Raw genomic sequence first — 54,349 nt, 5'->3', positions numbered from 1 at the left:
ATGTCTAAGGAGAGAGGTCTGTAAAGCCCCAACAATGGTTTTTTGCTATAATTCATGTCTATTACACTTAATAAATGATCTGCCATGGTGATTCCTTTGGCAGGCTTTTTAAAGCAGTAAGACTGTTTTATTTTAATTACCCTTGTGCTTCATCCCTCCCTATGGGTCTTTACATGCTTGTTATTTCTGAATAGGCAGGACTAAGGGAGCAGTTATGGTTTTGAATAGAAAATATATTCCCCAGTCACTCCTCTATAAAATCCATTGTCACTCTTCTATCCCAACCACCTGGCTTTTGCTTACTGAACCACATTTAAGGAAGTGGAGGATGGTGTGACTCATACAGGTACATGAATCATGGCCAATGCTGAAACTGTTTTAGCCTAGTCTCTATGGCCTAGTATACTGCACTTGAACGCAGGAGACTTGGATTCCATTTCCTGCTCTGCCACTGGTTTGCTGGGTGACCTTCGGTGAGTCCCTTTCTTTCCTGTGCCTCAGATTCCCCAATTGTAAAAGGGGGATCATTTTATTCCCTCTGAGATCTATGGCTGAAAAGTGCTCCAGAAGTTAGGTATTACACAAGTTCTTATACTGCCCTCAACCTTATAGTATCTAAGTGCTTTCCAGTAATTTTTAAGCAATTTTAGGAGCATCTGCCTCATGTGCTTAGTTCGTTCTTTCTTCTCCCCAAGGGAGAGAATTGTGCGTGCAATGTAGTGTTTTGCTTTGGTGGGGTATTTTATATATGTACATGTTGCTACGTGTTTGTTAGAGAAGGCAGTTCAGAGTACCACAGGCTAGCTTTACCCTTGTGTTAGTCTACATCTACTCTCTACACCACTCTTGGCAGCATGTAGGGTATGTGTAGCTGCATGCCACACTGAAAAGCAGGCTTCGTCCATGCTTCAGTGTGTAGCTACATGGATCAGTGAAAGGCACTGGCAGGAGGTGAGGCAGTGGGGAAAGGCTTCACAGCAATTCCCTGCTGTTGGAGCCTTTCACTGTGGCAAGGAAAGGCTAAGACTTTCCCCCTGCCAGGATTGTTACCTGCAGTGGGGAATGGCTCCAGCGGTGGAGAGCTGCTGGAGTCTTTTCCTCACTGGGGAAAGGCTCTAGTTTCAGGGAGCCTTTCCACACTGCCAGGGCTGGAACCATCCCCTGATGCTAGTCTTTTCCTGCAGAGGGGAAAGGGTCCAGCAGCTAGGAAGCAGCAGGACACCACACTGCTAAACATAGTGCAGACTTGAAGGCATGGCTTGGGCAAGTGGAGAACCTTGTAGATATGTACTCAGGTACTGAGACCTTGAACTTGAGCCAATAATCCATGGGAAGCCAGTGTAGAGAGCAGAGAACCGGGTAGTCTGTTTAGCTCTGCTGGGGTATAGCAATGTTACTTTAAAATATAAATTTACTTTACTTCTGTTGAAGAAATTAACATAATGTGTTTACAAAACCATGGAAAAGCGAGAAGAGGAAAGACAGAAATGTCTGTATTTCAAAGGCGTGCCTGCCATCTTGCAGTGTGTACTGTAAATACACCTTATGCTAGCTTGACATGAGAATTAAGAGAAACATAAGAAAACTTTTTTGTGAGGAGTAGTGTGTGTTTGAAAGGTGAGATCATGGAAGGCTTAGTGGTGGAAGAGAGGAGTAGCTAGGAGGGATCTAGATCTCCACAAGGTTTGGACCCATCTCATTGTGGTGCTCCCTAGGTAGGCACCACTTTGGTGTGAAGATGTCTTACAACACTTTTTGGAGAATTAGTCTAGATTGCCGCCTCTTGACTTAGCAATCGCATCTGCAGTCCTAATGGAGAATATTTATGGTTTTCATGCCATAGTGGGAAAGAGGTTTTTTTCCAGTGTTTTTAGGTTTATATATATGAGAAAAAAGCTGAGAACACACATTTCTGAAGTATAATGGTTGGGAGCTGTGCTTCTCAAGACCAAGTAGGCAACTCTGTGGGATGTTAATATGGATCTAGTTATGGTCATTACCCAGAAACATGAAGATGGCTTATCCTGTTTGGAACACAATTCCATTTCTCTCCTTGAAATGCAAGTTGCTGTCAGCCATGTTTAGTGATACCCTCCACACAACCATCTGCCCTTTTTAATCAGGATTAATTAAAGGGTATTTGGCATCATGTCAAATGTGTTTAACTTAATTCATCGTTTCCACAAATTCATCCTCCCAGAGTTCTTAAGTACAAGACACTCTGACTGTTCCTCTCTGGTTGGCATGAAACCAACCTCCTGATTATCAGTTCACTTTTCAGGGGACAGACCACAGTTTGCACACCAGAGACCTGCTTGGGAAAAGTATAGGCAAAACGTTTATTTAATAGAAAAGCCAGAGATTCAAAGATGAAACAGGGAAAGCAAATGTATAAGTTACATAGTAAATACACATAAAGATGCAATTTCAGGTGTTACGTTTCTATAATAGATAAAATTCCTTTTCTAATACAAGTTATTGCCTTAAAACAGTTTCTCAGTGCACCCCCTGGCTATTAGAGGGATCCAGGATTCAGAGACGGCCTCCTGCCTCAAGACTGTCAAGTACTGGATTAAAAACCTTCATCTCAAGCCTGTTTTTAAAAGACTCCACCCCCCCACCACCACCACCACCCTCGGTCTCATTGTGATGGATTTTTGTTAAAAGTGGGGGAAATTCCCTCTTGACTAGATAGCTGGGATGTCTCAATGTCTTTCTGTTAACTGTAATGGTCCATCATGGTCTTTTCCTGGGCTGGACAATCAATATTTACTTGAAGCTCCTTTCATTCAACAGCTGACTTGGGCGGTGCCACTCCCTGCTTAACTGCTCACCATCCTGCTATGAGATGTAGTTGAAGCTGTGGTACAGGTTATGAGTCCAGTTTTCTATATACACAAATACATAGATTCATAATCATAGTTTGTATACCAGTGACACTCAGGCTGAAGCGTGGGAGCGGTAAGTGGTTCTTTAATGTGTCTGCAGCTCTTTGCAGCACATGTTAAAACATTGTGTGATTTAACTATTAACTAATCTTCATTATTATCCAATTAGGATGCCTTTGCTATGTTGTTAACCAATTGTTGACTACTTGGTCAGTCATTTTGCGGTGAGAAATTTTATAAATATAAATGAAACAATGAATTCGCATTACAGTGGCTCTTTTGGGTAATGTTGATGACTAATTTGTCTCCTGAACCACTGATTATCGCTGCTGTATACATAGCTCATAATGACCATCAAGTGGAGAACATTATAAACCTTCATATAAGAGCTTACCCAATACACTTCTATCATACAGTATTATAATCAGTTAGTTTAACTGCTCATTCTTGAGGTTTGAACCTTCTGCTTGCTCTTTGGGGTATCTGGACCTGCATTGTCACAGCAGTATACTAGTTTGCCTTCCAGTACAAAGATTATAGCAGCAGAAGTTTGCATAATAGCCATTTGGAGCTCATCTCATATTTTTTGATTAGTATAACGTTGTCAGAATCCATTTGATGCTGAAAGCCATATCTTACACTCACTTGCACCAGCTGATCTCCTTTGACTTCAGTGAAGCATTTGATCCACATGAGCTGAGGATCAGGCCCAGAGTTTGCTAAGATGGTCACCAGATCTTTCTACCTGAGTTCCTTGAACACTCCAATTAAGCACCAGGTTAGAATCATCCAAAACTCTAAATTTATGCAGAAGGATTAATCATGACTGGTGTGTAGAAAGTAATAAGGAAGTGTTATTTACTCCTCCTCATAACACACAAACTAGGGGTCACCACATGAAATTAATAGGCAGCAGGTTTTAAACAAACAAAAGGAAGTATTTCTTCACACAATGCAGTTAACCTGTGGAACTCTTCGCCAGAGGATGTTGTGAAGGCCAAACCATTAACGGGGTTTAAAAAAGAACTAGATAAATTTATGGAGGATCGGTCCATCAATGGCTATTAGCCAGGATGAGCAGGGATGGTGACCCTAGCCTCTGCCAGAAGCTGGGAATGGGTGACAGAGGATGATCACTTGATTACCTGTTCTGTTCATTCCCTCTGGGGCACCTGACACTGGCCACTGTCAAAAGACAGGATACTGGGCTAGATGGACCTTTGAGCTGACCCAGTATGGGTGTTCTTATGTTTAAGGAAGAAAAGAGAAATCACCTACCAGTATCCTTAAGGTATCATTCTTTAACAGTCTACGGCACAAGTTACAAGTTTCTCCATTCTGACCATTTGCTATAAAACTCATCTTGGACAGGTGGGATTGGAACTGAGAATAGTGACTCCAAGCATCAACCTTTATATCAGGGGTTCTCAAACTGGGGGTCGGGACCCCTGAGGGGGTTGTGAGGTTATTACGGGGGGGGGGGGTCACAAGCTGTCAGCCTCCACCCCAAACCCTGCTTTGCCTCCAGTATTTATAATGGTGTTTATAAATTAAAAACACTTTTTTTATATATTTAGGTGGGTCGCACGCAGAGGCTTGCTATGTGAAACGGGTCACCGGTAGAAAAGTTTGAGAATTATTGCTTTAGATCATAATTTTATGGTTAGGTGTTTGTACCTCAGTTTTAATTTAACTGAAATGAACTACTCCTGCATCTGTAGGCTGCTGATGTATCAAATCCTAAACTAGGAGGCAAAGTAAAATTAAAAATGACTATCACTGCCAAGTAACTGTTATATTACAGTCTAAATTATTTGAACCCAGTAGAATCGGGGGCATTGAGAGCACTGGCAGTTACCAGAAGCACTGGAGCTGAGGTGGGAAGCAGACAAACCCACAGGGAGAAGGCAGTCAAGGAAAAGTAGTAATCAAAAATCCTGTGGTGGAATTTTACAGCTTGAGGAAAATTATATTTTTATAAAGCTTTATCCTAATGACTCTAGCACAATGATGATTGACAGTATTGAGGACAGAGGCCTGGATCGTTGTATGTTAAGTTAGGTTTTAAGGTGTAGATTAATTATATAGATAAGTAGTTTTAAGTCATGAACCTTGATCAGGTTTATTCCCATCCATTAGATTTGCAAATATTTGTATGTATGCTTGCTGGCTCTTCTGCAAAGAATGGTTTGTTTCCAATTTTCGTAAACAAGCCCGTGGTTGCAGGGAGCAAAATAAACAAGCAAGCAATGTTCTATATACAGTATAAAACTGTGGAAAAAATTAGGCAAGGGGAGAAAAATTGTCTGGAGGTTAGATTTATAGATCTTGTAACAGAAATGTCAGGAATGATCAGAAAATTATCTAAGTTTGTAATTATTGGAAATAGATGGTGAAAAACATGCCAACTGAATTTTGCATTTTTTGTTTTTACTTGAACCAAGAAGGTTTGTTTATAAATCAGGGAAGTAAGGTTGCTGCCAAGCACACTGTCAGCAAACTCCTCATCAAATTATGATTGCATTATAGTTTTAGATATAAAATAATTATTACATTGTGAGAAAATTAGGTAAAAGGTAAACATGATTTTAAATAATTCCCTGGGACTGATTTTTATTCTGCAAGCTTTTAAGTGTGTGGGGGATCAGGACCCAAGACCTTAAAGTCATTAAGGTCTTAAATTACCCTTAGAAATCCACTGCTGTAGCCCAAAGAGTAACTGAGTAATTATAAATCACCAGATATACTGAACATTGTAGACTCATGCAATAACCTGGGAGAGCCAATGAACAGGGACAAAACTCTACAGGAATGAGGAATTTAAAGAGACCAGGACAGTATTTTTAGATTTATGTTAAAAATATGTTCTGGAATAGTCCCAACTGTGTATAGCTAGTAGTTTTTTAATTGTGTAATAGTATTTATCATCAGTTGTTACAGTACACAATCACTGTGTGCCTCTAAATTTTGTGACTCTTCCTGAATTTACATCCCTCCCCACTATTTTCTCTATCAATAAATAAACTGGAAAAGGAAGGGCTTTGTTAATTCACATGAATGAGTGGAAACACATCAATAATTGCATATTCAGTGCAAGTTCAGAGAGCAACATCCATCCAGTGCACTGAATGGAACCGGGGCCATGTGGAAAAAATGGTATGTGACCATGTAATTCAGACCTGTGTCATAATGCACAATATGCACAATGGGGACACATTAAGATTGCACAGGCCATCTTAATTCTGGCATTTCCTAACTTTGGAGAGCTTGACTCTCCGAACTTATTGTTCTTTTAATTAGTTATTTTTATATAATTCTAATTATTTTAACAAACTGTAGTCTGGTGTATAGTTTATAAACTTCGTAATACTTCCATAAAATGTGATGGGGTCTTGGTAATAAGAAACCTTACTAGAGGATTCTGCTACTAAGCGTTTACTGATCAAAAGGGAGGGACTGTGTGTGTGTCGGAGAGAGCGAGAGACAGGGAGAGATTGAGAAAATTATAAGATGTGTAGTGCACTTAAGTGAGGCCCTTTGTAGAGACTGAAAAGAGCAAGGTATATGAACAAATACTTATCGAACATATGTGAACGTTGCGTGCTCGTATTTAGACAAACACAGTGCTTGAGCCTGTGAGTGCTGAGCTATCAGCTCCCATTAAAGTCGATGGGACCTGAGGGTGCATAGATCATGCCCCTACAGTAAAACTTAACTGTACCCTGAACTCTGATTTTAGAAATTGGTTTGATCTGGCATAAAATGCTGCTCTGCTCTGATAATGGGGCAGTGCTGGTGCAAATGAGGGCAGAATTTGGCCCTGCCATTGGGTAGGGAATAAGTCTTAATTAGTAATGGCCTGGAGGTGTTTTGGTTTGGGTTTAATCTGAAATTATTTCTACAGAGGGCACATGTGGAAATGTTGCACAAGACATAACCATACAAGCTGGCCATCTTTGCCTTAAAATCCCTGTCCTGTTAGCAAGCAGGGGTTGGTAATGCTGACAAAGGGTAAAGTAGGTTCTGCTGGACTCTCTGACCTTACTTACACTTGGGGGAAAGGTGTATTTTTACATGTGCTAGTTAACATGTTGAAATCCTAGTGCAGACTAGGCAAGTTTTAGTTTTAATATGTGTTAGCTAGTTGAGGTAAACCTAGTGGGAAGCTTAGAATTTACCTTGACCAGTTCATTCATACTCACATTACATCTTGCCTTGTCTACCATAGGATTTTAACCTATGTTAGTTATCATGTGTTAGCTAAAATGCACCTTTTTCCTGCTAAAGATGTGGCTACTGAGGCAGATGGCTCAGTACCCCGCCCAGATGCAAAGGAGATGGGAGTAGCTCTCTGAAGGGAAAGAACCTAGAGTGTGAGCTGAGTAGCAATCCTTTGGTCAGGAACTCCAGGAGAGGCCAAGCACAGGAGAAAGCTTCCGCAGAACTTTGTTGCCTTTTAGGGTGGCATTTTCAAAAGCATGTAAGTAATTTGACTTTCATGGTGATTTCTGGATGTAAATCATGTAGGTGCTTTTGAAAATCCCCTCCTTAGCGTTCAGAGTCAGAGGCTCTATGAGGTGTGTGAACTCTGTTTTAGAACAGTTTGGGAAAGGCACCTGCTCTAGCTCTTGGTAAACATAACTCTCAGTTCCTTAAGAAAGGTCATTTGAGATGACTGAACTTTGTTTACTTTAAAACATGCAGCCAATTTACTGTTGCTCTCAGGAAGACTGCCCTCAGCTAGCCGGTATGGGTCCCAACTCAGAACAACAATAAACATTAGTTATACAACTGAAAATGTTTCAACTAATTGAATGCTACCTCATTAATGTGACTCTTTGATGTGCTGCAGATCTGTGTGAATTCCAATCTGCTGGTTGGCTTTTATCTGTCTGGGTTTGTTGGAATGACATAAAAGCTGATTTTTTTGTAACATTGTTAATTAACTCTGTATTTTAAGCTTTGGTTACATTGTTAAAGGAAATTGTTTCATCATGTGTTAATCACTGAGGCAACTGTATTCTCCAACCCCCCCCCCCCCCCCCACTCCCCTCCAAGGAAAAAGCTTGGGAAACCCTGAACTTTGTCCCCCTTTGTCTCTACCCCTTCAATGGAGATGCAGATCCTAAAGTATTTAAATTGTAAATGTGAATCAGATTCCAACAGAGTCCTTAGGGGTTTATGTACCTCAGTCAAATTATCAGAACAAGAACTGTGTTGATGACACTAATTAGACTGTAGTAAATACAGTTAGAGATTGTGGATTGTCAGTCTCTGATTTTGCACTGAAGAATTGCCATATTAGAACAGACCAATGATCTATTGGAGAGTAACAGTAGGAACTGAAAAATGGGAAATTTAGAACATCAGGAAAATCTTCCAGTCTCTCGAATCCGTTGGCTTCCCATGGTACCCAACCTTGCAGTCAGGACCCAAAGTTACATGCAAAGCTGTTTTTGGTTCGGCTCAAAATTTTCCATAAACTGAAGTCCTGATTCAGCAAATGTTTAAACACGTTACTTTACTCACGTTAGCAGTCCTACTGAACTAAGTGGTGCTACTCATATAAAGTAAGTTACACACATGCTTGTGTTTTCAGAATCAGGGTCTATGCATTCATATAAAGACTTCATTGCAGGTACTCAACACCTCTGACAATCAGGCCTGTTTTTTAGGCATTTAATTTTAGGCACCAAGATTCAAAAAATTTTCATTCACATTTCTAGACCTTGAGGTTGCAAAGATAATGATCCAAATGTAAACTGAATATAACTACTGTTCTGTTCATATTACATTTTCAGCATGAACATATAAATAAGTTCTGATACACTTTTAAAATTGATGTGAAATTGTGAAATTAAAAATGTCTGCCCTGAATGTAAATACATCTTTTGGTCAATTAACTTTGCTTAATCCTACCTCCCCCTCCAAATTACCATTTACAATAATATATAGGGAATTATATAACTTTTTTTTAAACCTAAAATAATGCAAAGCTTCTGAGCTATAAACTAGTAGGAGAAAAATGTGACAGGTTTAGGGTCATGGCTGAAAATTTGAATGATGTCGGAATCACAGACAGAGTTTAACAACTTCTCTGTCAATTTATGGAATACTTTCCCAGGTGAAATGGTCAAAGTACCACCAGTTGCCACACTGAACAAGACACGGACATGGCCTGGGATTTAGCAGAGTTTGGAGACTAAAACCCAGATTCCATTATCAGTTAATGGGATTTAGGCTTCTAAGTTATTAGGCATTGCAGCACTGAGCACTGTAATGCCTAAATACCTTTAAAAATCTGGGCCTTAATAAAATTCCAGTTACACTGTAAAATGGAGCAATTCTTTAACAATGTTGAGACACAGTAATGAAGTTACTGGGTCCTTGGCAGCTGTGTTTGGGATAAAGGCAAAGGAGTCAAAGGAGTTCTACCATCCATTTGTCAAGCTTCTTATTCTCTGATGGAAGTTTCTTCTGTGTGGCCAAATGCCACAAAAAGCATACATACCACACAAAGACTCTTGCTGTCAATTTATACAGGCGAACCAAAGCAGACCCCTGTGTCCATGCTGAAAATCTGCATTACAGCTGGCAAACCCTACCAAGAAGCTAAAAATCCATATGTGGCTGCAAAATCTGGGAGAGCCACAGGCACTTCACAAGCTCATCCTGCCAAACTAGACATCCATGGAATGTGTGTGTATGTATGCCACGTATCCAGCATAGGCTAGAGTAGACTCTTTACCAGAATGTTCTACGCTCTTTTGGTGCACAGAACTGTTGTCGATGTCAATGAGCCTTTTCAATGTTTGTTAATTATGTGTAGAGCTAAATGTAACTGGGCATGTTTCCAAACCCATAATATTAATTTCATTAGTAACAAAGGATATGGAGTTGTGGGGGCAAATTACGTTCTTCCTGACTTTTCAAGGAGATAGATGTGAGCAAAAATTAATATGAAAAATCTGAATCTGTGTTGCATAAAGACCCAGAAGGCACGGGATGGTTAATAATGAACAGTATGAAAAATTGCAGGTCTGAAGAAGGTTGTATGAAAAGAATCTTTTCTTATTCCTTTTTATTTGTAAGTTGTCCAAGGAGAAACTTGAAAGATTATTAAAGTAAGTTAATAGTCTCCTGTGCTTTGTCTACCTGAGGGAGCTGTAACAAAACCTTGGCTGGAACAGGAAATGTACAATAAATCCCCTTTTTATGACTCTCTAAGTCAATGATTTTATCGTTTTAGTAACAGCTATATAAAATATTTTGTTTTTTCTGGATACATAAGTAAATTAAATTGTAAGTAACACTAAGATCATTACAGAAAGGCTCAGGAAAGTGAAAACCTGTTCTGAATATGTGGTGTTGATCTCAACATGACCTTTTCTTATTAACAGTCTGGATCTTTGTGTACACATGGATATAGAAAATACTACACAGAGTAAAAAAAAATGGTTGGAATGGACAACTGGTTGTAGCAGACAGATTTCTAAAAGCAAAAATATTGTATTGGATGTTTCCTTAGCTAGCTTTTCACACAAAATGTGTTTAGCTCTTTAGAAATAGTAGCCAAGGTACCTGGGTCTCGTATTACTAAAATAATCACAAATCAACAAAATATAACAGAAAACCGTGCTTGCTATCAAAACACCTCCATTAGCTATTGTTTACAAGATTGATCATAGGAGCTGAATCTAAAGGTAGAAAACACCTGGTATTGTCATGTTAGCACCTCGTCATGCTACTGTAGGTTTCAGAGGAACAGCCGTGTTAGTCTGTATTCGCAAAAAGAAAAGGAGTACTTGTGGCACCTTAGAGACTAACCAATTTATTTGAGCATGAGCTTTCGTGAGCTACAGCTCACTTCATCAGATGTTTACCGTGGAAACTGCAGCAGACTTTATATACACACAGAAATCATGAAACAATACCTCCTCCCACCCCACTGTCCTGCTGGATAAGCTATTACCAGCAGGACAGTGGGGTGGGAGGAGGTATTGTTTCATGATTTCTGTGTGTATATAAAGTCTGCTGCAGTTTCCACGGTAAACATCTGATGAAGTGAGCTGTAGCTCACGAAAGCTCATGCTCAAATAAATTGGTTAGTCTCTAAGGTGCCACAAGTACTCCTTTTCTTTATGCTACTGTAGGTTGTTCCTAGGGAATGTTAACAGGGTGGGTGTTTTGATCAATTTAAATATAAACGTGCTAAGTAACTGGATCTTCATCCCTTGCCTTGGATAAGTATTCCACTGGCTAAAAGATTTCACTGTTGCATGTTTTTTCCCGCTATCCAGTCTAAATTTTTCCTTTCTTCATTTCGTCTCATTGCTCCTAGTTGTATTCCAGTTAATTATGAAAAAGAACTCCTTTCCCTCTTCAGCGTTCACTTTCAGATATTTATAAACTATTATTACCTCCAAACCTCAGTCAGTTCCAAGACAAGCTATACCTATATAGTACATTTTTGTAGCTATGTAGTATTTTTACAAGGCATTTCTCACTTTCTAATTGTCTAAACTTTTTTACTGTTGAAGAGAAAGTATAAAGATCTATTAGGCAAACATCTGGCCAAAAGAACGTCTTGCACTGAGCTTTTGGATTGTGATTGACTACCAGATAGAGCAGGTTTCAGAGACATGCTCCTTTACATCAACTCCAATCATATGTGCTCCAGTCTCTTCCTAGCCAGATGTAATAAGCCCCATATATGAAAAATTTGGTGCCTACACTTTGCCCACTTGATATTATTTAACTGCTTTGTTTTTGTCTGTTTTACATTCTTTGAAAATGTAGAGCCAGATCCTCTGGTCCAGTTGAACAGTACTCTGCTATCAAGTGGTCCCTAACTTCCGTCCCAAACCCCACTCTGGTTTCAGAGCAGCTATACGGTTGCTCTAATTTACACTTGACTGCCCACAACCTCGAGACAAGTTCTGATTGGCAGGGCCAAGAGAGACACTGGCTACACTCCTTTTTTCCTTAGCTAGACCCCTAAACTGGGAGGGGAAATCAGAGGTGGTGGTGTAGGAACTGCTATTGTGGATGTATACCACCCGAGGACTCCCATAAGGAAAGGACACCTCACTGTGCCTGAATCCACCATGTAAAACTCCATCTTGCCTCCGTTGATGAGAGCAGGGAGTAACGAGTCCATATTTATGGGATAAAATTCTTATTTTGCATTAACACGTCAAAACATTTTAGTGCATTTGATGCACTATAAACAGTTACACTAAGGCACAAGTAAACACACCAGTAATTCCTACTGTCCCACTAATAGTTTGCATCATAACTTTCTGTGTCTGATCACACATTACTCATCCTCTTACCATTTACTGTATTCAGTGAAGTCTTTATGTGAAAGGGGGACAGTCTAAACTACTTTAAAAAATCTATTTTAAAAGCATGAGATTTTGCTAATTTACAGTTCTAATAACTAAGCTGAACCCTATGCCTCTGACATTGTTTTTTAATGCAGTTACTGACTTATGGACTGCTGAGAGAGAGAGAAGTAGAAGAGGGGTGGGGGACAGAAAGGGGAAAAAGTTAAACAAGTTAATTCCAGCCATCTCAAGGCAGCTTCTTTCCTACCCTCACTTTGGTATGGCTATGAGAATAAGAATGAAGAAATCAATCCCTTTTCACATTCTTGTGAAATCTGCACTTTTGAGGTTACATCTGTATGCCCTAATCAACTTATTCAGACATCCACACAGCTCTGAACATAACCAGACAACTTACAGCTGAATTCTGTCCTCATAGCAGTGTGAGCCACTGATTTCAATGAGGTTGCACTAGTATAACTGGGGGCAGTTTGGTCTACAAGATATATTTTGCATCAAAGCTGTAATTACCCAAAGTTTTGCAGGCTATAATAATCCAACTTTTCCGTTAATTTCTATATAAACCACTCAAAGAACAATCCTTCTACTTTGGCCTCAGCCCCACTAAGGGCTTGTATATTCTCGGAAATGACTTTGTGTGATGTCAGGTGTTATATTATTCTTTAGATTTATGGGTCCATACCAACTCCATAAACCCCACCTGGAAACTCATAGGCAGCCAATGCAGATCAAGGACCACTAACTGAACACGCTCCTATTGAAGCACTCATGTCAAAATGGGAAATGACTGCCTAGGAAAGAGAACTGCAAAACGGGATATGGGGTTGGTCATAGTGGATCACAAGCGAAATATCTGTCAACAATGATCTGCAGTTGCAAACAAAGCAAAGATGATTCTAGGATGTATTAGCAGGAGTGTTGTAAGCAAAACACAAGACGTAATTCTTCTGCTCTTTACTCCGCACTGCTTAGGCCTGAACTGGAGTATTGTGTCCATTTCTGGGTGCCACATTTCAGGAAAGATGTGGACAAATTGGAGAAAGCCCAGGGAACAGCAACAAAAATGATTAAAGGTCTAGAAAACAAGACCTATGAGGGAAGACAAAAAATGGGGTGGTTTGGTCTGGAGAAGATCAGACTGAGGGGAGAAATAACATTTTTCATGTACATAAAAGGTTGTTTGAGGAGGAGGGAGAAAAAATGTTCTTGTTAACCTCTGAGGATAGAACAAGCAATTATCTTAAATTTCAGCAAGGGCAGTTTAGGTTGGACATGAGGAAAAACTGTCACGGTGGCTAAGCGCTGGAATAAATTGCCTATGGAAATTGTGGAATCTCCATCATTGGAGATTTTTAAGAGCAGATTAGACAAAACCTGTCAGGGATGATCTAGATCAGTGGTGGGCAATCTGCAGCCCATCAGGGTAATCTGATTGCAGGCCATGAGACATTTTGCTGACATTGACTGTCCACAGACACAGCCTCCCCGCAGCTCCCAGTGGCTGGGAACCACTGATCTAGACAATAGGTAAGTCCTGCCTTCAATGCAGAAGATTGGACTAGAAGGTCTCTTAAGGTTCCTTCCAGACTAGTTTTACGATTCTATGCCAGCTCATCATGTTTAACCCTATGATCCACCCTAGGGTTAACCAAGATGTTAAACATGGCTACTCTTGTCTCCTCTCAGTACCAACATGTTTAACACTTTGTTCACTACTATGTGTTGTAACGGGGAGGGGAGGGGTGGGCAGAATGTGAAAATAAATGTAACTGCAGATCTTCAGGACCTGACCTGCCTAGTCCCCTGCAACTGTGTAGGGCATTCATATGAAAGTATGCACTCTGCAGAGAGGATGTGCATCTTCTGTGTGGGCTCCTTGAATCCATGCTGCTGTAAGTGGCATCCTGCACACTGAGGGAGATGGAGGGGGGATTTGCCCCTGACATTGTTCAGATATTGAATAAAAGACATGGAGAAATACTCATTTTTCTGTTGCTGCTAAAGACAGATTTTCCCCACTATTTTACTACCTGCAAGACATTTTTTCGTTCAATTAACAGAATTAAATATACACTAAAATTCCTCCAAGATTTATCTCTTCTGCAACAATAGTGCACAATGGTGGGAAATAATTTATTTTTGATTTCCATTTTCTTGCCTTGCTTGTTATTTTCCTGAGAATACAAGAATAAACTTATCCACACAAAGGACAAGCCACCAGCAACAATAACTTTTCTAGCATGAAACCCTGGACATGTTTATACAGGCCTAGTACAATGGGGTCCTGATCCACAGTTAGGGCATCTAAGTGCTAGGGTACTATGAATAATAATAATACATAGGGCCAGACTGTAGGTGGTAAGTCCCATGGAGTGGCATTAAATTCCCCAAAGTTTTCCTTATTAGTTTTCTCAGCAATAAGGGGTTTGTTAATAACCCCTTCTCTTGTGGAGCCACATGAGGGTCTGAGTGTCTTTGATTTTCCTCTTGGGCATCAAGTAGTCACATCTTCCATGGTTTGTTTGGATGTGGTTCAGTGTGGTTCAATGTCCGCATGGCAAGTCGAAACCAGGAGGGCTGCTTGTTGGGTCAGTAATAATGTGCTTGTTTAGAATAGTAGATAAGGTTGACACTTTGCCATTCCCTGGCTGGAACTAGAGATATGAGATGGTCATGTGTGGTCCACAGTGGTTTTTGCAGTTTCAGGTGTTGCTGGGGTATGTTATCCATGACCGGCAGGGTGGGAAGTTCTGAGCAGTCTTCAGACCAGTTAAGTTCTCAAACTGTGGCTATATCTCAACGGATAGCTGGAAGTTCAATAAAAAGAAAAGGAGTACTTGTGGCACCTTAGAGACTAACCAATTTATTTGAGCATGAGCTCAAATGAAGTTCAATGTTTGCTAATCCAGAAAGCCACAGTTTGTTGATTTTAAAGTCCCCATGATGATTCACATGGTCTGATTTTAGCTGCCTTTTCACAAGTTGGATATGGCAACTTCTTGTCTACACTGATGCACAGTACTCTGCATCATCCATTTCTGAGCTAATGGACTGGGTTATATAGGAACTCAGGATAGATACTATCTCTTCCCGCTGCTTTTCCCAGGTTTGTGGCTGTTTTAGTCTCCTTACTTGTGAATGGGTCCAGACCATTGGGGCGATGGAGTGCACGTGGACATTGCCTTCCAGAGTTGATGTTGGACTTGTCTGCGATACTGTTTGTCACTGGCTGTTGGGATGTCCACAAAGGTTTAGCAGTGATGGCATTGGCTAGTGGCATGTGTGCGATTTGCAGCCTCCAGGTTCCACGCATATTTACTCGAGTGTGTGAAGTTTGGATCTTCTTCACAATCAAGCCACCATTTTGGCCTTACTGCATTCAGTGACAGGAGGGCTTTCTACACTCTAGTGTTTCGGTCTCTACACTCTGCATATTTGTGGACTCTTGGCTCTCTACAGCCCAGCAAGGAGCATACGGTGACCTGTGTGCCTAGGGGATGGTCCTCTTTGAAGCAGAGATTAGAAGAGCAGTAAAATAGTCAAATTTTTTCAGCACTGGGGGAATGTGGGAGATTGTATTGTCCACTGCCATGGTAAGTGGCCCAGTCTGCTTTTTTGAAGTTCCAGCACAGCACTGGTTTTGAGTAGAGAACTGGAATTTGACTGCCAATATGGGTCAGGACTGGTCTGTGCTGGCCATTCGGGAAGTCATCAAAAATGGTCTGTGACGAGGGTATTGGTGTGCCTCCATCATCTTTAGAGATGAACATTGGGTTAGGGCAGTATCATCTGCTCCATCTTGCAGTGCGGATAGTGCTGCACTGTTTTGCATTAGAAAGGAGGAGCATATCATTTGTCAACCCTGACCATGTCCTTTCTTCACCTGAAATGTTGTTTGCTGCATAACCCCACTGTGTGTGGTGACTATTAAAGTTGCCCATAAATACAGGAGGGTGCAGAGCTGGTTGAGGCCACTGTGTACCAGGTGGTTTATATACATTAATGATAGCTTGCTGACATGCACGGAGATTGTAGTTTGTTTCTGTAGGAGGTAGGACCACATATTGGTTGATCTCCCACTTTATGTAAATTGCCAGCCCTTATTTTGGGTGGTCATTGCTGGCTATGAGTTTATAGCTATTGATTTTGTAACAACAGGCTTTTTCTTTGTTTGTAATGTGGGTTTTTTGAAGGGTGAGGACTTTGATGTTGATTATCTGGAGAAAATACTGAAGGCAGTCACTCTTGGACCATGAGTCTTCAACATTCAACTGGCAGATCTTTAACCCAGGTTTGATCTGCCTAGTACATTGGCCTTGAAAAGGCAGGCTTTTTTTGTTGCTCTTTTGACCAGGAGGTCAAGAGTTGCTGGTTTGATGATGATAGTCATGGTTTCCCACTTAACAGTGTAGGCTGTGTGAAGGTTGTCATCTTCCATCTCAAAACAGTACTGCTAATAAGAGTCCCAAAGGCATTCTAGCTTGAATATAGCTATCTCCAAATTTACTATTCAGAAGAGGGGTATTTATCTCAGCATGGCTCTATTTTCTTTTTTCCAAATAATTTAGTGCTAATATTTCTCATGCCTAATTTATTTGTTGTTAAAGATACAAAACAGTTACACCAAAATAAACCACCCTGTGTTTCAACTAAATTAATCCAAGTTTAGCGTCTGTTATTCTTTGTTCTCCAATTAACAATCTTTTCCTTGGGGGAAAAATGTTTATGGCACCATTGTCCAGAATTATTTCAGCAATAACGAAGCCATATAAACAGCAAGTGAATGTTACATTTTTAAACCTCTTGCCTTCAAGTCAAATCCAGGGCCAGAAACAGATAGCCCACTGTGTGTGCTGGGGGAGGGGGTGGAAGCCAAGGGGATAGGTTTGGCTAAAAATGATCAGCTGTGAGAAATGGCTGCGTTGAAACAAAGGCACATTTTAATGGTGCAGAGCAAAGGTGATTTCCTGTTTTGTTTGGGGCTTTGTTGCCCCTCTGAGGGAGTCCTCTCTCTCCCCCCGATGCAGAGGGGAAGATGCCTCTGTAGGTCACTTCATTTTAGACTGTGCTCTGAACAGGAGGTTACTTTAGCTGGAGGGAGCAAGCTGCTGGGGGATGGATCTGCTTTCTATTTTCTCCTCTAGATTAAATGCATCTGGACTGAAGGAGAGAAAAAACCACTTTCTGCCACTGTGGGGAAAGTTTCCCGCAGGACTCTGGCTGTGGAGGGGGTGGGCAGTGTCAGAATGAATGCAGCCCTCTTGGCAAGGGCTGCGATTCAAAGGCATCGGATCCCGTGCAGCAAGGCAGATCAGAAACTCTACCCCTTATGTTTGAAAAGAAAGCCCCAGAGGTGATTGTTTACACCAGAACAGAGAGACTCGGGAAGGAAAAACCCGCCTCCTTGTGTCCTGTGGAGTGTCTGAAAGAGACTCCTTTTCTTTACCTCCATGCTTGGGTGGGGAGGAGGGATGTGTTTCTAAAGTGTAGACCTGGAGCTTGCAATCTTTAACCCATGATCTGTGGTCTTCAGTAACTCAGCCAGAGACTAGGGGTCTGGGTGTGTGAGGTCTGTGGCCTGCGATGTGCCGGTCAGACGATCATGCTGCTCCCTTCTGGCTTAAGAGTTGGTGGGTCTCTGAGCTCTGCCAGATCTGGTCTAAGAGGTTCTGTCAGGGTTGGCTGGGCGCTTCTGCTGCCCGGCACTTTCCAGTCGCTTGACAAGGCCTAGCTTGATTTGGCTTCCCCCGCTCTGCCTTGCTGCAGCGCCCGCGCAAACTGAGAGCTCGCAGCTTTCCCGAGGGATAGGCGGGGGGTGGGGTACGGGACAAGCGGTGTCTTATACTGATGGAAGTTAATGCAGCCGCAGGTCATCTCGTCCCCCCTCCTCCCCGCCGCCGCCCAGGGTTAAGGAGGGCTGGGAGGAGGAGCTGGGGCTCTCTGGCCAGGAGGTGGGAAGGGGAAAAGGAGCTGGGCTGCAAACAGAGCCCTCATTGCAAAGCCGGCCCGTCCCTCAGCCTGCGGAGCGGGGCCCGGCGAGTCCCAAGCGCTTCTCCGCGCTGGCCAAACTTTGCCGGGGCGCCCGCGGGCCCGTCCTCGTGCTCGGCGCCAGCAGGAGCGGGGCGCCCCCCGCTGCAGCGCCCCCCGATCTCCCCCCTTCCGGCTGCGCCTTGCTCCGATCCCGCCGCGACCCCTAGCGCCGCAGGGGGCGGGCCCCGCTGCCCGGGGCAGGTGGCAGCCGGAGCCGCTGTGGCGAGGGGCAGGGAGAGAAGAGGCGGCTCCGCCAGGTCCGGGGAGCGCGTGTGTGTGAGGTCCCGAGCCCAGAGCCCGGCGGGACCATGCTGGGCTGCGGCTCCGCCGCGCTCCTCCTGGCCCTGGCCCTGGCCGGGCTCTTCCTGAGCAGGGTGCCCGGGGCCCAGGGCGCCGCCTGCGAGCCGGTCCGCATCCCGCTGTGCAAGTCCCTGCCCTGGAACATGACCAAGATGCCCAACCACCTGCACCACAGCACCCAGGCCAACGCCATCCTGGCCATCGAGCAGTTCGAGGGGCTGCTGGGCACCCACTGCAGCCCCGACCTGCTCTTCTTCCTCTGCGCCATGTACGCGCCCATCTGCACCATCGACTTCCAGCACGAGCCCATCAAGCCCTGCAAGTCGGTGTGCGAGCGGGCCCGGGCCGGCTGCGAGCCCGTCCTCATCAAGTACCGCCACACCTGGCCCGAGAGCCTGGCCTGCGAGGAGCTGCCCCTCTACGACCGCGGCGTCTGCATCTCCCCAGAGGCCATCGTGACCGCCGAGGGAGCCGGTAAGTGCCGCACCCCCGGGAGCCCAGCCCGCTCCCCTCCCTGCCATCGCCCCCGGGAGCCCAGCCCTGTCCCCTCCCTGCCGTCGGTCCCTTCCTTGCCCTTCTCCCTGCCGTCGCCCCCGGGAGCCCAGCCCGCTCCCCTCCCTGCCATCGGTCCCCCCCTTGCCCCTCTCCCTGCCATTGCCCCCGGGAGCCCAGCCCGCTCCCCTCCCTGCCATCGCCCCCGGGAGCCAAGCCCTGTCCCCTCCCTGCCATCGCCCCCGGGAGTCCAGCCCGCTCCCCTCCCTGCCATCGGTCCCTTCCTTGCCCCTCTCCCTGCCATCGCCCCCGGGAGCCCAGCCCGCTCCTCTCCCTGCCATCGCCCCCGGGAGCCCAACCCTGTCCCCTCCCTGCCATCGCCCCCGGGAGCCCAGCCCTGTCCCCTCCCTGCCGTCGGTCCCTTCCTTGCCCTTCTCCCTGCCGTCACCCCCGGGAGCCCAGCCCGCTCCCCTCCCTGCCATCGGTCCCCCCCTTGCCCCTCTCCCTGCCATTGCCCCCGGGAGCCCAGCCCGCTCCTCTCCCTGCCATCGCCCCCGGGAGCCCAGCCCTGTCCCCTCCCTGCCGTCGGTCCCTTCCTTGCCCTTCTCCCTGCCGTCGCCCCCGGGAGCCCAGCCCGCTCCCCTCCCTGCCATCGGTCCCCCCCTTGCCCCTCTCCCTGCCATTGCCCCCGGAGCCCAGCCCGCTCCCCTCCCTGCCATCGCCCCCGGGAGCCCAGCCCTGTCCCCTCCCTGCCATCGCCCCCGGGAGTCCAGCCCGCTCCCCTCCCTGCCATCGGTCCCTTCCTTGCCCCTCTCCCTGCCATCGCCCCCGGGAGCCCAGCCCGCTCCTCTCCCTGCCATCGCCCCGGGAGCCCAACCCTGTCCCCTCCCTGCCATCAGCCCCGGGAGCCCAACCCACTCCCTGCCCTGCTCTCTGTCTGCTATTGACCCCGGGAGCCCAACCCGCTCCCCTCCTTGCCCCTCTCCCTGCCATCGCCCCAAGGAGCCCAGCCCAGTCCCCTCCCTGGCATCGCCCCCGTGAACTCAGCCCGCTCCCCTCCCTGCCATCGGTCCCCTCCTTGCCCCTCTCCCTGCCATTGCCCCCGGGAGCCCAGCCCGCTCCCCTCCCTGCCATCGCCCCCGGGAGTCCAGCCCGCTCCCCTCCCTACCATCGGTCCCCTCCTTGCCCCTCTCCCTGCCATTGCCCCCGGGAGCCCAGCCCGCTCCCCTCCCTGCCATCGCTCCCAGGAGCACAGCCTGCACCCCTCCCTGCCTGTGCCCCTGGGAGCCCAGCCTGCACTCCTCTCTATGCTCCCCTTTCAGCCCACACCCCTCTGAGCCCAGCCCACGCTCTCCCTGCCATCGCCCCCGGGAGCCCAACCCTGTCCCCTCCCTGCCATCGCCCCCGGGAGCCCAACCCTGTCCCCTCCCTGCCATCAGCCCCGGGAGCCCAACCCACTCCCTGCCCTGCTCTCTGTCTGCTATTGACCCCGGGAGCCCAACCCGCTCCCCTCCTTCCCCTCTCCCTGCCATCGCCCCCGTGAACTCAGCCTGCTCCCCTCCCTGCCGTCGCCCCCGGGAGCCCAGCCCGCTCCCGTCCCTGCCATCGCTCCCCCCTTGCCCCTCTCCCTGCCATTGCCCCAGGGAGCCCAGCCCTGACCCCTCCCTGCCATCGCCTCCGGGAGCCCAGCCTGCTTCCCTCCCTGCCATTGGCCCCGGGAGCCCAACCCGCTCCCTGCCCTGCTCCCTGTCTGCCATCGCCCCCGGGAGTCCAACCTGCTCCCCTCCTTGCCCCTCTCCCTGCCATCGCCCCTGGGAGCCCAGCCCGCCCCCCTCCTTGCCCCTCTCCCTGCCATCGCCCCTGGGAGCCCAGCCCGCCCCCCTCCTTGCCCCTGTCCCTACCATCGCCCCAAGGAGCCCAGCCCGGTCCCCTCCCTGCCATTGCCCCTGAGAACTCAGCCTGCTCCCCTCCCTGCCATCGCCCCCAGGAGCCCGACCCGCACCCCTCCCTGCTCCCCTCCATGCCATCGCCACCAGGAGCCCAGCCTGCTCCCCTCCCTGCCATCGCACCCGGGAGCCCAGCCCACTCCTCTCCCTGTCCCCCTCTGCCATCGCCCCAGGAGCCCAGCCCGCTCCTCTTCCTGCCATCGCCCCAGGAGCCCAGCCCGCTCCTCTTCCTGCCATCGCCCCAGGAGCCCAGCCCGCACCCCTTCCTGCCATCGCACCCGGGAGCCCAGCCCACTCCTCTCCCTGTCCCCCTCTGCCATCGCCCCAGGAGCCCAGCCCGCTCCTCTTCCTGCCATTGCCCCCGGGAGCCCTCACCCCACCCCTCCTGGCTCCCTCTCTGCCATCACCCCAGGAGTCCAGCCCACTCCCCTCCCTGCTCCCCCTCTGCCATCACCCCCGGGAGCCCAGCCCGCTCCCCTCCCTGCCATCGCTCCCAGGAGCCCAGCCTGCACCCCTCCCTGCCTGTGCCCCTGGGAGCCCAGCCTGCACTCCTCTCTATGCTCCCCTTTCAGCCCACACCCCTCTGAGCCCAGCCCACGCTCCTCTCTGCCAGCACCCGTGTGCCCAGCACGCTGTGAATCCAGTCCCCATTTCTCATCCTTTCTGATCCCAGTCAACTCCAGCCTACCCCACTTGTGATCCCCCTCTGGCTCCAACTCCCAGCCCTCATGCTTTGCTGACCCGTAGGGAGATCACCTCGGATCTCAGTCAACCACAGCTACATGGGCCCCCAGCCAGCTCCATCTGCCATCCCTCTTCTTCTCCCTCTGACCTTCTTCCTACGCCTGAATCTCTCTCTCATCCCTTTCTCTTCTTCCCTTTGTAGCATCTTGCTCTCTCTCTTCCAGAACCTCTCTATCCCTCCTTCCCCTATCTAGTGCCCACTCTCCTCTCCTTGCCTTCCCATCTCACTCCATGGATACTGGTGACATCTGAGAGTGAGTAGTTGATGCTTGCATATAAAGGTGCAGAGACAATGGACAAAAGTGCCCTGCAGTAATGTCATTCCAAACAGGGTGGACACTGCATCCACGTGTGGTTGAACATAACCCTCCCCTGCCACCCCTTCCTCCAATTGTAAACTTGTCCCTCTGATCCTGTCTCCCATTTCCAAACCCAGTTCTTGCCCTCACTCCTGTTGCCTCCTACCATAGGCGAAACGTAGCGCTCACCTAACCCTCAGCCCCAAACCAATCTTACACCGTTCTGATAATATCTTTATGCTCTTTGGTGTGAATAAGTTTTTGTGACCTGTAACTTTTTACTCTTATTTAGCATTTGTGTGCAGCTGATTGAGATTTTTGAGTGAAATTTGTTGTTGTTGAAAATGGCCTTTTTCCAAAACTGAAACATTCCATAAGAAATTCTTTCTTTCTTTGAAATTTTTAACTTCTTATAATATTTTTTTAATCAACATTTTTCAGTCAAAATTTTTATCAACACCATTACTGGGTAATCAACATTTCTAATTTATTCAAAAAATGGGTCTTTGGCATATGAAAACTTTCAACAACAGATTCAGAAACATTCTCTATTCAAAAAGTAGCTTACATTTTTTGTAAAGTCCATTTTGTTGAAAAAATGAAAATGGGTCTCTTTCAAAGCTTGTGAAATGGAAACCATTTCACATTCTTTTTAGCTCAGTTTTAGTATTTTGTAAACATAATTGTACTATAGTAGGGCAGTAGTCACACCATTAATGTACCCAGTACTGTGTATACAATTCGCCATGCCCTCCACTCCCCTTTACGATGTCACTCAGACCCACTAAAACCATGCTTCCTTCCAGAATTGGCTGCACTCGCTTTATTTTGCATAGACGAGCAGCTGCACATTTGTGCTTGTTGAACTTCATGCTGCAAGCTAGCTTGTGCTGATGGGAGCAAGGGGGTGGTACTCCTATTTTCATGGCGGTGACAACTGAGAGAGACTGTGGTGGCCAGAGGAGGAGTGAGGCTTGAGTTAGGAGAAGCAATTGCCCCTACCTGTTCCCATGCCAGCAGTAGCACAAAGACATGCGAAATGGCAGCTGGGGGAAGAGCGGCAGAAAGTAATTGTTGCATATATATTTTAAGATAAACTTATAACAAATATTACTAGTTTTATGGCATGCATAGATACTGGGTCAGATCCTCAGTTGTATTCGGGTTGCAGGCAGTGTAGCTGAAGGATGAGTGTGGTAAAGATGGCTACATGGTAACGTGTACGTCTCCTGGTCCTGGGGTTAGATGAGGGTCAGTTTGGGCCCCAGTTCAAATTAGAGTAGCCTCAGAGCTGCTCTAAGTTGTATCTGGCTGCAGTGGCCTCCAAGAGGTCTTTCTGGAGATCATTAGAGAATTCTAGAGCACATCAGCTCTCTGGCCACATTCCCTTTCATTGGCCGTGCTCCCTATGCTTGGAGCTGTAAAGGTGGTGTTGATGGGTGTCTCCGTGCCATCTAGCTGTTCCTCTTACCATAGGAGAATCCCCACATAACTGGTTAAGATGGCTTTCCAACTGCTTTGTGCTGCCAGAACACTGCAAAGCTGTCAGGCTGGGGGCTGGCTTTTTTAATCCCAAAAGGTATAACTTTACCCATCCCTGAGCAGCTACCTCTGGGATGGAACATAGAACCTGTTTAACAGGGCACAGCAACACAATGTACTAGGACAAGCAATGGAGAAATAAACCCATTTATTTCCAATTGAAAGAGCTGAGATAAGCTAAATTAGGCAATATGTAATTTGGGGATTTGGCTACGACTGGAATTTGGTCAAGGCTCTGGCTCTAGAACCCTAGATGTTTACAAAATGATCAATATCTCAGAGTTTATCTCATCAGAGAGAAATACATATCTCTGGTCACACTGGGAGATACCATAGGTGATACCATGGTGTAAGTTAACTATTGCTAAGTGGTTTGACTTACATGCCAAAGTTGGCAGAAGAGGATGGTGTAGTGAGAAAAGGAAGTTATAAGACAGAGCAGGTTTGCACCTGTGCTTTATCTTACACCTACTTACACTCTACTGTTAGTTGTACATTCTGTGGCAGCCCCATCTTTCAGCCCCTTTGATGTTTAAGTTACACCAGCTTACACCAATTTGTTGATTCATTTATATCACCGTTGATGTCACCTCTGATTCTGACCCATGGCAAAGTGCTTTGGTTGACAGGTGCTGTATGTAACTAATTACTGTTGCCATCATTCTGTTGACCCTTACCTTTCATTCCACTCCATATAAATAAACCCCATCATTCCTCTTCCAATGCTTTCTCCACTTCCAATCACATCTTATACTCTATTCCATTACACTCTTCTCTTCATGTGCTCATTTAACCTTTCCCATCCATCACCTCTTTCCCCTATCTGTATATTTTTTTATTTCCATACCAATCTAACTCCACTCCTACCTTTCAAACTACCATTTCCACCCTTTCTAACTCTCAGATCTCCTTCTACAACCCATAACTCAAGCTAACTCTGTTCCTTATACTTCCATAACTAACCCTTCCCCTCATTTGTCTCTAACCTTTCCTTCCTCTGTAATTGTACCCCACCTCTAATGCCGCGTGTCTGTCTATAGATCTGTTGCTGCTTCTTTGGGCTGCAGACCTGCTGGGAGGATTTCAGTGAGGTTGGTTTTGAATTCCAAAATTAGGACTAGTTTGTGAATGTCTCATTTTGAAACACATTTACAGACTCTTTCCTGAACAGCACTGAGATACTTTCAAAACTGCCTTAAAAATGGATCCAAACTGAGTGAGGCTTGGCAAGTCAACAGATATTTGAAAGCAGTGGCATTCAAAACTGAAGGGAGGAAGTTTCTCTAAAATTGCCCCTGAGTTACCTATTGCTGAGGACCACAGCAGCACAATAACCTCTTTGAATGATTCCAGTGTGAAATCCATGAATACTTCACTGACTGGAAACCTGATGACATTCTTATTTCTGGGATTTAAAAATTAAACTAGCATACTATCCCCTGGACTGAAGACATTCTTCTGGGGAGGGGGAATAAATCCTCCCCTTTAAAATATAATGAAATATTCCTTATCTAGGAAAAGGTCAGAAGAAAACTGGTATCATCCTATTAGAGGATTGTACCCTAGTAGAAAACATCACTAAAACAAATAACAGAATAGTTAATGATTCGTATACAAGGCATTTCTCCTAAGTTTTTTCCTCTTAAGAATGCACTTTCTGCACCTAATATTGTTGGTGAAATGCACAGTCAATGAAATGTAAATTCACATTTATTATTGAAAAGGTTTTCATCATTCAAAATGAAAATATTACCCACAAAGTAATAGGTCTTTGCACTTCTATCATACCTTTTGTCCAGGGATCACAGATTTCTTTCTAAACTTTGACTGGTTAAGGTAAGTATTATTCAATCCATTGTGTAAAAGGGCAAATTAAGGATGGGATGGTTAAATGATATAATCAAGCTCGTTGTCAGTGGCAGAGTCAGGAATAGAGCCCCGGAGCCCTGAGTCCAATTCCTTTTCTCTGCTCACCAGACCATACCTCAGGGGTGGGCAAACTTTTAGGCCCGAGGGCCGCATCTGGGTGGGGGAAATTGCATGCAGGGCCAGGGCAGGGAGTTGGGGTGCGGAGGGAGGGAGTGTGTGCTGTGGGAGGTGGTGTGGTGTGCAGGAAGGGGCTCAGGGCAAGGGGTTGGGGCAGAGGAGGGGTGCGGGGTGTATGAGGGGGCTTAGGGCAGGAGTTCAGGAGGGGTGCGGAGGGAGGGAGGGGGCTCAGGGCAGGCAGTTGGGTGGCAGGAGGAGTGTGAGGTGCGGCAGGGGGTTGGGGTGCAAGAGGGGTATGGCATGGGGTTGGGGGGTGGGGTGCAGGAGGGGTTCGGGCTCCCGCCTGGCACCACTTACCTGGAGCGGCTTCGGGGTGACAGCAGCGTGCACCGGGGCCAGGGCAGGCTCCCTGCCTGCCTGCCCTGGCTCCTCGCTGTGCTGAAGTGGCCAGCACCACGTCTGTGTGCTCCCTGGGGATGGGGGCAGAGGGCTCCATGCGCTGCCCTTTTCTGTGGGTACCTCCCCAAAGCTCCCATTGGCAACAGTTCCCCATTCCCGCCAATGGGAGCTGCGGTGGGTGGTGCCTGGAGGTGAGGGCAGTGCATGGAACCCTCTGTCCCCCTTGCCCCCCACCAGCGGCCTCAGGGATGTGGTGCTGGCTGCTTCTGGGAGTGGCACAGGGCCCGCGGCGCCACATGGGTGGCAATCCCACAGGCCGGATCCAAAGCCCTGAGGGGCCGGATCCGGCCTGTGAGCAGTAGTTTGCCCACCCCTACCATACCTCCTCCCAAGTGAACAATTTACAGTATACAGATTCACAGTGTGAAATAACTTTATATTCTATCGCATTGTAGAAAATCTCAGTTTGCAGAGTTTCTTCCAGTTAATCCACAATATAGCAAATAGTATTTTTAATTAAAATAAAATTTTGTTTCTTTACTCATTTTTGTGCATGTGGATTGGCAGTCAGATCAAGTTGTTAGACTGCGAGGGTGAGATCTTCATTCTGACTCTGGCTGGGTAAAAGGACTGGACTGGTTTTCGGTTTAACTTCAGAAAAGATTTCTTTTTGTTCGCTTTCATGAGACGGATGTTCATGCATCAGTTTTATAATTATAACAGGACAAAGGGATGAAAAAGTGCATAATACAAAGCAGTTTACATATAGGGAAATTGTGCACACTAATTAGCATTCAACATTCTCACCAGAAGAGTGTTAACTTTGGGCTCCATTCTCCCAGACCTGCACTTTTGCATAATTTGAACTACAATTGATGAAGTGCAGCATCTTGAAGCAAATTCTGAAAAATGCACATTCTTCCTCACAGAGTTTATGTTGCACATGATGTCAGTTGTCAAGTATGTAAAACAGTGAGTGTATGGGCCCTAAAAGGTCAGGGGAGTGGCCCTAATTAACAAGTTAGATAAATCAGCTCTAATTGACCACAACATTAATGGGCACAGGAGCTTTGGCTTGTGCCAGTATTATTTATGTAGTATATCACTGGGGACCTTTCTAAGCTTGTCACCCTATTAGAGCCCAAATATTTCCATGTGTGAACTGTTATTTGATCATTTCTCCACTCTGTGAAGAACAGAGAGGCTTTTCTTTAACACTGGTCTGGCAGGTCTGTCTTTCCCACCTATTTTTTCATTCCTGTAAACACATTGCTAGCAGCCATTTTAAGGAGAACTGTACAGTTGTTAAAATTAAAGACTGAAAGAGCCCCATTAAATCATCTTTTCTAGCTCCCTGCTCAGTACAGGGTTCTCCCATAAGGCAGAGTCCAACTCCTTTTGTCCATTTGAGTTCCCATAAGCCTGTGTTACCAGAGCTTGAAATAGTACCGAACTCTCAACTACTAAATCTACTGGACGGTGACTGGTACAAAAGATGATGAGTCCGTCTTGGGTGAGGGCGGGGCAACACCCTAGCCAAAAGCCCATCCTCAGTTGCTGCAATGGGAGAAGCTATTGTGATCCCTACCGTGACCCTGCTTAGGGCTTCTGCCTTTCATATCTAGGCTATGATGTAAGGCAGATTTAAAGGCCACTTCCCTGGAAGGAGCTGTCTGTGTCTTTTCACTACTGTTACTCCAGAGCCTCCTACTTGTGGAAGGGATGATATGGCCACTGCTGTACCATTCACTCAGCCTAATGACTGCTGTGAAAGGGCATCTCAGTTACTCTGTGCCCCTCCCGTCCTCTGCCATTAACAACTATTGTCTCCTTTTCTGAAGGGAGAGAGAGGAATCAAGGGTTCGAGAGACCAGTCAGAGCAGAGCACCCCTGTAGAAATGGAGTTAGGAGGCTGAAAGGGGATCACTGAGCCCCCTAACTGTTTCCTCAGCAGTCACCCATCTGCGGAGATCTCACCCTTAAATGGGGATATTGGGGGGCAGCACTACCTCCTCTGACATTACTCCCTGAAAACCTCATATGAGTTGGGCAGGGATGGTGTCCCTAGCCTTTGTTTGCCAGAAGCTAGGATTAGGACATAGGGGATGGATCACTTGATGATTACGTGTTCTATTCATTCCATCTGAAGCACCTGGCATTGGCCACTGTCAGAAAACAGGATACTGGGCTAGATGGACCTTTGTCTGACCCAGTAGGGCTGTTCTTATGAGTCAGTGGAGTCCAATCTCCATACAGAAGGATCTAGTTGGTCAACCACAGAGCAGAGGGTTTCTGGATAAGCTCTGTGCTCACTAAGCAGATGAGCCAAGATTTGGCCCTTAGATTTGTGCTGTTCCTTTATACTGTTGTAAAAGAGAGAATCTCCAGGTCTGTATTTAGAAGATACTGTAACTTTAAACACACCAATGGTTATAGCTGACTCTGGAGGCCAGTGTGAAATTGTATATCTTTGATTAGTCTTCAGGATCAACCTAATTAAGACAATCCTTGAAGGAGAAGAAAACGATATTTACAACATGTTTACATTCCAATTGTCAGAGCAGAGAGTGCTAAGGTCCAAATTTATGTCTCTAGCCTTTGATTTTTGTCACCAGCTTTTGCACATGTAAGCGATTCTACCTACAGATGTGGGGGTACACCATTTTGTATATGCTAAATTGCTATTGTGTGCATAAGTGGCTCTGCCCTTCATGCCAGTCTTGTTACCCCATTTGATTCCTCCACCCATTGTTGTCTCTGTGTTGTTCCATGTTGACTTCTTGCTAGTTGAATGCTCTTCTCACCTGAGTTTACCAAGAAGTCACCCTCTCTTCATTTAGGTCCCTCTTAAAACTCACTTATTCTGCAAAGCCTGCAAGAAGTGAGTTTACAATTTAAAAACTAACAAACAAACGACCAGATCCTCCCATTCACTGGATCACTCAGTATGACCTGCCACCTGTATGTCATGCTTTTAGATTCCAAGGGCTTGAGGGCAGGAATTGTTTTTGTTTTTCTATACAGTGCAGTATCAAATATGTTGTCAGTGCTAAAGACTTCACTAAGGAAAACACCTAAGCATGTGCTTATGTCTATCCCTATTTATGACAGTGCTGAAGTCCTGAAGAGGGATGTTTTCCTGAACAAATAGTAACAATAAAACAAGAGCAGATAGAAAGGGGCACTTGCAAAATAAGAGAGATGGTTTAGGCTACCTGAACATTTATCTCTGGAAATGTCTAACATATAAAATTGGAGAAGTTTATGTCAAATGGCAGGAACATAGCTGTTAAAAAAGAAAACTTCTGTGTCATATTGCACCTTCAGAATATGGAAGTGTAACTTCATAGATCTGGATATTTTCTTTGCCGAGTCTTGAATTATGCTTCAGTCAAAACAGTTGCCTTGATTATATGTGATTAGAGTAGGTTGATTGCTATGCTGTTTTTGAATATTTCAGAGAAACAATATATTTAATTTTTGGCTTTACTTGCATCCATCATGAAGGGTCCAGGTCCTTAAATTATTTTGGTGCATGCTTGTAGCATCCATAACATATTCTCCAGAGATACTCTACTTCGTTTCCATATGGAAGCTGAAACTATCTGGTGGTCCATGTATTGCCTATCACATCCGTGGACTCTTGAGCAGTGTCAAGGTACATGTGAATTTCTGCATTTGGAGAGGAGAGGAAGGGCTTCCCCAGGCTGATTATACTTTGTCCATTTAGCCCGGAAGAGGAGCATTGTAGAATGAACATACAATATTACAAGGAAATAAAAACATGGCTTGAAGGTGTGTGGTGCTCTTGGTGAGATGGGGGGAGGGGGGAGGGAAGGAAACACCACCACAGAATGTAAAGCAAGTAAAACAAATGCTAGGAACACTTTACTGAGGGGCACCTAATTGGAAGTCTGAGACACTTTGCTGTATCGCACCCCCCTCCTTTTTTTTTTTTAAGGGATTCTGTGGTCAGAGTGAAACATATTTTGGGGATCATTGGCTAGGTGGAGAAACACTAGCTTAAGTTAAGTCTTCCTTCTCTGCCTCCTTATGTCCCTCTAGGTGTGTAAACACACACAAAGATGTACATCTAGTATCAGTGGTGCTGTCACATCCCCCTTGCTTGAAGTAGTAATAACAAACACCAAATCCATCCATCAGCAGCACCCCCACTACGAAAATTGTTCCATCACCCCGGTACTAGCAGTACTTAAAACATAGGTAAAAGCATTAACTGTTCATGCTCATTATAACTATTTGCAAATGCTATTAGCTCTGTTATTTCCAATCCAGTTGTTTCCAGACTTAAGGTCAAATTCAGCTCAGAACATACTTTGCAGACCTCCATGGACTTCAGTGAAATTGTACAAGTGTATAAGTTAGGGCAGTATTTTGCATGTAACGAACCACACATTCCTCAGGGAAGACTGTGTACATGTCAGATTTGTCATTTTTAAGTTGTCATTTTTCAGTCCTCTACATAAAAAATGCAAGTACACCATTTTCTTAGTTTCAGAAAAAATAAACACTTATAAGCTGAAAATGTATATTTCTAACCTTACAAGAGACATTTTGAGAAAGTTATGAACTAAAGAAGAGAGAATTCTAAACCTTACTAACAGTGTTGCTGCTGGTGACCGTACGCTGCCTCTCTCTAATATATCTATAGCATGAACTGTAGGAAAAAATGGCTTTTGTGGTATATGTATTGATAATCTATGTGCAAAGTCAAGATTTGTGGAGTTAAATGCCACCTAAGGCTGTGATCATTTTAAGTGAATAAAGCTAGAATTTTTTAATTTTCATATGAAATGCAAAATTCTGCTGGTGGATCTTAATGCACAGAGCTGCTGTTGACTCAATGGAAGATCTCACCAGAATACTGGAGTCAGGATTCACTATGTGAATCAAAGGACAGATCTCCTCTTACCTTGAAAGTTGTTCTGTCATTTTTAGTTCAGAGATGACATAATGCCCTATTCTCAAATACTTCTACAATGCAAATATTTTGCAGTTAAAGAAGATACATTAAAGAACAAATAAATATCTGAAGTAGATAATTAAAACTAAATTAATTCACGTTGAGGGATTTCTTAGTCAGCAATACTGTTCCCATCTCATCAAAAGAACTGAAGAAAGTCCCCAGACAACAACCCCTCAGTTTGACTTTGCTGTTTCCAGCAGAGTTCCTGAAATGGCTTCTGTAATGCTGTGCAATGTCATTTTAATTGCAATAATAATCAGGATCACATTATGCTTGGATTTCCTCTAGCCATAACAGGTTGTTTATTCACAACAAAGTTTTCTACCAAATCACCTCGGTCTGTCTCTCCTTTTCAAACCTTTCCTCCCACTCTGGCCCTTGAATTGTTGTCTTTTGTTATACTCTTTTTCAATTATTTTTACAGTTTTCCACTGAAAATGGATTTGGTAAAATGGGCTATAGGAAAGGTCAGGGATCCTTATAACAAGGCCATTGTTTTTTAAAAGCATAGAGTTGTCGGTTTCTGGCAGTGATAAGGGTCTGCATTTATTCAGAGGAGATTTGTGATTTGTCCTTTGCATAGTCTTGAACATAAATGAAAGTACGCTTTTCCTTTGGAACTCATATAGTCTTCATTTACTATCAAATGTTGTTTCAAGACATGGTTCTGTTTATTGATATATTGTCTTATGGAGGTGCCTACTGGCTTGTGTTTTAAAATGGTCTTAAAATGGGGCATAAATTCCTGTTTTTCTCTAAAAGTTGTTAGCTGATTGGTGTGAAATTTCACACAAGGTTAATTTTTAGGCCTTTTGAATTTTTGATGCAGTTTTTGTTTGGTGTTTCTTAACAAATTTGTAATAGAAAGCCTTTGAATTTGAGCTTGTGCGGAATTTTTCCCTTGGCAGGCCTGCTGTTTATCGTTATCAGAAAGTTCTGTACACAGTTGTCTGGACAAAACTTGGTAGAGAGGTAGATCCGGGGGACACAGAGAGAGTGTTTTTATTTGTTTTCGTTCTTTTTAACAAATGTGTTTAGCCATTATTTGCATTATGAATAAAAGTTTGTGCACGGTGCACGTAAACTTGATGGATGGAGGCTAGGTGCAAAATAAATAGATTGGGTCAGGATACACAGAAACCTGATTATTGGGACTAGGTGCGCTAAAGATTGATTGACGGGGAATGCTGGGTTCAGAGAAGCTGGACTGATGGGGTATGGGGAAGAGCGGGGCATCTCCAAGTGTGACTGGTTGAGGGAGAGGTGGGAGAGCTGCATGCAAACCTATTGGATGAGGACCAGGAGCACATAAAGCCTTCTTTATGAGAAGCTAGACTGTTGTGTCAGAATGTATTCGACAACAGAGAAGGGATCAAATGCTCTCCCACTGTCCTTTAAGCCCCACATGTCGTGCCCCCCCACTTATCCAATGCCTACCCCTAAATAAGTATTAAATAAATTAAGAGATGAATACACAAAAATCTTCCTTGTGAAGCAGTTAGGGTTGCTACACACAGGACATGCCTCTCACAAACTCATCAAAACAAGGAAATGAAAAGCTAAGCCACCTAATAATATATATCCTCTTCTTCTCCTCCCATAGACACACATCTTACTATTGCCACAACTACCACACACCATACACTACAACTTTAACTCTGCCCATTAGGGTCGCCAGAGTTTTACATCACCCCCTATAATTGCCCTTCTACACATAACCCTTTCGCAAATTAACCTCTGCCAGCACAACAAACTACTGCATCAAACATCCATAACTACTAGCGCCAGGGGAGTAGGAAAATAAATTGGTAAACGAGAGCATGCCAAAGGTTGAAAATGGAGCTGAGTTAAGATGGCAGTGTATGTATGATAGGTGGGGTCATACTAAGGTGTACTGTTGGTGAAGGTGTTAGGTGGCTTAGTTTTTCATTTCCGTGTATTTGTGGGGTTGTGTTAGGGTTGCTATGCACAACATGCATAACCATTTCTCAACCCCAAAGATAACCGAGCCGGATCCTCAGCTTGTGTAGACTGGTGTATCTCTACGGACTACAGTGGATCTAAACTGATATACCCCAGCTGTGCATCTGGTCCACTGTTCTAAAGCTATTGAAAAATGTTCCTATTATGAAATGTATTCCTGCTTATAACACCACTGATGTCAATGTCACTTTGCTCAGCTGCAGGGGGATGCACAGGGCAGGATCTAAACTAGTGTTGTAAAGCGTCATATGAATTTACTGTGTTGTGTAAATCATTAGTAATAAAATTCTCTGGAATCTGTTTTTTGTGTGGGATTTAAATTTTAAGAGGGGTTCTTCCACTTCCATTTAAAAAGGAAGGAAGTGGAAGTGTGTGTAATGCGGGGGTGTCGCTGCATATAAGCCTTTCTGATGATCACTATACTAAAGAATAAAAAATGTTTTTAATGTGGAGGTGGGCTCAAGCTAAAATTCAGATCCAGATCTCAATGTGCAGTGCAAGCACCCCGAATGTTCAGGCAACGTTGGATCTGGGGCTTTGATTGGTTCAAGGAAATCTACATTTCTTTACTTTGGAGAGAGTATTTTAGTGCTTCGTATTTTTCCTTCCACACCCCCTACTTGGGAACGAAGATATGAAAAATACTGCCCATGATGTTTCTTTTTTACCTTCTTTGCTGGCCAGATTCTCTTTTTCCTTCCCTCTGTCCCTGTTTTTGATTCTGTTTCTATTCCCTTGTTACCCATTATGAAACAGACAAGTCTGCAGGACAGGGAAAGCGAACAGAGGTTACAGGGGTAAGTGCTGTGAAAGTGTAAGGAAGATCCAGTTTATGGGCGTTTTGTAGATTTCTTTAAGAGGTCACAAGACTTCTAGTAATGGGAATTGCTGAGGGGGTAGTATCAGACTGGTAGTAACAATAGGAGAGTCAGAAACAACTGCCACAGGTCCAAAGAGAGGCCACGATTCAGAGTACTGAATAAGGAAACACAGCTAGGTCCCAGACTATGTATTGGAGTTTGGAAAGGTGAGAAATAAGAGGAAATATGTAAGAAAATAACAGGCTTGAAGAAGGCCATATGGATTATATCTTTTATCCTGTCCTATAATAAAAGGTTAAGAAAATACTTGATAAAATTAAAAGGAAACATTTAAATTGGATAACAGGAAACACTTTTTAAAAAGCCATGTATAATTGATCTGTAGAGTTCACAACCTCTCGATGCTATTTGACGTGAACAGCTTATCAAGATTCAAGAAAAGTCTCTGATAACACATGAATAAGAATAGTAGCTGAAATTTTACTGGTTAGGATAAAAATGACAAGTATTATGCTTCTCAGCATAAATTGTAGTTGAAGAATAAGCTAACGTCAGGAAGAAATTTCTTCCATACTGCAATGTGGTACAGTTAAATGCATTATGGGGGTTCAGTACTTCTGTATGTGGCAAACTGTTTTTGGCTATTGTCAAGGAGAGGATTCTGGGCTAAATAGACAACTGCCCTGGAATGCGAAGACATTTCCTGTACCCTTATGCTTACTACATTGATACAGATGTTTAATGCTGAAGTCTCAGGTTTGCCAGAGGTTATTTACTATTTTAGTGAAATAAACTAGATATATGTCAAAATCTACATTCACCCTACATATCTTTCAGCCACCTATGTAAAGTATGTTGCCTGCTGTACAAGGTATAAATATGCGTGAAGGAAATAAGAGATATATCCAGCCCAGATGTTTTTAAAAATGGGTGCCTAAAGTTAGGCTCCTCAATCCATATTTAGCACGCACATACACACTCACATATGTCATTTGTAAATACAACTTATGGCCCTGACATTGCAGTTGAATTCATGTAATGGGACCCTTGCCTCATACTGAGCCTCAGCAACTTCCATGGGGCTGCGTGCAAGCAAAACCACATTAATCCCATTGCAAGGTTGGGTGACTGTCTATGTTGCTATGTATATATTCATTCCTTCAGTTTTTCTTCTTTCTAGAGAATAATATGCAACAGCTAATATATTTTTTATTAACAAGACATGCATATAAATCAGGTAAACTTTGGTGTTATTTAAAAATAATAGATTTGAAAATAAGAATATGAATTTAGCACATATTCCCAATTTAGAATGTCCCCAAATGCAGTTCTTTGGAAATTGGGCATTATGCCCTCCCTCCTCCCCCTATTCCTGATCTCTCTCACAAAATAATCAGAAAATTTTTAAGGGGGAAAAACTGAAACGCTTATTTTGGCTTTCCCTTCAGTGACATGATTGTGGTTGGTTTGTTTTTTGTTACTGAGGAAATCAAAGCTGAATTTCCCTCTAGCATCTAACTGAGTAGAAAAGCAGGATATGTACATTTCACAGTTGCCCCAATCTCATGTCTGAATTGACACATATTTCCATTCTTGTATAGATCCTGCTACTCCTTGCACATCACCAATGGAAATGCAACAGTTTCCGTTGTGAACTATAAATAATCTAGAGTCTGCTTCAGCATGTAACATTAGGTGCTTGCTAAAAGACAGAATTCAGACTGACTTCAGTAGGAACAGGAGAGGACTCTAAAACATTGTAACCTCTTTTTCATTAAGAGGATCTTACATTTTAATACACTAAATATTAGAGAAAAATTAAGCAATTTTAATTTTTTAATTAAAAAATTGGCTGTATTGAAATAATCCAATATTAAAAATACTAACATATTTTACGAATCCATACCAGATTTCCCTATGGATTCTAATAATGGCAACTGTAGAGGCTCCGGCAATGGTGAGTACATTTTTATATATATAACTGTTTAATAAGTTATCTTCTTTCAGATTCTTTTAACATTTAAATAAGACCAGTACTTAATGATGTATAGACTCCGCTGTTTCAATTTTTTGTACACTGTGTATTTGCTATGAGAGTTACATGTTCAATAAGACATTCAGGGAGGTTGAAAGTTGGATTTAGGTGGTGGGTAAGCCTCTCTGCACAGGTGTGAATTTCACTTTTAGTACTTTTCTAGGGCCTGATTCTGCTGTTTTTATCCAGGCAAAACTTCCTTCAAGTCAAAAGGACTTTACTGATTTCAGGGGAGCTCTTGTCTGTTAGGATTCATCCCCTATTGTGCTTTCCACTTTCATTTTGTTATTCCATACTATAGAAATATGATTTGGTTTGCTGCTCTGGAAGTCATCTTCCTTCTAATTATTTTTTCACACAAGCTGGAAATTCAGTGTGCAGAAGAACGTTTGTTCAGCCCAGTAATTCAAAGTAACAGGTGAATCACATATTACATTACAGCATGCTAACGCAATGGACAACACTTCTCTTTACATTTTAGCATTGGAAAGAAAAATCAACAGTGCCACATATGTTAGTGTGCATTGTTCAGCATGCAAATCCCTCATGAATCAGATTCCTTACAAGTTACTCTGATACTTCTTTGTATAATGTAGGGTCCATTTACTACTGTGTCCATTTTTATGTTGGCGGACCTCTGTTAATTTACTGGAGTGAAACAGTGGTGAATCAGGCCCGTGTATATAGCACTCTCTTGAAATGGCAGCAGTCTCTCTTTTCAGACCTTTAAACTGTAAAGCAAAATGATAGAATTTTTTTGTAGAGTATATAAAGCATGTACCTGAGTAAACTGTTGTTTGCATTAGTCATGGGTACATGGAGGTCAGACTAGATGATCATGATGGTCCCTTCTGACATTAGAATCCATGAGTCTATGTTAGTTGTAAGGAAAACAGGAAATGAAGCTGTAAAAATAGTGTAGCCTTTAATTTTTTCCTTTGCTTCAGAAATTTCTAGAGTTGTAGCAAAGATCTAAAAATAAGTTGTTCTTGTTGTTTTAATGTATCTTATATTATTAAGTGATTTATTCATTTCAGTCAAATGGAGTTAATCTTAAGTAGCCTGTTTGGGCTTTGTTAAGAAAGGAAAGGAAAATTTGTTTTGTTTTACTTTACAGCAAAATACATTACAAATTGCTGCAAATAATATTCCTGTGTAATTTTCTTCTATTAAGTTTAATTAAATCTACCAGCAACCACCATTTCTGACATCACTCTGGAGGTCAAATGAGCTGATCGTAACGGTCCCTTCTGGCCTTAAAACCTCTTGGTGAAATATTGACCCCACTGAAGTCAAGAGAAAACCTCCCATTGATTTCAATAAGATCAGGATTTCACACTATGAATCCATGAATTTTCACTCCGCTGAGCCTCTCATTGTCTTGTTTGTGTGTCAGAACTGATCCCTTCCAGTTGACCGCTATTCTTAGGTAATAAAAGAAAAAAGAAAATTGAATTGCCCCATATGGATAGATATGATATCTAAGTATTGCCTGAGAATTAGAGCTGGGAAATGGCAATCAGAGCTCCTGGATTCTATTACCATTTGTGCCAATAACTTGTTATTGGCTGCTGGTCAAATCACATGGGTCAAAAGGTTCAGACTTGGGTACCTAAAGTTAGGCATCTAAATCCACATTTAAGTTACTAACTGCATTTTTGTAAGAGGTGCTATATAACCACAATTCTCAGTGATAATCAGGCTGCTTTAAGCACCTAAATCTGGATTTAAGTGAATAACTGTAGGTGCCCAAATGTAAAAAATTTTTCACTTAACTCTAAACCAAGCAAAAATGATCTTTGCATAGTCTAAATGAAGTTCTGCGCTTAACGATTACTGTTAAAAGAACATAATAGGATGCATGTTTGTTGTCTTTCACTGATTTTCATACCAGCTTATCAGTTTATAAGTAAAAAGATTGTTTTAAAATAATGAGTCTTGCAAACTTGTGGGATCTGAAGGTCAAGCTGTCTACTTTCCTTGTCATGTTGCACCATCAGTAATGAAATATTTTGCTGGCCAAAAATTGCTTCAGTGCCAATCCCATTGTCTTCATTGTGGTCACCCAGACTTAACTGCTTGGAATTTAAACAGTTTATTTTTTCTTGCCACATCACAACAAGAGTCCAGCTTAAATTATTTTAGCTGTGTTGGCTCTGTTAGACTAATAGTGAAAAGCAGTAAAAATATATATTACTAAAGAAAGCAGATATGATTGTGAAAACACCCAGGGAGCAGCTCTGAAGAATAAGCTGAATATTTTTACAGACACTTTTTTAGTGTAGAATCACATTTTGAGTCTCAATATAGCACATTTTTTTCAATTGACAAACACAATTTAATCCCACCAGAAAGGAGCATTATTTTTTAATATATGTTTTGTTTATATGTTCAGTAAAACAGCCTTTGTCCTTTCTCCATTGTAAATAGACCCTTTGTAAGTAGTATTACAATGAAGTGTGTTAAAAAATTCAGGGCTGGACATGCTGTATGATTTCTAAAGGATATTGCAAATAGTTGTGTGTATTGTTGCCTGTAAGTAATGTCAGTGTGTTAAATCTACTCAAAGCAGCTCTTATCCCTGGCAAAGTCAATTGGCAAAGTCTTGCCTCCAACTCTGCATATAAATAATTTTTTTCCTTCCTTGGCGAGAAACTACATTCTTGTCTATTTCATAAGATGCTTTTAAAGTTGCTTAGAAGTTTCTCCAGATATTATTATTATTTCAGTGAAACATTTGCCAGCTTTGAGTACTTATATTGATCAGTATCACAACCAGGTTTTATGGGAGCAACATATTTTATATATTTTTAAGAGCCCCTATATATTTGTAGAGGAACATTTTCAAAGGCGCACATGGCACATAGGCCCCTAACTCCCACTGACTTCTTTCTCAAAAATTGAATGTTTCATTGCATTCCCAGTGGAGTTAGGGGTCTAGCTGCCATTTGGTTCCCAGTGCTCTAGGTGTTAGAAGGAAGGTAGGCAGCGGCACTGTCAGTACCTCTAGCAGCTCCAGAGTAGAATGGCTAGGTAGTGTGTGGGCAGGGTCATGACCCATATTCCTGCACAACAAGATGGCTGGGCCAGGGGGATAATTATCTACATTGGCCAAACCGGACAGTCTCTACGTAAAAGAATAAATGGACACAAATCAGACGTCAAGAATTATAACATTCAGAAACCAGTCAGAGAAGACTTCAATCTCTCTGGTCACTTGATTACAGACCTAAAAGTGGCAATTCTTCAACAACAAAAACTTCAAAAACAGACTCCAACGAGAGACTGCTGAATTGGAATTAATTTGCAAACTGGACACCATTAACTTAAGCTTGAATAAAGACTGAGAATGGATGTGTCATTACACAAAGTAAAACTGTTTCCCCATGTTTATTTCCCCCCCTACTGTTCCTCACACGTTCTTGTCAACTGCTGGAAATGGCCCACCTTGATTATCACTACAAAAGGTTTTGGGTTCTTTTTCCCCCCTCTCTCCTGCTGGTAATAGCTCCTCACCTTACCTGATCCTTCTCATTACAGTGTGTATGGTAACATCCATTGTTTCATGTTCTCTGTGTATATAAAATCTCCCTACGGTATTTTCCACTGCATGCATCCGATGAAGTGAGCTATAGCTCACGAAAGCTTATGCTCAGATAAATTGGTTAGTCTCTGAGGTGCCACAAGTCCTCCTTTTCTTTTTGCGGATACAGACTAACCCGGCTGCTACTCTGAAACCTATCTTTTCCAGTTACACATGTGTAGAAAGGGGTGTTTCCCTCCGTGCTCTCCTAGAATCTAAGAGACATTATGCCTTTCAATAGCATCATTCTATTAAGTTCTCCTCCGGGGTTTGTGCGTGTATGTATATGCATGCCTTTGACTGTTCCTCACATAGGTTCATCCCTGCAAGAGACATCCAATCAATCAATCAATCAAGTCTTTTTGTGTATACACACACACAGAGAGAGAAAGTGCTGATAAGTGTTATTAGATAGTATCATTCAGTGGGATCAGGGAGAAGCCCATTGATTATATTCTAGGACAATTACAGTAAAATATTTTCCTTGGATTAAAGCAGTTTCTGAGATTTATTGTTTTAGGAGTGTTAACCCATAGGTAACATTGCTGTCAATTTCAATCATTTTGTGTTTTGCTAGTGTGGTGGAATAAAGTTCTGCAGAGAAGGGGAATTTTAAGGGATTGACATTGTGTGTTGTTAAGGTAACTCTCCTGGACACAGGTCTGACTCTGTTTGAATTTGAAATGTGAAACTAACATGAGTAAGGGTTACAGAACTGGCCCCTTTATGAGCACCTGTTTTGAGGCAGTTTACAAAATGAGCCGTAATTTGGCCTAAATGTACATGAATTCATATAGGCTTAATGAAAGACAAAAATTACTTCCCTTTTCTGCCTTATTATTTTAAAACAGTCACATAGAAAAGCTCAACTCTGTAGCATATTTTTCTCTCTTTCTCTCCATATAGATAGATAGATTTCTGAGAATGTATTTTGAAATTCAAGAGAAACATTATTCTCTTCCTTTGAAATGTACTTTTTTCCTGTATACACTGTTTTCTCTTTTTAACTATAAGGATACATTGAAGCCAAAGTAAATGATAAACTGAGAACCCCAATAAATAACACAATAACTTCCTAATTTTTTCAAAGCACAAAAATACAAGTTTATTTTTTTGAACTGTTCTTTTCAGATTATACTGAAATATCTGAAATGGGCACTGTTTTAGATCTTCAGTTTATATAAATCAGCTGTGTTGGGTTTTACTGTTTTTAATATTGAAGCATGCATACCTGACTTGGGAGGCAGTGTCAGATGTTTAAAGCATGAGTGTGAGAGTCAAGGCACCTGGGTTCTGTTCCTAATTTGACCACTAATCTGTTCTGAATTATGTGCTGCTTCAGCTAGAACAGCAAAACAGATCACTAACAGGATATGCCTATTTCTGGAACATGATGTTTCTAGTAAGAGTACTGATGCAATTGTTACTTTGTAGGATGTTCTTTATGTATTTCTGAATAGAAGTAGAATGCTGTGTGCTTAGCAAACATAATGGGGGAAATGCTCTATTGGGCACAGCAGAGAAGAGGCTGGATGGGGGGTCCCAGCAGGGAGCTGGCTCTGCGTATGGCTCTAGACAGTACTGTAATTTGTGGGGAAGGGTTAAATTTCTCTCACTTACCCCAGCAAATGCCAACTGTAATCAGCTGCTCCACTCTACCAAGTCTCAATAACTTCCATTACATCCAAAATAATGAAGTAGCTTGATTTTTTTCTGTTAAAATGATCAGTAGTTACCTCTTCGGATAGCAACATTATCAGTAAAGGCTCCAGACTGAGTTAGCAACTTATTTGACATGAATGAAGTGTACCCACTTGTATTATTGTTTCCAGCTGTCTGCAACCTCATGCAGACACCGCTACATGGGTTTATATTTTGAATTATCTTTGCAACTGGAAGGGGGGAACCTCACTGTGTTAATGAAAGCTTAGATTCTAGAGCACAGTTGTGTAGAAAATTCAGATAGAAGGGCAATTATGTGGCCACATATTCATTATTGTACACAGGGTTCTGCATATTCTCTATGAGCTGAATGATACCGTCTTCTATGCTGGTTATCTAGAGAGGGGAGTGATTACAAAGAGCCCTTCCCCAGGGTTCTTGCCAAAAAATGTCTCCTCACATCTCCCACCCCAAGCCCATGAACAGTTATTTCAGTTATAGTTAGCACTCCACGATTATTTATTATAATTCATGCAATTTTCAAGTGTTAATTTACTTACAAGAGTCTTTGTTTATTCTTTCCCTGAATGAAGTAGAAACATAGGAACTGCTCTCACAAAAGTCAGTGTCAAAAACTCATATTAGGTATCATGACCATACTGAGACAATTAAAATACAAATTATAAATGGAAGAGTATCCAAACAAAGCTGATTACCTTGTTCATACCAATATTTATAGTATATACATACAAAATGTTATGTCTGTCTGATCCATATGAGTAAGATTTGCTGGATCAGCACCTTAATTTGCTCTTTGTTTTGCCTTTCTGGCGTGGGATGGCCAGGGAGATTGATTATATATTAGCCATATATTTCTTTAGGGCACCTATTGAGAGGATTCTTTTTAGTACATGTTAGAATAAAAAGATCAAATGCAAAAATTTCAGTGATTAGAATTGTCTGAGCACTAGTCAAAATCTCCGGCTGGATCCTAGTTCAGTCCTTTGTAGAGTGTGTAGGCCAGTGAGTGGGCAGACGTGTCAACTAAGGAAGGTAAAATAAAACCCATTTGATAGTTCAGTCCAAGGTCATTTCTTCAGTGCTGGCTTTATTAATTTAAAGGAGATTCCAAACCAGGATTAACATAATACAAGACACTTGCAACATCCAGACAAGACCTTTCAGCAAGATGGTAGGTGAGAAGACTGACTATTCCCCTGGGTAGCTTTCCTGGATATCTTCTAGGCCTCATCTCATATGGCCACAGAACCAACCTTCACAAGACTGTGCCAGAAGCATTCCTTTACACAGTAGCCACTAGAAAGTCACATGACACTAAGTCACCTGACATTTCTTAATCATGTGCCTGGTCTGGAGACTACAAATTCCATCAGCCCCTGGGTTTAAAGGTATTATGTCCCTGTAACAAATGTGCTTGTGTTTTCACGCTGTAGAGCTGCCATAGGGAGTCTACAGCCTGCCCTCAGTTTTGCTGGTGCAGTTATTCTGGGTTTGATGTAGTATAACTGAAAACAGAATTTATTCTGTGATTGATAGCTGGTTGGGAATTTTCCATCAAAATGATTTCTTGAGGGGAAATGCAGTTTCTGCAAAAGTTTTCAGTTTTCTGTTGAGAAAATCAAAATGAAATATCTTATTTGAGTTGGTTTGTTGAACTGGCTGAAATGTATAGTTTCAAGTCAGTTCAACATTAAATTGCATTTCCCTAGTGTGGTGCATTCCCTAGTGTAGTTCCAGCCCCCATTCTCTTCTATGGGCTAGGCTCCCTAACTAGACATCATCTCCCATGATGCAATACAGTCTTCTCTCTGACTGGCGCATCATGGAAGTCCCATGACTGCAGATGCATCATGGGAGATGTAGTTTGGCCAGGGAGTCTGGCCCATAGGGGAGAATGTGGTCATCTGACTCCTGAACTACAGTTTCCATGAGGCAATGTGCCACAATAGGAAAATACTGTTTAACATTGAACAGGCTCAGAACAAAACATTTTGCCATTTCCAATTTTTTAGATATTTTCTTTCCTAAGAGTGTTGCTATTTCAACTATTTGTTCAGATTTGGGATGAAAACAAACATTAAAACATCAGAATTTCCTGCAGGACACACTGACCTTTTTATAAATATCCTCAAATCAGCAATGGGATGCTCAGTTTCACTATGTTTTTGTGCAGAGGAGTTTAATAATACCCCCTATGTTTTTAACAGAACCTGAATATATAAATAAATTAATTTTTGCCATCTGATTGCTATCAATCTCTGTTTCAGTGTTTTTAAAGGCAATTTTGGGGGGATGGGAGAGTTTGTCTTTGAGTCAATGCCTTGTTCTTCTAAAGCAAAGGTTTTCTGTTTTGCAGAGCGTTGCAAATGCAAGCCTATTAAAGCTACCCAGAAGACCTATCTTCGGAACAATTATAACTATGGTAAGGACAGCTGCATGGCTAGATATCAAACCTTTAAAGGAATACATTAAGTTTTTCCAGGAACTCTAAATTTAGTAATGTGACAGGAAAAAAATTCCACAATAATGGGCTATGGCCTAAGCATGTAATCAGTTCATGCTCATTTGCACTAGGAAAGCTGGTCAGATTGATTGTATTGAGTTCATTCATTAGCAGTAACTACAAAAAGACAACATGAAGTAAAAAAAATTTCTAAGTTCAAAACTTGATTCACTCATGGAAGGATGAGGCAAGGGTGGGTTAGTATTTTAATAGGACATCATAATATTTGTAGCTTTTGAGATTAAAATGTTCTGTGAACAGTTTTTTTTAAACAATATTTAAACATTAACATGCAAGCCCAGTGTGTTTCATTGTATAATGTTGCTGTTTTTCACTCTAAATCCCAGTTGGTATGAGATGTGCCACTTCATTGGCTCCAGGAGAATACTAGGTGTTTATGCATTGAAAAGTGTTTTTAGTCTTAAAAGTGATGGGATAAAAATGACATTGTGGGATTCTATCTTTGATCTATCTCTGATTTCTAGCTCAAACTTGCTCAGTTTACAAACAAAAAGATGTTTTTACTATCATCCCCGCAAACTCATCCTGGGATCTGACACTGAAGTTAGATTCTTTCCTTCCCCTGCATCATTGCCAGTAATGAGGCTCCGTCAGGCCAAGTTATGCTGTCAGTAACACCTGTGCGACCCCCCTGATGTCCAAACTATGTCCTGAGCTGTCCAGATTTCCCTATTCTTCAGGCATCCCCTGGGTCCAGTTCTGCAGCCTTTATTCAGACAAGTCTTTCTTACACAAATAAACCTGATGAAGTCAACAAGATTTCTTGCATAAGTAAGGATTACATATAGGAGTCAGAAATGCAGAATTGGGCCCTTGAGGTCTTAACATGTTGACCTGCAACCCCTTACTCATGGGAGTAGCTACTATTAGTTTCACTGAATTCATGAAAAAGGGTTTACATGACCAGGACATAGTGAAGACAATTTTATTGTTAAACCAAGCTTTTTAAGTACATATGTATACAAATGGTATCCACTAAGTCTGTAATAAAATAAATCCTACTAAATGATATTAATAACTCTCATATTCAGTGAAAAGCAGCAAGGTTATGATTTTCTGACTCATTTAGCTGTTTTATATGTAGGGGTGGTTGTGGTGTGAGTATTCTCCAGTGGATTATGGCAGAGATTCACTGCTCGTGCTACAGCCATAAACTCATAGATATTAAGGTCAGAAGGGACCATTAGGGTCATCTAGTCCGACCTTCTGCACAACGCAGGCCACAGAATCTCACCCACCCACTCCTGCAATAAACTTCTCACCTATGTCTGAGCTATTGAAGTCCCCAAATCATGGTTTAAAGACTTCAAGGTGCAGACAGTCCTCCAGCAAGTGACCCGTGCCCCATGCTGCAGAGGAAGGCGAAACCCCCCCAGGGCCTCTTCCAATCTGCCCTGGAGGAAAATTCCTTCCCGACCCCAAATATGGCAACCAGCTGAACCCTGAGCATGTGGGCAAGATCAAGATTCACCAGCCAGATACCCAGGAAAGAATTCTCTGTAGTAACTCAGATCCCACCCCATGTAACATCCCATCACAGGCCATTGGACCTATTTACCATGAATAGTTAAAGATCAATTAATTGCCAAAAGCATGTTATCCCATCATACCATCTCCTCCATAAACTTATCGAGATTAATCTTGAAGCCAGATAGGTCTTTTGCCCCCACTGCTTCCCTTGGAAGGCTATTCCAGAACTTCACTCCTCTGATAGTTAAAAATCTTCATCTAATTTCAAGTCTAAACTTCCTGATGGTCAGTTTATATCCATTTGTTCTTGTGTCCACATTGGTACTGACTGCAATAATTCCTCTCTCCCCCTGGTATTTATCCCTCTGATATATTTATAGAGAGCAATCCTATCTCCCCTCTTCTTTTGGTTAGGCTAAACAAGCTTGGGGGAATTTTGGAGAGAATTAAGATGACTTACCACAGGCTCTCTTTATATTCTGTTATACCATTCCTCTCTTTCTTTAGAACGTAAAGACCTCTGGAAACACATTAGAAAGAGTGCCAAAGCAAAGTAGGTTTTTGTGGGAAAGTCTTAAGAGGTTTTAAGAAAGTGGATTAGTTTGGGTAAAATTTTTATTCTGTATAAAACCTGTGAGCTGTTGAACAGTTGTGTTCAACTTAGCTGAGACAATGCTGAGCATAGCTGTGGGTGGAAAAGTGTGTGTGTGGGGGGAGGGAGTGGGGATGGATTAATGGATTTTCTCTTTTTCATTACATCTCTTCCATTTTTCCTTTTTTTTCTTTGCACTAGTTATAAGAGATTAAGAATCTGAGGAATTTGGATGTAAAATGGAGGAAGAATCTATGATTTGAAAACAGTGCAAGATGTAGTACTCCCTTGAATATGACCTCTGGATTTGCATGCGGTGTCAGCTCATTGGTCACCATGAGAGACCTGAAAAAATTGCTGCCCTTGGAAGGCAACTTTCCCTAGTATGCAGTTCATGGGAGAATAATAGGATCAGAGAAGAAACAATTAGACAGGTCATCAGGTCAAGATCAGGAGCATTGGAGTTCATGGAAAACAGAGCAGATTGGTGCTGGGTCACTGGAGGAAGAAGAGAAAAGGGAAGGCCCTGTCATCCAATAGGGATAATGATACAATAAAGCTTTCAAGTATATTTTCCATTTTGTGAAAGGCTGTGGATGACAAATTAAGAGTCTGTACTGGACCTAAATAAGATGTATGAGCGAGGAGGAAATAATAGGAAATATGAACTACATGTTTAAAACACAGAGGGAATAAAAGAAAAAAACTAAAAAAAAAATATATCCCAGAGAAAGTAAGGTGAAAGGCCCATTGATAAATTATTCCCTGCACAGAGCACCTACATTGCTATTATATATCTTGCCTACTTGAAATGTACATGTTACTCTTGGTAGAAGAGAAAGTGAAGAAATAGGGGGAAGAAGGGAATCTCTGGGCAAAATCTAGATGGAGTTCAGTTGAGCTTTTGATAAAGGAGCACACAAAAGACTAATCCCCCAGCTCACAAAGGATGGCATGGGGGTGACCTACATTATTTGCTGCTGTTAACTATACTCTGTACTTTTCCCCCAGTCATTCGGGCTAAAGTGAAGGAGGTGAAGACTAAATGTCATGATGTCACCGCAGTAGTTGAAGTAAAGGAGATACTAAAGTCTTCCTTGGTGAATATTCCTAAGGACACTGTTAACCTTTACACAAACTCTGGCTGTCTATGCCCACCGCTCAATGCCAATGAAGAATACATTATAATGGGCTATGAAGATGAGGAACGCTCCAGGTAATTTATTCTTTAGTGTCCTTTAGAGAATTACTTTCCCTGCTCTATTCGCCCACCACCTCATTTTGAAGCCACCATTGTTCCCTCTGAAGAAAATTGGGCAGAATTTTCTTCAGAACTCGTGAGCAATGCTTTTGACTTTTGGACTTGTCACTACTGAATGCCATGAGGTTCTCTCTCTCTCTCTTCTCCCCTTGAGCAGATCCCATTAGCGTTGTGTATATTGCTACGTACAGCATACACATTCCTTGATAATAAAATAACTGGCTTATCTGAAATGTGTAGGTTACTCTTGGTAGAAGGCTCCATAGCTGAGAAATGGAAGGATCGTCTTGGTAAAAAAGTAAAGGTAAGACAATGTTTCACAATCTTAGTAACAATTAACATTGAAAACTGTTTGTATCTCACCTTTAAGAAAAAAGAGAGGAAATCATAGAATATCAGGGTTGAAAGGGACCTCAGGAGGTCATCTAGTCTAACCCACTGCTCAAAGCAGGACCAATCCCCAATTAAATCATCCCAGCCAGGGCTTTGTCAAGCCTGACCTTAAAAACTTCTAAGAAAGGAGATTCTACCACCTCCCTAGGTAACGCATTCCAGGGTTTCACCACCCTCCTAGTGAAAAAGTTTTTCCTAATATCCAACCTAAACCTCCCCCACTGCAACTTGAGACCATTACTCCTTGTCCTGTCCTCTTCTACCACTGAGAATAGTCTAGAACCATCCTCTCTGGAACCACCTCTCAGGTAATTGAAAGCAGCTATCAAATCCCCCCTTATTCTTCTCTTCTGCAGACTAAACAATCCCAGTTCCCTCAGCCTCTCCTCATAAGTCATGTGTTCCAGACCCCTAATCATTTTTGTTGCCCTTCGCTGGACTCTCTCCAATTTATCCACATCCTTGTAGTGCGGGGCCCAAAACTGGACACAGTACTCCAGATGAGGCCTCACCAATGTCGAATAGAGGGGGATGATCACGTCCCTCGATCTGCTCGCTATGCCCCTACTTATACATCCCAAAATGCCATTGGCCTTCTTGGCAACAAGGGCACACTGCTGACTCATATCCAGCTTCTCGTCCACTGTCACCCCTAGGTCCTTTTCCGCAGAACTGCTGCCTAGCCATTCGGTCCCTAGTCTGTAGCTGTGCATTGGGTTCTTCCATCTTAAGTGCAGGACCCTGCACTTATCATTATTGAACCTCATCAGATTTCTTTTGGCCCAATCCTCCAATTTGTCTAGGTCCCTCTGTATCCTATCCCTGCCCTCCAGCGTATCTACCACTCCTCCCAGTTTAGTGTCATCCGCAAATTTGCTGAGAGTGCAATCCACACCATCCTCCAGATCATTTATGAAGATATTGAACAAAACCGGCCCCAGGACCGATCCCTGGGGCACTCCACTTGACACCGGCTGCCAGCTAGACATGGAGCCATTGATCACTACCCGTTGAGCCCGACAATCTAGCCAACTTTCTACCCACCTTATAGCGCATTCATCCAGCCCATACTTCTTTAACTTGCTGACAAGAATACTGTGGGAGACCGTGTCAAAAGCTTTGCTAAAGTCAAGAAACAACACATCCACTGCTTTCCCTTCATCCACAGAACCAGTAATCTCATCATAGAAGGCGATTAGATTAGTCAGGCATGACCTTCCCTTGGTGAATCCATGCTGACTGTTCCTGATCACTTTCCTCTCATGTAAGTGCTTCAGGATTGATTCTTTGAGGACCTGCTCCATGATTTTTCCAGGGACTAAGGTGAGGCTGACTGGCCTGTAGTTCCCAGGATCCTCCTCCTTCCCTTTTTTAAAGATTGGCTCTACATTAGCCTTTTTCCAGTCATCCGGGACTTTCCCCATTCGCCACGAGTTTTCAAAGATAATGGCCAATGGCTCTGCAATCACAGCCGCCAATTCCTTCAGCACTCTCGGATGCAACTCGTCCGGCCCCATGGACTTGTGCACGTCCAGCTTTTCTAAATAGTCCCTAACCACCTCTTTCTCCACAGAGGGCTGGCCATCTATTCCCATATAAATATATGAGGCCCAATTCTACACCCATGAAAGTTAACGTGTCAGATTCTGATTCCATTACACAAGGGTAAATCTGGAGTAACATAACTGAAATCAGTGGAGTTAATCCAGATTTATACAAGTTTAGCAGCGATTAAAACCTGAATCATTTATTTCAATCAGCAGGAGCTGGATTAAGCTCTACAGCCAAATTCTGCATTTAGGTGCATACATGCAGCTTTTATTCAGTTTAGTGGGAACCGTCTACACACAGTCAAGGGCAGAACGTGGTTTCACAAGCCTTATTATCTCATTTACAAACTTGTGTGTCTCAAATTTTAAATGTTTAAATACAGTTCTCATCTAAGTTGTGCAGACTTGGTCTCGCTCTGAGACTTAGCTCTTCATCTAAAGGAAACATTTGACATATGTGAGGGAGGAATACAAGTACAGGAGTTCCTATCTGAAAGAAAATAGAGAAGTAGGGAGGAAGTGGAGCAAACACAAAAAGGATATAGGTTCCACCCTAATATCTTGTAATTCCTGGAATGATTGATTGGGTAAGCTAGACAGCCACACAGCCTTTGGCACCTAAGCTTTATTTTACGTATCTGACACCTTCAAATGGTTTTAGTGACCTTGGCAGCATTACAAAGAACATCATTTTACATGGAAAGCATTTATTTTAAAAACAATTTCTCCAACGTGTTGATTTGACATAAATAAGGTTCCCCACATCTTTTTGCATGTGTTGTCCGTCTCTTTCCCCTCATTTTCTTCAAGTTTTAGTGATCACTGCAGAGAAAATCCTTTTTTTTTTTTATACAAATTGAAATTCTTCTATGTCTAGCTGTTATCCATATTCTTTTATTAGACTGGGTGACCTCTCTTATCTGGTAGAACCTCCTCAATGCCAGTGCCATGGAACATGTGATAATTCATGTTGTTCTCTGGTACCACTTTAGTTCTGGTTTCCTGCTACTAGTGTAACTTCAGTTACCGGCAACTGTTACAGCCCTGGTATTTCACTACCATTTATTACACCATCTATTACACACAGTTCCTTCATCCCAGCTGTGCTCTATGAATCACTTGACTGTTTTTCTATCCTGGTTTTCTAAAAAGGACCACAGGTGGCTTTACTTACATTTAAAATAAATAAATGAATTAAATTAAATAAAGCGTAAGCCACGTTTCTGCTTGTCATTGTAGCATGGTGTCTGATCATTCATTTTCATGATGTTAATATGATCTCTTAGGCAGCCAATAGTTCTTGCTTAAAAGGGCACTGTCAAGTTGTTAAAAACAAAACAACCAAAAACATACTAGTTCAATAAACCCTTAAGAACTGAAAAAGATCCTTACTTATGTTTCTAGTAACACCTGAGGACAATAACCACGCAAATAAATTACGTGCATAATTTTGTTCTTGGCAGGGCTTTGAGTTTGATGAAGCTGGTTGCATAAGCAAAGTTAAAGATAGGCTATTAAAATCTAATGTGCTTTTCACAGTAGTGTTTGATTACTACTTGTATTTCTTTCAGCTTTGACATGGACACAGTTTTAGTATTGTCTATAGTCACTTTCTGATTCTCAGCACTGCAGTGGTTGGGTTGCAAGCATGCGGAGGGGAACGTTTAGTTCTAACCTTGCGGAGAGGGCGCAACCAAGCCTGTTTTCATTGAAAGAAAAATGCATTAACATTTTAAATAATTCATTTTGGTAAAATAACTTTTTTCAAAGTCTGTGTTTTGACCATCATCTACCCTGGCATTCATAACTTAGGTCTGTGTGTGTAATGTCACTCATCCCCCGACTGTGTAAATAACATGCTATGCATTTGAAGGCATGATCCCGTGAGGTGCTGAGTGCCCTCAACTTCCAACTATTTCACTGAGAGTTGAGAGGGCTCAACACCTCTTAGGATTGGATCCTCATCCTCCAGGCTTAGTCGTGTAGGTTGACTACTGCCTCCACACAGAACCCTGCTGAAGCAAACAGGGTTTGTGCAAATCTTGCAGAATCATGGCCTTAGTAAGTAGCTAGTGTTTGAGCCTCATACGGGCACATCCCTACCAAAAAACAGTTAAAGAAATAAAGGTTTAAGAAATATGGTCACTAGACCATGAGAACAAGGACCTGCTTTACCCTGTGATTTGTTACTGTAATATTTAGTTACACATTTAGATAGCCACATTCCTGTCACTATGCTCTGCACTCTGGGGCAGAACTCTTACTTCTGCTCATAATCTGTAAGTCACACATTCACGATTATTTTATAAAGTCTCTGGCATTTTCTCTTCTGGTGGGAGTAACAGCATCTTTTAGAAATATTGCTTTGCAGCATTTGAGTGTAATTTGCGAACTAGTTTTGTAAAAATATCTGCGTTTGAGGTATTTTGAAACACATGCAGTTGTAGCTTTGTTAATTTTTTTCTTCCATTTATTAGTTTTGTTTGCTTACATTGTACAGCGCTGGGATCAGAAACTCCGTCACCCTGGAAAGGGCAGAAATGAGCCTGGACAAAGTGATTCTGCTCAAAAGCCTGGCAAGAACAGTAACCCCCGACAAACACGCAACTAAATGTGAAAAGCTATGTACAAATCAATGGACTCTATATTAAGACTTGCATTGTTGAAGCAGCAAGGGAGAAATTGCACTATTGCACGTTATATTATATTGTTTACTAAAAAAATCATGTTGTAGCTAATTAGTTATTTTCCCTCATTCTGCCTTTTAAGGGGGGGTATAAACCCTAAAAAATTATATTTTATCTCAGTAATAACTGCAGAAAACTGTCCTTATGAGATAAAAATAGGAGGACATTTACTGAAGTTAAGAGATATTGGTGGTTTTATCAGTGGGGCCATGTTGCTTAGAGAAAGATTTCAACATAGGAATGGGATCTGGCCAGACCAGGACCTTTTAAAAAAAAAAAAAAAAAGTAGGGGTGGAACTTTAACCCAGCTTCTCTGCTCCTGTTCCTTTTTCTCACATGCTTGATCATGGCTGCAGCAACTGGGTTTTTTTAATGTAGAAGTTTTAGTCTGAAATATAATGGCCATATCTATACATAAGTTAAGAATTATATGGCACTTCTGGAAAGACACTGACTGAAGAGCAAAATAAATTGTTCGCAGTGTTAGCGTCAGCAACGTGATAAGGGAAAATTTTGACTGATTGAAAACCAGTTTAAATATTTAGCTCTGCAATTATCTAACAAAAAATACCTAATCAGCATGAAGGAAGAGACTCATGTTAAAAGTTGTGTTCTAATCAGCACAACCCTTCAATTTGCTTACTCTTAAATAAGCCACTGTATAAGTTTAAGTCTAATTTACATCTATCACAACAAAAAACACATGGGATTTAAATGCTTTAATCCTTGTGGGAAACATTGTATAGTTCTGTTAACTCACAACATAATTTACAGTATACTTGCTCTCGTAATGGCAGTTCCTTCCCACCCTCCCCCACATCACGTAGGAGTAGACTGACTTACCAGGCCTGCTTCTCAGTATAGGTCTGCACTTTATCATTTTGATTTTGTGGTGTTATTCTTATTTCTGTGCCTACATAAACAGCAGTGTTTAATGCTCAGTAAAATATGTTTAATAAAAGAATGATAGTTGTCAGAGACCTTATCCTGACTTTTGCACCAAATGAATGTTTAAAATCCGTGATTTGTTATTGTCCACAGTGTATGCCAGCGCAAAAAACAAACACCCACCCTGCATTTTCTTCCTTCAATAGAATTTTTCAGTCAGTGCCAACAATTTGAAATTATCATTTTTTTTTAAAAGTATAATGATGTAAGTAGAATACCAAGCTTCTGAGCTCTGGTGACAGAAAATAAAACACTTATGATGCAAACTGTTACTGCATTTTTAGTTGGAAGTACTGAATTTCTTTTCCCAGGACACCCATATACAGTATCTCGTGGTTGCTGTTCATCCACAGGAAACGACACCAGAGTTTACATAGTTAAACATTACTGAATTTAAATGCAAATAAAGCAGTGAAGATAGAAAATATTTCGAAAGTGTTCATAATAATTTAATGTTTTCATTAATAACCAAAGGTCAAGCTCAGAGCGCCATTGTGCTAGATACCGTGCAAACATAGGTTTTGTATCTTTTAAATAAAATGCAACAGTGCAGATGGGGACTGGATGTCACAGGAGATTAGCAATGGGATGCAAATAGAGCTGGGCAGGAAACAGTTGTGTCATCCCTTGAATATTTGGCTAAAATTAGGACAAAGTGGAAATCTCAAAATATCTAGGAGATGGGGCGGGGGGAGCTTCCCTTTGGGTCTATATGTTGATTTCAATCTTTATCTTCCTTTTTTAGGTTAATTAGCATATATTTCAAAGTGAAAAATCCATTTGAATTGGAAAACTAGAATTTTCCATTTTGAAATTGTCAAAATGAAATGTTTACATAACTTCAAAGTTCCCCCCCAATTTATTTATTTTTTTGATGAGTTGAGATTAGTTAAGACTGAAGCGGAACAGTTTTGGTTTTAACCAGTTAGCATTTTTCAATGGCAACATTGTCAAAAATGTCCTGACTACAATTCTAGATATAGAGCCTTATGTCAAGATATCTGTCAAGATAGCAGATTTCAGTACTAGTAGAGTTGGTTTAAAAATGCCTCCCCTTCCTCCAGAGTTTGTGTTTGGGTGGAAATTTGAATACCAAAACATTTCTACTGAAAATCAGAATATTTCAATTTTTCACTAGCCACGCTAGTGCCTCTTGGGAGTTGTAGTTTAGTTGATGCTCCCTTCCTCCTTTATAGCTTGGTCTCTCTTGCTGGTGCAATATAGGAGAATTAAATCCAGCCCATAGAAGAATAGGGGGACATGAGACAACCGACTACAGCTCTCATGAGGCACTGTGGCAGTATTTCCAAATCAAAATATTTTGGTTTTCAGGAAAAATGTAAATATTCCTTGGAAAGCAGACACTTTTAATGAAAAAATTGTTTAGTCAAAGTTTAGAAGGAAAATGTTCAACCAGCCCTACTATTATGCAATGGCTGTTCAGTGGACTTCATGGAATGAGCATAGAGGTGTGGGGTGACTTCTCACATATGGCATGGAAATCCCTGCACTCTGCCTCTGTATCCTCAGAACTCCATTGCCACAATAAAAGTGGCATTTTGATTTGCTTGGTCTCTTCCCTTTACATACCCCTTCTTGCCCTCCCCATTCCTTCATTCTGAAGGAGGCCAAAGCCACCTCTTTCAAGAGTAATCATGGGGTTGTAGGACTGGAAGGGACCTTGATAGGTCATCTAGTTTAGTCCCATGCACTGAGGCAGGACTAAGTATTATCTAGACTCTCATGAGTGCCTCCTGTCAGCTTGATGAGATGCTGCAATCTTTTCTTGTGGCACCCCCTACAGGTTGTCAACCTCATTAGGCAGGTCTTCAGTGGCTCAGCTCTTTGGCCAAGTC

The 54,349-nt window shown here is 42.6% G+C and overlaps 1 protein-coding gene across 2 annotated transcripts; it reads left to right on the top strand.

Moving 5' to 3' along the window:
• The first annotated feature begins 18,056 nt into the window (after positions 1 to 18,056).
• Positions 18,057 to 52,760, top strand: FRZB (frizzled related protein). Of its 2 annotated transcripts, XM_073306091.1 has the most exons (6): positions 18,057 to 19,042; positions 35,677 to 35,724; positions 43,425 to 43,490; positions 46,666 to 46,870; positions 47,156 to 47,219; positions 51,359 to 52,760. In XM_073306091.1, exons 1-6 carry the CDS (start codon positions 18,577 to 18,579, stop codon positions 51,467 to 51,469), a joined length of 960 nt encoding a protein of 319 aa, XP_073162192.1. In that variant the 5' UTR covers positions 18,057 to 18,576; the 3' UTR covers positions 51,470 to 52,760. The 2 variants fall into 2 exon arrangements, with proteins under 2 accessions (XP_073162192.1, XP_073162193.1); XM_073306092.1 differs by lacking the exon at positions 35,677 to 35,724 and having other exon boundaries at positions 18,059 to 19,042.
• The last annotated feature ends 1,589 nt before the right edge of the window (positions 52,761 to 54,349 follow it).

Source organism: Lepidochelys kempii, chromosome 11 (assembly GCF_965140265.1).
Source record: "Lepidochelys kempii isolate rLepKem1 chromosome 11, rLepKem1.hap2, whole genome shotgun sequence".
Classification (NCBI taxonomy): domain Eukaryota; kingdom Metazoa; phylum Chordata; order Testudines; family Cheloniidae; genus Lepidochelys; species Lepidochelys kempii.
Note: the sequence above shows the minus strand (reverse complement) of the source record. Positions and strands in the feature narration are given on the sequence as shown.

Bases quoted from the DNA above. Each gene is read 5' to 3' on its own strand.
- FRZB (XM_073306091.1), top strand. From the start codon at position 18,577: ATGCTGGGCTGCGGCTCCGCCGCGCTCCTCCTGGCCCTGGCCCTGGCC. The intron at 19,043-35,676 runs GTAAGTGCCGCA...AATCCATACCAG, and splicing joins CGTGACCGCCGAGGGAGCCG to ATTTCCCTATGGATTCTAAT. The intron at 46,871-47,155 runs GTAATTTATTCT...TGAAATGTGTAG, and splicing joins GAAGATGAGGAACGCTCCAG to GTTACTCTTGGTAGAAGGCT.